Source organism: Bombina bombina, chromosome 4 (assembly GCF_027579735.1).
Source record: "Bombina bombina isolate aBomBom1 chromosome 4, aBomBom1.pri, whole genome shotgun sequence".
Taxonomy (NCBI): domain Eukaryota; kingdom Metazoa; phylum Chordata; class Amphibia; order Anura; family Bombinatoridae; genus Bombina; species Bombina bombina.
In genome coordinates, this window is record NC_069502.1 from 238,651,870 (window position 1) to 238,723,958 (window position 72,089).

At 37.5% G+C, this 72,089-nt stretch overlaps 1 protein-coding gene across 1 annotated transcript; it reads left to right on the forward strand.

The window, feature by feature from the left end:
- Nucleotides 1–25,100: 25,100 nt before the first annotated feature.
- On the forward strand, nucleotides 25,101–45,243 carry RBP1 (retinol binding protein 1). The gene is made up of 4 exons (XM_053708972.1): nucleotides 25,101–25,443; nucleotides 32,091–32,269; nucleotides 41,302–41,403; nucleotides 45,036–45,243. The coding sequence occupies exons 1-4, from the start codon at nucleotides 25,371–25,373 to the stop codon at nucleotides 45,090–45,092; spliced, it is 411 nt and encodes a 136-aa protein (XP_053564947.1). The 5' UTR covers nucleotides 25,101–25,370; the 3' UTR covers nucleotides 45,093–45,243.
- Nucleotides 45,244–72,089: the final 26,846 nt, after the last annotated feature.

A 72,089-nucleotide genomic window follows, 5' to 3' on the forward strand; every position in this document is an offset into this window, starting at 1 on the left:
TTAGCGAGCTGTTAGAGACGTCAAAGAGTTCAGCAGGGTCATCGCTGCTTTTAGGACACGTTAGGCTAGGAAGGGAGTTGGTGTGTTAGCGAGCTGTTAGAGACGTCAAAGAGTTCAGCAGGGTCATTGCTGCTTTTAGGAAACGTTAGGCTAGGAAGGGAGTCGGTCATGGTGCTGGTAGCACGCTCTAAAACTGACCATCTATTTACCTGGTCAGATTGTACCAGCGGTTTCTGGAAATTAGGCCTGGGGTAGGGGGAGTATTTCTGGTACAACAAAATTGGTCTTTCCTTTCTAGGTTTCAGTTTAGGGCAGTGTTGACCAGGGTTGTACTGAGCTTAGGATGGAACCCTTCAGTGGTAGCTCCTCATTCATTTAGAATAGAATCCGCTACAGATGGGGCTTTGTCAGGGTCTTCTAAAGGGGAAATTAAGGCTCTGGGTAGGTGGTCATCAGCCAGATTTAGGAAGTATATCAGACATTTGAAACAAGGGGACGTCTGAGGTAGAAGAGTTCATGTGGTTTATTGTTGTTGTTTTGTTACTGTTTGTTTTGGGGAGGCCAGGGTTTATTTATTTTGTTGCTGCAGGTGTGAATCAACCATGTAAGAGGGCATGGATATTGGGGCATTCTTATGTCCATTGGGCTGCACTGCACGCTGCATCCAAAGCAGGAGGCTTGCAGTTGGGTTTGCTTGCGCAAAAACTTTGCATTCAATGGCTGGGAAAGCTAGGCATGCATTGGTCGGACTTGCTGACTAAGGTGGCAGAGGCCAGAAGGAGGTGGGGTTCCACCAACATTATTGTTCTTCATCTAGGTGGCAATAATGTCGGGACCATGCCCATGGGTGATCTTGCTATCATTATGCTATCAGACATTAGCCAAGTTCCCCAAATTAAAGTTGCTATGGTCTTACATTATTTCATAAAAAATGTGTGGAGGCACATGAGATCTCGCAAGGCAGGGTTAAGAGGAACTTAACAGGGATGTCGGTAAGGCTGAAGGAATGGGGGCGTCCCCATTCCTTTAGGTTGGTCGCACCCCTTACTTAGGAGTTATAGGACAGTGAAATCTTGCTGGCCAATGTTAAGTTATTTAAGTAATATATATATATAAACAAAATTGTGGACTACACTCACTGGATTTAGATTAAAGTTAATTAATTCTATGGTCTAAAAAAAGGGGTCTGCGAACCCCTGAAACGTCACCTAACAGTGCTCAATACAATCTGTACAAACTTAAATACACTAAGCCGCTCCACCAACATACCTTCAAAAAATTGCGCCAAAAAGCAATAACCATGGCAACCTAACAGTAATTGCCAGGCAAATAAAGTAAGAAAGCTCTCCAGCTTGTGAAAAATATAAACAACCTTTATTGTGCATACAGGGTGCACATCAGAAACGTTTCGGGCAAACAATTATCCCTTTCTCAAGCTTGACATAAAGTGAATATAACTATGTTTAAAAAGCCATAATGGCGCCAAACAATTGTGGTAGATATATCACTATTGCCATCTAGTGTATAAAATGTGAACAATTCAGCAATACAATGTTACAATATATAATGGTATAATAAATCCATTATAAGTGAATACAATAGTGTCACCTAGTGGACAATACATATGTGTATATAAATGTCAATTATATGTGATCATAGTGTAACAAAATACTTAATAATGTTTTTTTTAAAAAAAAAACATTTTTTAATTAATCAACTGACAAAATACATAATAAAATTACAAAGACATAACCCACAATTTGATCATTTTTTTAAAACATCTATATGTGAGGATTTTTAAAAATTTCTAATCACCACATATATTAATAAGTCAAACAATAGACACTCACAAAAGGAATATATGACAACAAAAATTCATAGTTGCCTATCAAATTGGTCAGATAAATAAGATATCATTTCTAAGCACAGAAATCTATGTACTACCAAAAGTCTGTCCAATTGCATTCCCTATTAAAGGGACACTAAACACAATATTTTTCATGATTTAGTTAGAGAATATAATTTTAAACAATATTCCCGTTTACTTCTATTATCTAATTTGCTTCAATCTTTAAATATCCTTTGTTGAAGAAATAGCAATGCACATGGGTGAGCCAATCACACAAGGCATCAATGTGCAGCCACCAATCAGCAGCTACTGAGCCTATCTAGATATGCTTTTCAGCAAAGGATATCAAGAGAATAAAGCAAATTAGATAACAGAAGTAAATTAGAAAGCTTTTTAAAATTGTTTACTCTTTCTAAATCACGAAAGAAAAAAATGTGGGTTTCATGTCCCTTTAAGAACAAATTAAGCCTAAAAGAAAAGCGCTACAATATCCTTATTTGGGGTATATGATGCTTAAGGTGGTGCCCACGATATATATTATGATGTAAGATTAAAAATATGACATGTGTAGTTATCGTACAATCAATAAAAAGCCAATGTTATACAATTATTAAAGGTTAATACAGATTATTTAATGTTAAAATCTTCTAAGAAAAACAAAAATGTACATTCGATAAGAAATAAAAAATACAATAAAAACTAAAATATTACCAATAATATAAAACAAATGCAGTCTGTGGCTGAATATTGTGCAAATGTGGCAATAAATACAATAAAAGCAATTATTTAACAAGAACGTTATTTCTGTTGCAGTATGTGCTAATCCAGAAAATAATAAAAAAGTGATAAAAAAAAGGAGATTATCAAAAAGGAAGTCCAATATGTGAATCCCCAAAATTTCCTTTCAAATGTTGATGATGACGTGTGTGAGTGATTCCAAACAAATGTGTCCAATAGAATTACTTAAAAAATGTTTCTTAAACTCCAAATGATGATCCTGATCAATGTATTTTAATCCATATCCAAAATCAAAAATTGTGTAGGTAATAAGAGGTACCAAATGAAATTATGTGAACTCAAAAATTCAAAAATTTAAAAATAAAATTATAAAAATGTGAAAAAATGTGGTAAAAAATGAAAAAATGTGGAAAATATGTATTAAGAAAAATAAGGTGTACACCTAAAAAATAATAATAATAATAATAAACTCTGTGTCCTAAAACCAATGAATGTTGTCTCTGAAGTGATAAAATGAAAATATTGGTGGATCACTGGGAATGGTTATCTTCCAAGTGTGTTTTGCTTTAATGAGATAATCCTTCAGTTTCCTGAGGAAAAATAAGAAATATACATAGTGCAATATTGCCTCTAAACGTTTGAATAATAGGTAATTAGCTTACCGTGTGCTCCTGAGCCGTAATACCAGTACAATCTATGCGTTTCGGTCTGTGGGGACCTTTCTCAAGACCGTTAACGGCTATTTTAAAATACTGGCTTTAAATATACTTCTCTGTCCAATAATGTTTTAGAAAAAAATTGCGCCAAAAATTTGCGCCAATTTTGTGTTATTCAATTGCCATTGCCTTGCCCTGGGAGTGTGCCCCGGATGTAGAATATTGTGTCAATAATCCTAAGGATGTAAACTTCAATCGTAATTGCCCATAGTTCTGATGGCTCCGGTAGTGCTATACCGGAAGTGAAGTCATTACCTCTATGCGCACTTCCGGTCTTGCGCTCTTTGTTTGAACTGCCATTTTAAATAGCAGTGGCGGAAGACACATGTTTGGATTATTTAAGAAAAGGTATTACAGACTCAGGGGAAAAGGTTAATAACAAGTACCTATATACTTACAACAATCAGCTATATGAATAAGTATGCATATAAAAAGACTAAATATAAAATAAATAGATATGATGTAGAAAATATACACAACCGTATATGGAGTACCCTAATAAAAATTCATAAATTATATATTATATATGCATATCAAGTCTGAATGGTTGAGGTAAATGAAAAAATTATAATTTTTAAAAAATATATAAAAAATATAAATATATAAACACATTGTAGATTATGTACCTTAAAATCAATTTGTACATGGGAATATATACAAAAAATTAATATATGTCTAAAATATATTTAAAATATATTTAGATGCTGTAAAAAGTGAACTTTGTCAAAGCATGCTACTTAAAAATCTCCTGGACCATCTCTCATGATTTTGGATCAATCAATGGACATGTCTTTCCCCAACTTTATTTCTGTAGACTTAAATGAGAGCCTTGTGTCAATTGTGTTGGGTTTTGTCCTGAATGATACTGAGATTAACTAAAAGAACTAAAATCTCTGCTTTACCACTTTTTAACCCATTTTGGGCCTCAAATGTGAGATATAGTTGTGTGATTTTTTAAGGAACTTGGTGGTTATTATAATCTTAGAGGGGTGACTTAAAAAGTTGTCTCATATTGTGTCATAATAAGTGGAATATTTCCGTGCTGCTATTGAAACCTTTTCGGAAGGTGCAGTCTAGTTATTAACCTTTGCCCCTGAGTCCGTAATACCTTTTCTTAAATAATCCAAACATGTGTCTTCCGCCACTGCTATTTAAAACGGCAGTTCAAACAATGAGCGCAAGACCGGAAGTGCGCATAGAGGTAATGACGGCACTTCCGGTATAGCGCTACCGGAGCCATCAGAACTATGGGCAATTACGACGGAAGTTTACATCCTTAGGATTATTGACACAATATTCTACATCCGGGGCACACTCCCAGGGCAAGACAATGGCAATTGAATAACACAAAATTGGTGCAAATTTTTGGCGCAAATTTTTTCTAAAACATTATTGGACAGAGAAGTATATTTAAAGCCAGTATTTTAAAATAGCCCTTACTAGTCTTGAGAAAGGTCCTCACAGACCATAGATTGTACTGGTATTACGGCTCAGGAGCACACGGTAAGCTAATTACCTATTATTCAAACGTTTAGAGGCAATATTGCACTATGTATATTTCTTATTTTTCCTCAGGAAACTGAAGGATTATCTCATTAAAGCAAAACACACTTGGAAGATAACCATTCCCAGTGATCCACCAATATTTTCATTTTATCACTTCAGAGACAACATTCATTGGTTTTAGGACACAGAGTTTATTATTATTATTATTTTTTAGGTGTACACCTTATTTTTCTTAATACATATTTTCCACATTTTTTCATTTTTTACCACATTTTTTCACATTTTTATAATTTTATTTTTGAATTTTTGAGTTCACGTAATTTCATTTGGCACCTCTTATTACCTACACAATTTTTTTATTTTGGATATGGATTAAAATACATTGATCAGGATCATCATTTGGAGTTTAAGAAACATTTTTTAAGTAATTCTATTGGACACATTTGTTTGGAATCACTCGCACACGTCATCATCAACATTTGAAAGGAAATTTTGGGGATTCACATATTGGACATCCTTTTTGATAATCTCCTTTTTTTTATCACTTTTTTATTATTTTTTGGATCAGCACATACTGCAACAGAAATAACGTTCTTGTTAAATAATTGCTTTTATTGTATTTATTGCCTCATTTGCACAATATTCAGCCACAGACTGCATTTGTTTTATATTATTGGTAATATTTTTGTTTTTATTGTATTTTTTATTTCTTATCGAATGTACATTTTTGTTTTTCTTAGAAGATTTTAACATTAAATAATATGTATTAACCTTTAATGATTGTATAACATTGGCTTTTTATTGATTGTACGATAACTACACATGTCATATTTTTAATCTTACATCATAATATATATCGTGGGCACCACCTTAAGCATCATATACCCCAAATAAGGATATTGTAGTGCTTTTCTTTTTGGCTTAATTTGTTCTCACTCTCTTTTGAGATCCGATTGGGAGGTCTTGCCTAATTTAGGAAAGCTTGTGTGGTATAATTTTCTGGCGCAATCTGATACACTTTCATGTCCCTTTAAGCCCTTTGGGCCATAGAGTACTTCATTCATTAATCCAAAAGGTCCCCCTCTTACTTAATAAAGCCTCCCTATCACCACCTCTTCTTGGCATATGAACTTGCTCAATGACCTGAAAGCGGAGCTGAATAATATTGTGCCCAGCCTTCAAAAACTAAGAAACTGGAGCATCCTTATCCCCACATCTGATATTTGACTTGTGTTCAGAGATCCTTTCACATGCCTCTCTAGTTGACTGCCCAATGTATAATAAAGAACAAGGGCATTTAATGGCATGGCTATTCCTCACAGTGATGGTTTGAATGCAATACGAACAGCCTTGGAGCATTATCCATTTGTGGGTCCACCAACAAAATTCCTCTTGCAACTCCTGGAGTTATGTCTCACATTGAACTACTTCCGATTTGAGAAAGGATTTTACAAATAGCTGATGGGCACCGGGATAGGCTGGAATGTGGCTCTTTCATACGCAAATCTATATATGGAAAAATATGAGACTGAGGTGATGCACGTCTACGATAATGCCAGCATCAGAACCTATAGGAGATACATTGATGATGTGTTTATCATCTGGAGAGGAGATCTCCAAACATTGATAGATTGGGTTGGAGACCTTAACAATCTCGATTCCCTGATAAAATTCCAGATGCAACAGGATAGTTATCAAATAGACTTTCTGGACTTAAGAATATACAAGAGTGGGGTTGGGTTAACAACTACAATTTACACTAAACCTACCAACAGGAACTCACTTTTGGAAGCTACCAGTAACCCCCCCCCCCCCCCATACACGCAAAGCCATCATTAAAATTTCAGATGGTCAGAGTGATCAGAAATAACACTGATGCAACCAATAGGAATCAACAGCTCCTGACGATCGCTAATAAATTCTGTTAACGTTTATACAAACAGAAACTGACTGATGAGACAATACGGGAAGTCACGCAACTAACACAACCTGTTGTGACTAATGAGGACCAAACCAGAAACAGGATGGTTTTTACCACCACATATAACCATGAGAAGAATGAACTGGCAGGTGTAATACGGGACAAATGGGAGATCCTGATCTCAGACCCACTAGTGCCATTCAGGCATATGGATCCTCCAATCATGGGCTATAGAAGGGGGAGGAGCATTAGAGATCATCTTATGGTCACGGACCCTAGCAATTGCTATTTAAAAAAAACAATGGCTTAAAACAACTAAAATTGGATGCTTCAAATGTGTGGGATGCACGACATGCAGTGGGATTATCCCGTGTAAAACATTCAGACATTCGCTTACTACCAAAAAATACACTATTAAGCACTTCATCACATGCACAACGAGTCTTGTAATCTACTTGTTGAGTTGTGGCTGTGGTCAATTCTACGTAGGTAAGACCACTGACAACGCTAGACTACGGATGGTGAATCACAGATCGGCTATCAGGATGTCACTGGAGAAGGGAATAACTGACCAACCAGTGGTCAGACATTTCCTAAAGGCTAAACATAGAGTAACGGACCTGAGATTCATCCTCATTGACCATGTACCTCCTCTTAAGAGAGGTGGTGACAGGGATCAGGCCCTAATTAAACTTGAAACACGCTGGATACATAGACTAGGTACCCTAAATCCCAATGGCCTTAACATGTACAACAACTGGCACTGCTTCCTGTGACACTTGGTATGATCACCCAGACTTAGGCCAATATCACTGATCACTCTCTGTGATATGAAACCTATACATGGATAACCAGCCTTTTGGAATTAAATGCACTAATGGGGATGACATCAGGTGGAACCTGATTCATAACCATGAATCTATAAGGAAGCTCTGCAGTAATAAGGACCAACATTTGTGGATGGGTACACTAGCTTGATAGCTTGACCTGGATTGGAGTACTTGGATCCCACAAGCCATTGGCTGACAATTGACCAAAGACACTATACCCTGAATTGGTGGATATTTGGATATCGTATCACCATTTATCACCTTGATTGCCACTTGTAAACTACCTTACCAATGATTGTTCAGATGAGGTCACATATTTTGGATGGATCTAAGCCAGGCACAAGGTATTACTGCTATCTGTTCTCTGTGCATATATACTGCTATCTGGTATATAAATTATGACCTTGGGCGTTAGCCTACCACTATAATGTACTGTGTGTAGAATGCACTACACAGAATAAGTCAGAACATGATGGTGAGTTATCTGAATTTTCAATATGTTTGATTGTCCCACTAATACGTACTCAGGGCATCATTTAGTGACAGCTATAGGCTGTGCAGTGCATGAGTACTCTTGATTGCCATTTGGAAAAGATCTGATCAATGATTATTACAAATTAGATCAGACCCTCAACCTTCCATAATAGGTTTTTCGACACAGGATTATACTCTGCACTGTTTATTGTACCCTACTGGGATGATGTTGCTATACCCACTATATCCAGTGTCAAGTTCACTATATTAGATTGATTATAATATAGGTATACATAGGTATAGAGTATGTGATTTATATGATTATGCCCCACTTCGATGTAATCTATTTGACACACACCAGACGCAGCACATGTATGACGTTATTGGATGCATATATACAATAAGGCACTATGATGTGATTCTATATATCTAGTATATAGATATCCCTAACTGTATACTGCTAATTTATCCCCATCTAGCACCAGCAATGAATTGACATACTAAACTAAATTCTACAACATCTTTATCTTTTAGGCTGCGGTGACCCATATGCTACTGTTTTGTCTCTGAATAAGACCTGCGCATTCCTCTTATAACCAGTATTGATTATTAGTTGTTAGGCACACTAGGACTGGCCAGGGACTAGTTCATACATATATGCACGCTGTCAATATGTTCAGATGCCTATATGCTAATTAGCCATGTAGAGTCTCTCTAGGGTGCGTGCCTGATACGTGCACGCATACGCTACAGCTTCTGAGGCAGTTTAGCAGACGTCCTGTGATAGACTAAGATAATATCAGTTCTCTTATGTGTGGATCTAGGTGAATATCCATGATGCATTTAGAGGTAAGCGCACAAAATCATTAATTTGATTATGTATTTCCCCTACAACAGGACGGTTAGGCGCACATTTCAGGTGATTTGACATATTGACTGTTGACAGGATGCTTATATTTATTACCGCTAGGACTAACCGTTTTTGCAATATATGTATCATTATTAGTGAAATTGATAGATAGTATACAGACTTACATACAGTATCCCAGGAAACATTTAGCACTGCTAATGCTAAACACTGCTTCTCCCTCTATTTAACTTTAAGTACTATGGATTGCTGCTTTGATTTATGACTGTTTGGCTGTTCTTTATTTAACATTTAATGTCCAACGGGCATTATGTCTGTTTTTATTTTAACATGATTTGTTTATAAGGGGTTAGGTATACACTGTTTATAAGTTGGGACTTTGGATATTAGATGTTCTTTGATTATTCACATTGATTACCAGTATACAACACACGTATAAATGCTTAGGTGGTGTTGCTATGGCTACCTGGCAATCACTGTTAGGTTGCCATGGTTATTGCTTTTGGCGCAATGTTTTTAAGGTATGTTGGGGGAGGGGCTTAGTGTATTTAAGTTTGCACAGATTGTATTGAGCACTGTTTGGTCTGAGGAAGAGGTCTGCCAACCCCGAAATATCACCATAGAATAAATTAGCTTTAATCTAAATCCAGTGAGTGCAGTCCACAATTTTGTTTCTATGGATACTTTTTTACTTTGCACCCTGGTCGCTGACTGATTGGAATTGTGAGTGCAGATACCTGGGGAGTATAATATATATATATATATATATATATATATATATATATATATATATATACACACACACACAAAGAGGATAGAGATATACATATACATACACTATACAGGCAGACAGACAGATCATCATATAACAGAAAGACAATGATAAGTGAGGTGTTATTAACAGGAAAACCCAAAACCATGGGAAACTGCACTAAAAATAAATAAAAGTGTATTTATTGAAGGAAAGCTGGAGGGTTAACAACTGTAGGATGGCATAGAGTGAGGTACTGACTTTAAATCAATCAATCTAATCAACAAAAATATAACAAAATCAGCCCAGTTTCTGTGGGGATTTTTTCCTTAACTATTTAGTGAGCATAACTAAGATACTCAGCAATTAGTGTCTGGACCCAGTAGATCTCACCTTATAACTTGGGTGACAGGACATAGGAGTATTACTGAGGGATCTGTACTCGGCACTGACTGCTATTACAGGAGAGCAGTGTCAGGGTTTTTTCCCTGTTGTGTTTGCCATGTGCTTCTGGCAGCCATTTTACTCACCTCTCTTCCTGACTATGGTGCATTGTGGGGGATGCTGCTCAATTCCTGCACTTCCTTTTATGGCCAGACTGGTGTGCATCATCCATGTGAGACAGGATGCAGTCTCAGAATTGTGATGTCATCACTTATTATTTAAAGGGCCTCTGTTCAGTATGCTTTGCCTTTGCGTTGTCTCAGACCTGTTTGTGTGAGTTCCTGTGTATTACCTGGCCGCCTGATGTCCTTCCTGGTTCCTGATCCCTGGCTTGTTCCTGACTCTGCTGTTTTCCTTGTTCCTGATTCCGGCTTGTCTGACTATTCGCTTTGGCTCCTGATTCGGCTCGTCTGACTACCAGCTCTGGTTTTGATTCCTGGCTTGTTATTTGACTTGTGGACTTTTTATTATTTTTTGCTATTAATAAAGGTGTGATTATTTTTGCACTTCTCATCTCAGTCTGATTCCTGGCACCTTGACAAGTAGTCACCTTTCACACACTTGAAAAAGTGAGGAGGGAAAGTACATTATGTATAATACAGATCGGAAGAGGTTCCCACATAAAGAAGGCACTAGCCACAGCAGAATGTGGGAAGCTATAAGCATTACCAGCACTCCTCACAGTGGCAACAGTCAACATTGTTAATTATCAGACAATTCACAGTTAACTTAAATGATAGTGTTAATATTAATGTTTTTAATGTGGAAAGCTATAAACCCTACCAGTAGCCTTTACTGTGAACTTTTTCCTGCAGTCCTAATTCCCTTCTCTCTAGTGAAGTCTGTGCTAGTAGGAGGGTTCAGATCACAGCAACAGCAAGTCAGTGAACAGCAGGGCAGGGTCTGTCCTGCATCCTGCATCACTAATAATGATAGGAAGAGTTGTTTAAAATGAGTTTTGACTTCTACGATAAACAAAAAAATATATAGCATTTGTAAGTTTTGAATATTTTTATTATGTTGGCGGTATTTGCCACTTTGGGCTGCAATCAGAGGTGGCCAGTGGAAGAAACACTGGGAATGTGCACAGCAGGTGAATAGCTGCAGGCAAGCTCTTCACGCCATATGCAGACTGCAGGCAGGGCCACCATCAGGGGGTGACAGTCATGAATAGATTCAGGGTGGTAGGGGCCCGGGCCCCAATTGCACACCGTGCCCCTGAATCTATTCATGACTGTCACCCCCTGATGGTGGCCCTGCCTGCAGTCTGCATATGGCGTGAAGAGCTTGCCTGCAGCTATTCACCTGCTGTGCACATTCCCAGTGTTTCTTCCACTGGCCACCTCTGATTGCAGCCCAAAGTGGCAAATACCGCCAGCATAATAAAAATATTCAAAACTTACAAATGCTACAAAAGTAATACCATGATAATGTGAAAATGCATAAAGTGTCTTCTAAAGTAATAATTATTATATGTACCAATTTAAAAGGGACACTGTACTGAAAACATTTCTGTTATCTATATGAAAGAATACAAATGTAATGTGTTTTTTTTTATTTTTTGGGGGGGGCTAAATTAGCCTTTAGTCTCATTCTGATTCTATTTGATAGGAGAAATGTTTCAGGTGCAGTTGAATTACCGTATATTCTTTAAATGGACATTAATGAAGTAAAAGAGCTAAATAAAAACTGGAAAAACAAATGTTTAAGTTAAATTAACACCGTTTTTATCTTATGGAGGATACTATTATATACTATATTTTTCTGTCCTTTATTTGAGTGATGGAAAATATAATATATTTGAGTATTGTGTCCGTTTAATGTTTCAGTAAGATTTTTATCAGTTCCTTAATTCTGCTTCTATTTTTTCCGATTTTAGATAAGCTTTTTGTGACTTATTTTACTGTGACACCATCTTGGACATTTTAAATTTGGTGCTAAAATGTCTCTTTCATTAGAGTCAAAGAACTTTTGTGACATAGAAGCTTAGAGCCAATATTCACTTGCTAGAGTCTAAGGGTTCATTTAAAGGAAAAGTAAGAGGCTGCTCACCCTCACAGTATTGTTAAATTACCTTAAAAGGAACAGTAGACTCAAAATTAAACTTTCATGATTCAGATACAACCTTTATTTTTAAACAACTTTTCATTTTACCTTTTTATCAAAATGTACTTTATTCTATTGCTATCCTTTTTTCTTTTCTTTTTTAAATTATTTTTTTTAATTGAGGTTGTGCGCATTATACAACATCCATTGAAACATTATAGAGCACAGACAATCAAGAGAAAATTACTCTTACAGTAAGCTTTTAACAAACATAAAGTAACACGGTATATTATTATGAGTTAGCATTTTGAACCTCTATTTTATATTATGTCTACAATTGATTCCTCATTGACATTAGAGGTCACTTTTGGACCTGTGAAACTAAATTAAACTATAAGGAGGAAATTAGCTTTCGTATTGGTCACTCTTGGACCAGATTTGAAAATGGGGGGGGGGGGATGATCAGCAGGCAAAAGCTGCTCAGTAAGAAAATTGGGAAGGGGATTGGGTCTTTATAAACTAATATTAGGGACAGGATGGAGTACTTTCTAGCAAAGAGCCACCACACAGGGTGCGCGTGCGTTAATGACCCGGTTAACTAGCCTGGTAAAAGGTAAACTTAATAGGAACATCACTGGGCTAGAAAAGCAAATAGGCTTATATAGCTCTGAAAGAGATGGGATCTGTCTGGGGGAAGTTGCATAATGGAGAACAGGAATAGAACATAATTAGCAGGTATGAGAAAACAATATCACAACAAATTACAATATACAGGCATCCTACATCTCTAGTATGTCACTGTCTTATACATCCAGATCTTTGGCAAAGGCTATGCATACAGCTAGTGGGCAGAGCAAAAGGCATGGAATTTTTGATAGGGTATTAGGTGAAATAAGTCTATAGGTGTAGTTATTATAAAATGTCTTAAAAGGAGAGGGTCTGTTGGGTGGAGGGATGTATAAGGTCACAAAATGTAAAAGCTACTAGTTACACATCTGGTGGCATTGTCCGCTTCTGTCATCCTATTGGAGGGGAGTTCTGAAAAAGATGGGGGAGGTTTTAAAGATTACCATACCGGATACACCTGAGATTTTACTTTTTCTAAATTTATCAAAAACGCAGAGCTCTGCACATTTGGCTCTGCTCCTAATTATGATTACCTGCCCAAAAAAAATAATTCCAAAGAGATGGAAATCTCAGGATCCTCCCACGCTGGCTGATTGGCTTTCCCAAGTCGAGGAGATCCTGTTACTGGAGAGATACCATTATCTGAAAATTCACAACCTTACATTATACGAGATCGTGCTGGCACTATGGCGAGGCACTATTTAACATTTCTGGCCTTGATGTTCGGATTGTCTTGGGAGGGGGAGGGAAATACAGGGGTTTTTTTGGGGGGGGTTTTCCTCTCTCTCTTCCCCCCTTATTCCCCTTTTCTATTCCTACCCCCCCCCCCCTTCTTTCTTATTTCAGGTACTATGCAGTGTGGAATTTTGCCCAACAGGTTGGGCGTTGTACTAAAAAAATAAGTAAAAATGTTCATATTTGTAGTTTCCCTTCCGGGTGGCTCGCCCTTAGGTTGGGCAGAATCACAGATGAAGTGAATGTATAGTGCAGAGCTTACTGTTTTTCTTATGATCTTTTTTCTTATGTTAAGTACAACTATTACCGTTATGTATAAGTTTTACATTCACTTATTGTACACTGTAACAGCTTTGTCACTATTGTATTTGTTTACTTCAATAAAGCCTTTTAAATAAAAAAAAAAAAAAAGCTACTAGGAGTTAATACTTGGAATTAGTTCAGAACAGAATAGTTAGGTGTCTATTTAGGACGTACTAAAGTATATATTGGGTTATATAAGTTCTCAAATAGTTATTGGGATCAGAAGTCTATGGGAAAGTATGTGGGAGTTTAAGAGGCGAAGAGGAACTTTACAAATTTTGTCTAATGGTGAAACACAGGGGAAAAAGAGGAAAGAAAAATAACAAAAAAATAAGTGATTTGAGTAAATAGAAAACTAAGCAAACTGTCTATAGGTACCATCCCATTATAAGTATGCATGTAATGTAAACTACCGGCTCTGCAAATCATCCTTGCCAAAGACATCTCCACCTAAACATCACTGCTATACACATTTGTATATTCATATATAAAGGCTAACTACCCATCCATCACATAGTAGATATATGTAAATCCCATAACCAGCAGATAGGTATCACATGTTATGGCATAGTCCGGTGTAGGTATTAATGTCCAAGAATGCAAACTAGCAAACAGGTAACGTATAGAAGCATAAAAACACATGCAGAAACTAAAGTTCAGAAATTAGCCTGTAGCTTTATACCTATGGTGCATGGTAGATTCTATTCTGCGTCTAACCGACACCCAAGCGATTCAGCTCTGAAACATAGTTACACAAGTCCCAGTCTTTGGCGGTTGTTATAATGGGGGCAAAAACGGACATCCAGGAGAGCTCTGCCTTAAGTTCATCTAGGGGGATAAGGGTTGAAGACTCTGACCTCTCCTTTGGCGACTCTAAGGCAACATAATCCAGAAGAATCCCCGGATGCCCCAAGCAGGAGCCAGCTGCATCCCCCGACCGGGACACCGGAGGTGAGAAGGAGAGAATCATTTCCCCAAAAGGGGTTGATGTAGAGATGGGTAACTGAGGGTGAGGTGAGTACATAATCTCGGGGGTCAAAGTAGCGTGCAAGCTGTCGGAGCTTTGTGAGGTGGCATAGGAGCAAAGTAAGTGAATCCCACTAGGTGCCTCTGGACTACATACACAGATTGCTGCGTCGGTGTCCGGAGACTGTCCGAGCGCTTCTTATAGGCTAGATGAGATCTGCTTTGCAGGTACTTGACATGCATCTGGGCTAGTAGACACACACGCAACTCGGTACGGTCGGGCGCCATCTTCCAAACGGGCCTCTATGAGACAAGCTTTGAGTCCGGCGTTTCCAGTGTCCATCCTCCGCCCCAGATCTGAGAGTAAAGCTTTCAAAGTTAGTTGACAATCCTCCATCCTGTGAATCAGTATATAACTAGGCCCGTTGTACCCGGTAGGCCGGGGGGGGGGTTAGATAATTGATTTGTTGTGAAAAGTAAGAGTCCCAGACGTATAGACTTTTCAAAAGTAGATTTCTCAGTTTGAGAGTATTATTGTTTTGCACACCTGGGTTGACTATAATGAAACTTTAGATCTCGAGTAGGCTGAAGGAGGTCATGCAGGATTAAGTGCTGATGGCGGCCAAAAGTAGTTACTGGCTAGTTCAGATCCTGGGTAATATTATTTGGTCATCTTGATTCAGTTCATAATTATAAGGCACGGAGCAGTAGATTGCTGTAGGGAGATGATGAAACAAGATCCATATAATCTGTAAATCTTATGAATTAGATTGATAGCCCCAGGAGCTTCATGAAAAGCGACCGATCATGGCCTCTTCTTAGCCACGCCCCCCTATTGGTATCCTTTTTTAATAGCATACCTATTGAAGCAGCTACTCAGACATAAAAAAGAAGAAAGAGACTCTTTGTTGGTGCAAATAGAGGGCATATTTGAATCATTGAAACCTTTTGAATCAACCAAAAATATATAGACTACAAAACACAATTAGACTCTACTATGCAACAACTTGATACTACATTATCAGAGAGAAAAGTTAATAAGTATCATAGAGACGTGAATGACTATGAATTAGACATTGTGTACTCATGGCAAAAGAATCAGCCACACAGACAAAAGAACCACTCACAACATAAGAATAAAAATAAGAACAAAAGAAAGGGTACTTTCAACAACACATCCAATGCTAAACGAGTAACATTTTCGAGCATAGACACAGACAACACAGAGACTTCATCAACTATGGAAGACACTCAAGCACACACTACTAGTGAACAAATAGCAAATACTGATACTACAGAGGGTAGAACGAAACTATCCACATTGGTAAATACACCTGTTACTAGCAGCACACCAAAAAAGGACATTCCACTACGTTATCCAAGCAGGATCAAAAAGGGCACACAGAAGAAGTAGGATCAGTAATTAACTTATCCAACATCACACTCACAAGCTCACAGATCACTTTATTAAATAAAGGGTTATCGTTTGCAGCATCCACCCATTTTGATTTATTTTCAACCATACTAGATGTTAATGCTTTGGTTAAGAAAATCACGCTTTACAAACATTTCTCACTTATATCTCACACTAATACTCAATTGAGAGATGACCCCCCATTAGAAAACACCGCCATCACTATTCAACAATCCATAGGTCTAAAATTTACAGATCAACAGGACCTCAACACACTTATTACATTACAAGCCACTACATTAAGAGAAGCTAGCACTCATGACACCATTCCCAAATTTAACACTTCCTCTAGTAGGAAATCATATTTCTATCCGGTTCACAGCAGGACCGAATCAATAGAAATGTTTCAAAGTTTAATTGAACTAGAGATTACTAGTTTACATACCTCTTTAGAAACATCACTCAGCACATTTTCTGCACCCACGAATAAACACAATCTATCAAGCAAAGAACAACAGGCACTTTTGGCACTTAGCAACAACAAAAACATTGTAGTCACCCCAGCTGACAAAGGGGGAGCTGTAGTTATTTTAAACACAGCCGACTACAAGAATGAAATCTATAGACAACTCAATGACAGTGACATATACCAGAAATTGACATTCAATCCAACCCAGAAGTATAAACATGAACTCCATACACTACTTGACACAGCAGTAGAAGAAGGCATTCTCAATTTTGAGCTAGCTGAATATTGTCTAGTAGAACATCCAATCATTCCTACCTTTCGCACAGTACCTAAAATACATAAAACTCTTATCAATACTCCGGGCAGACCCATTGTGGCCAGCCAGGGCTCATTGTGCGAGAGGATAAGTGATTGGCTAGACAATGTACTTCAACCTATTGTTAGGATCTTGCCCAGATATATTCGTGATAGCACTCATCTTATACAGCAAATACAACCAATCTCCTGGCAAGAAAACTATACATGGCTTACCAAAGACGTAACAGCTCTTTATTCAAGCATCCGTCATGAGGAAGGCCTCAAAGCTCTTACATTTATGCTCAAACGATATACAACCTATCCTGATCAATTCATTGCCTTTGTGGAAGAACCCACATCATTTCTCTTGACCCACAACTACTTTGTCTTCAAGGGCCAGTACTACCTCCAAAAATGTGGCACTGCCATGGGGGCAAAATTTGCCCCCTCATATGCTAATTTGTATATGGGATACTTTGAACATCTTTTCCTTTTTGGGGGTGGGCTGGCCCTTGGCAACAAAGTAGTTGTTTACGGAAGATTTATAGATTTTATCCTCATCTATAGAAATAATACAGAGCTATCCATACAAGAAATTATTAATCATTTCAATGATAATACGTTGAATTTAGAGTTCACCCACAAAGACAATGACTTGACAATTGACTTTCTAGATCTTACCCTAGAACATAATGATGAAGGTCAGATAAAAACCAGCACATTTAGGAAACCATTATCTAAAAACACCATTCTTAGAGCTGATTCGTGTCACATCTCACAGATATCAAAAGGTATCCCTAAGGGTCAATACCTGAGACTACGCAGAAATTGTAGTTCTATGTATCTGTATAATAAACAAGCAGATGAACTCACTCATAGACTAGTAGCCAGAGGATACAAGAAAAGTATCCTACTCAAAACCAAAATTCAGGTAGCAAGAATGGACTGAAATAAGCTTCTCACAAAGAGTACAAGCACCAAAACCTGGAGAACACCTAACACTGAGCACAAGACCATCACACCCATAGAAAACATATGCTTTATAACTTGATATAGTAATCAATTTCATTCCATAGTCAAAATCATAAAGAAATATTTATCGGTCCTAAATGGAGACATTACTCTAAGATACAAATTAGACAAAAACATCAAATTTGTAGCCAAAAAAGCTCTAACCATACGGGATAAAATTACACAAAAATTTCATCATAAAACCCCACCTAACACGAATTGGCTAACACCAACTAAAGGCAACTTTAAATGTGGCCATATACCATGTAAAAGCTGCAAATATACTGATAGAAGCTCTACATTTAACTCTTCACAAACCAATAAATCATATCCAATTACAACTAGAATGGATTGCACTTCCACTCATGTGATATACCTTATAACATGTACATACTGTAAACAACAATATACAGGTATCACAACACGTCCGTTAAAAGACCATATTAGAGAACATCTCTTATCAATAGAAGAAGAAATTCCAAGAACTCCGGTAGCTAAACACTTCCACACACATGATCAGAAACTATCCAATTTCTCCTTTAAGGCAATAGAACAAATCCAGAAGGATCCGTTAGGGGGTGATAGAAACAGGACATTATCCAAAAGAGAAGTATATTGGATATTTACGCTACAGACTAGAACGCCACAGGGCATGAATAAGAAATACGATGTGAATTTATACATAGATTAATCCCTCATTAATCCACACTGACATTCACTATATTAAGTACACCTAAGTTCTAGATAGCTCGAACCACCAATTCGATTCCCAGAGGTTGCATATTCCATCTCTCTCTCTTCTTAACTCTTTTTCAATCATTAACCCCTCTCCTTCCCCACATTCAGTTAGTTTTTGCCCTCTACCCCTCATATTTTAATTGACATACAATCAAATGTTTTTAATTTTTAAAGTATAGGTGTCTCTGTTATATCTCCGTCACTTGTATTGAATGATTGGAGATAGATAATTTTGCTAACTTAATACATAGAATCTGTAATCTTTTATGATGTGTCTAAATGTATTGTACAAATGTATTATTATGCATATAACACTTTTTCAACTATACAAATTCTAATGTGACAGAGACTCCTAGAGAAACAAATACCATCAAGCTAGTTTATTCATAAAAGTTTTCAGTGCTCTTTATCTCCAGGGTTGTTATTTTTATCCATGACACACATTGCTTTGTGTCCTCTAATCCCTGTTTGTAAAATAATGAGCATCTAATGATATTAACGGTCTTAAACTGTTTTTATTTTTGATTGTCGTTTGTCTATGGATTTCTTTATTTAGCCAGTATTGGGACATATGAAATTTCCCATGATATGGGTCATATTGAGTGTTCCCTCAAATGGGAATATCTATTTACACCTATACCCAATACATGTAGCCCCAATTCCTGGTCTTTTTATAGATAACCCTACTACAAATGCTAACTGTATAGTTATATATGTTTATAATCATGTTATTATATTCTTTGACTTTGCTCTGTCATGTTTCCTCCTGCTGGATACTAATAGTATATATGGGATCCTTTGTTCTCACTATTAGGTGCTTAATGGTGTTACATTTCCCTTTTCAACAGCCAATATAACTAATTTTCTTCAATAAGGGTTAATTTGTACACACCTTTTCTAAATTCAACTCCCATTGGCTTAACACAGCAGCAGGAAACACTATCTCTGATGAAGCGCATGTGCTCATGCGCGAAACGCGTAAGATAGGAGCTTACCTGTTGGTTCTTATGGAAGCCTGCTCCTAATAAAACCTTTTTGCATTCACCTACAAGACTCAGCGCTCCTTTTTCCTCATCTCCTTTTTTAATAGCATACCTAGGTAGGCTCAGGAACAACAATACACTACTGAGAGCTAGCTGGTGACTAGTTCCTGCACATATATGATTCTTGTCTTCAAGAATTAAATAGCGACATCTCTATTTTTGCAGATGATACTAAGTTAAGTAAGGTCATTAGGTCAGAGCAGGATGACCTTTCGTTACAAAGGGATCAGCAAAAATTAGAAGTATGGGCAGGTAAATGGAAAATTAGATTTAAAGCGGGAAAATGCAAGGTTCTACGTTTTGGAAGTAAAAATAAGCAGGCAACGTATTATTTAAATGGTACAAGACTTAGCCAAACAGAGGAGGAAAGGGATTTGTGAGTAGTAATAGATAACAAGCTAAATATGGGTGCACAATGCAGGGCAGCGGCTACAAAGGGTAATAAGATACTAGCATGTATTAAAAGAGGCATTGATTCAAGGGTGGAAAGTATAATTATGTCACTATATAAATCACTGGTAAGACCTCACCTTCAGTATGGAGTGCAGTTCTGGGGACCAATCACAAAAAAAGATATTGAAGAACTAGAAAAACTTCAGAGAAGGGCCACAAAGCTAATAAGGGGAATGCAGAATTTAAGCAAGTAGCCAAACTGGATCTGTTTTCTTTAGAAAAAAGGCGCTTGAGAGGTGACACGATTACTTTATATAAATATATTAAAGGCCCATATACAGAGATGGCAGAAGCTCTGATTATTCCAAGAAAATTTTTGTAACAAGAGGTCACAATTTAGGGTTGGAAGAAAGGAGATTTAATCTCCTGCAACAGGAACATTTTTTCCAAATTGTGGAACTCATTACCAAAGAAGGTAGTGAATGCCAATACCCTAGATACATTTAAAATTTGTTTGGATACATTTCTGTCTAGAAACAAAAGTCATGGATATTATTGCTAGTATTAAATGGATCACCTTTTAGTGGGATTATTTAAGCTTAACTGGAGCTTTTTGTAAGTATTTTAGATTTGTATAGGTTGAACTCGATGGACTTCTGTCTTTTTTTAACCTCATCTACTATGTTACTATGTCGTAATTAGCTCACCTGATGTCTTCAGCTAGCAACAAGTAGTACATTGACGTTCCTGAGTTTACTCTTCAACAAAGGATCCAAAACTAAAAAAAAATTATATCTGAGGGTATTATATGCATGGCATCAGTAATCCATTGTACCAGCAATTAAAGGGACAGTCTAGAATTTGTATTGTTTAAAAAAATTGATAATCCCTTTATTACCCAGTCCCCAGTTTTGCATAACCAACACGGTTATTTTAATATACTTTTTACCACTGTGATTACCTTGCATCTAAGCCTCTGCTGACTGCTCCTTATCTCAGTTCTTTTGACAGACTTGCATTTTAGCTGAATCCTAGGTAACTCCATGGGAGTGAGAACAATGTTATATATATGGCACACATGAACTAGCACTATCTAGCTGTATAAAATTGACAAAATGCATAAGATAAGAGATGGCATTCAAGGGCTTAGAAATTAGCATATGAGCCTACCTAGATTTAGCTTTCAACAAAGAATATCAAGGGAACAAAAGTAAAATGGAAAGTTGTTTAAAATTGCATGCCCTATCTGAATCATGAAAGTTTAAATTTTGACTAGACTGTCCCTTTAAATGCACATCCATGCTTAAAAGGAATATTAAAAACACACGTTATGCTTACCTGATCAATTTTATTTATTTCATGATGGTTACAGTCCATGAGACATTAAGTGTGGGTATTACCCTCCTGACCACTAGGAGGAGGCAAAAACGCCCCAACATACCAGAGCTTTAAATCCCTTACACATATCCTGCAACCTAAGTCGTACATATAGCCAATAGATGGAGGAAACAGAAAAGCAGGGCAAATGAAATGCAAAACAAGTACTACTGCTAACTGATTGGGTGGCTGACATCTAGCGCAAGACTTGTATCCAAAACGCATTATTTGGCTAAAAAAAAGGTTAACAACTGTGTGTCTAAAGAGTATTTATGACTCCAGTATGATTATTTTTAATACACATGTGTTTGTTTTATTAAAGTGGAACCCCCTAAAGAATTTGGTCTTTTTGCATTACTGGGCTCATTATTTATGTCCCACCTCCATTTTCAGATTTTTGGATGCAGCCATTTTCATTTGTATAATTTTTTTGACATCAGAATATATCCACATATTTTTCTGCCAGGTCTCTGTGTCATCTTCCAGCATGATTGACACGTCACATTCTCATTGGCCTGCAACCTGCATGATTTTTTTTTGGGCCTTTTTTATGCTATAAAGAACTTACTTTCTGAATCTACAGTGCCCGTGTATTGGATTCCTTAGGTGTGCTCTATTTGGTTCTCTGCTTGACCTGTACCTTGAAATTGCCTGCTGATTCTGTACTCTGTACTCTTGTTTGACTCCAATTGCCGACTATTGCCTGTCCATGACCATGCAGTGTGCCAGCTAATTCTGTACTATACCTTGGTACTTGTTTGTCTCCAGTTGCCCTGCATTGATTATCAGGCTCTCAGCTGAATTATTATTAAAAATCTTTACCCCTTACCACTTATTCTTGAAATGTTTGATCAGTTTCAAGGGGTGAAAGTATTCACCAAATTGGAGCTCAAAGGTGCCTACAACCTGATAAGAATTAAAGAAGGGGATGAGTGGAAAACAGCATTTATTACTTAATCAGGACATTATTAATATATTATTATGCCTTTCAGCTTGTGTAATGCCCCTGCTGTCTTCCAATTCTTCTTAGATCACATCTTCAGAGATCTCCTTAACCTCTATGTTATTGTTTACTTAGATGATATACTCATGTATTCCAAAACCGTATCTGAGCATTGAATACATGTGAGAAGTGTACTTCTTCGACTTAGAGATAATTTTCTTTTGTTCTACCATCCTGGGTCAAAGAACACAAAGGTAGATTATCTGCCTTGTCAATTTATCTTAAAGGGACAGTCTACCATAGAATTGTTATTGTTTTGAAAGATAGATAATCCCTTTATTACCCATTTCCCAGTTTTGCATAACCAACACAGTTCTATTAATATACTTTTTACCTCTGTGATTACCTTGTATCTAGGAACATTCTTCCAGCCCCCTGATCACATGACTGCGACTGTTTATTATCTATTGACTTGCATTTAGCATTGTTTTGTGCTAAATCTTAAATAACCCCCTGTGCCTGAACACAGTGTTATCTATATTGCCCACGTGTACTTTCTGTCTCTTTGTGTTGAAAAGAGATTTTAAAAGCCTGTGATAAGAGGCAGCCCTCAAAGGCTTAGAAATTAGCATATGAGCCTACCTATGTTTAGTTTAAACTAAGAATACCAAGAGAACAAAGCAAATTTGATGATAAAAGTAAATTGGAAAGTTGATTAAAATTAAAAGTCCTATCTGAATAATGAAAGTTTAATTTATACTAGACTGTCTCTTTAAGGGAACCTATTTCAAGTAAGAAATCCCCCTACATTATCCCTGAAGATATTTATCAAGTGATAAATATATTACAGTAGGCTGAACATAATCTACCAACTTTACTACAACCACCTCCTAACAAGGTTTATGTACCTGAAAATTTGCATGCTGACATCATGAGGTTTATTTTGATACCAAACATGACATGTCTTATATTTGGTCACTGTGTAACATAAAAGTGAGTAAAACATGCCTTGAGATATCCTAGTGTTTCAACTCTAATTGACATAAGGGTTGTGTCCTGATAGTAGGACACTGTTTTCTTTCACTGACATCTTTGCCTCATATATTTGAGGCAACAGGTCTCTGGATGTGCAGTATTAAATTAAGTTTGCTCAAGTGAAACTTAGAAACTATTAATGACAAGGGTCTGTTCTTTTAAGGATAGACACACGGAAACACTCATCTATAGAGACAAAATAACACAGAAAAGAATTAACTCCTCACAACATAAAATCATGAGGTCTCCAGGACAATTCACAAAAACGTTTACACTAAAATATTTATATTGGCACACAGATGTAGTTCAGCGGGGGTTTGAGTGCAATGGGGGCCGATGACACAGATGCCTGCGCAGGGCAGGGTACTCTGCATGCTACAGAATGGATGGTGGTGTGGAGTTCTATTCAAAATCCAAAAATAACAATAAGATATATGTAGTAAAAATATATTCAATTTAATATAAGCACATGAAAAAAAAAATTCTGACATAGTGGTGGGCATCACTGGGTTAAACGTAATAGATGTGAATAGTGCTAGCAGTATCTGCCCCTCTGCAAATACACTTCCCTGTATGTAACCAAGTATTCTACTGTTCACAACAATGTATATATGCATGGAAAACAAAACAATTACATAAAAATGCCAGAACAAATATACTTACATGGTTTAGAAGTATAATATGGCTGCATAGAGTTAGTATATTTATACCCTCTAGATTGCTCTTGTTTGTTTAATTAAAACACACATACACCTCTCCATATAAGCCTCTTACATGTTAACCACTGATCCCTCTCTTTTTCCCAATGCCTCTTCTTTGTTAAACTCCTATGTGAGCTTCCTGTTCCATTGAAACTAGAGAAAATACCAAGCACTCTTCATTGCCATGACAATCACCTGATCACTGAAAAAAAGTAGTTCTCATTTAAAGAGACATTGTAGTGTACAATAAAAATGGTCCATTTAAATAAAATATATTTTTTTTACTTTTAAGCAAAAGCATTCTTTTTGCTATGTGTTTAACAAGCTCCAGTGTATAGTCTGTGAGTCTCCACACAAGTTTATGTGTCATTGTAGCTAAACATACAAAACACTATGAAAGTGTTATCTATGACTATATAATAAATTATTATATATAATTATACTTCAGAACATATTACAATCCTTTATTGGTTTTGAAACAATAGATATTGCTAAACTGAATATTACATTTTTTTTTTTGTGGGAGTTGTCTCTGTTAGCCAGTGACAAGTTTCCAGTTTCACTTGAATATTGAACTGCTTTCATGTAACCTTCTTTTTCCATGCAACACAGTTTAACATGTTTAACTGCTGTAACATGATTACATACTCAGAAAGATTTTTAGCACAATGCCCCTATAAAGGATTTTGAATATTTCCATTCAATCAGTGTTTGGTGGATTATGCCGTCTCTTTGTTCATACGCAATCTTTTTCAAATTAATTATCAACACAAATACACATTTGTACTATCACTGAGCAGACCAGATATTTTTCAGTCACTGCTGAGCAGCTTTTAAATCCTAAGATGTCCAGCCAGTGGGAGGTAACTTTTTGTATTGTGGTGGAATTAGGAGGGGCTCAGCTAACAGCAGGGTCTGTGTAACATACAGGAGTGCACACACTATAACAGCAATCCAATAGCTTCTGTCTGCACAGCACAGCTAGACCCACATCCTCAGCACATTAATAGACCCCAATTCAGCAATACAAGACCTTCAGCTTCTGCACAGATTGAACTAAGGCCTCTTTCTCTCTTCAGACACTAAAACAAAAGACCCAGCAACCACAGACACGCATAAATACTAGACCTGCACACACTGAATCTACAGTACCTGTGCTCTCTCCCCCTGCAGACATGCCAACAGATTTCAATGGCTACTGGAAGATGTTAAGCAATGAAAATTTTGAGGATTATCTGAAGGCTCTTGGTGAGTTACATATCCATGTGTTTTGTCTTTGCAGACTGTTTCCTGATAAAGCAGCTATGTCTGCTCTGAATTCTCTAAAATGAAAGAGGGGAGTTTCTGATTGTCTGCTTATCCATATAAATACTTTATTAATAAGTGTTAAAGACCAATCTTTACAGTAACATGCTAAAATGTGTACTGCATTAGGGGATCTCTCTTTTTCTCTGCAACCTAACACCACATATCATTTAATAAGAATTCTTGGCAATAGTCCCTGCAAGTTTCTGTTGCAGTGCAAAAAAATTTAAACTTGTGAGGGTAGTTCAGTTGCAAAATGAGTTATTCACCCTCAATGAACTCACAATATCTTGTCTCCCCCCCCACAGCCCCCCAAAAAAGTGTAATCTTATTAAAGCTGTTTTCTTTCCCCTCCTGTATAAGCATATATTGTTATGTTTTAGTCTCTTGTAACATTGTAGACAGTGCTACATAAGATGGCACTTTATAAATAAATAACGATTTCAGAACAGATAAGAGTAAGCTTAGCTGCATCTGCTCATTTCATGATTATAGTAAATCACACAGAGCATTTGTAATGCATGGCTTTCTGTTGTATCCATTATCCAGTGTAGTCCGATGTCTATTCCACAGCTTCCAGCTGTCCCATAATATGAGGGACAATGATTTTTATACATTGTAAGGTGACCAGTCTTTATTTTGCTAATGTATAGGCACTGTGTACTTGTGAGCATGCACAATATATTGGTGGCCATATTGGATGAGGGTAAACTGTAGTATTCATCTTTTTTGCTTCTTTAAAGATGATCACCAGGTGTCTTGTGCATTCTCAAAGGACAATCATTAGTTAAATCATTGTGTAGATAATTTAAAGGGACATTTTATAGATAATTTAAAGGGACATGAAAATAAAAAATTGTCTCATAATTTAGATAGAGAACGCATTTTTTAAAAAAAATTCAATTTACTTCTATTATCAAATTTGCTTTGTTCTTAAGTTATTCTTTGTTGAAGAGATATCTAGATAGGTAGTGTGAACATGTCTGGAGAAAGTTGTTTAAAATTGCTCTATCTTAATCATGGTAGTTTAATGTTGACTTTACTTTTTTTTTAGGGGAACCATTGCTAAACATGCTCACGTTATTTCCTGATTGCTATCCCACTACTTCCCAGCTTGGGGCATTCTTATATTGGGGCGCCTGCTGTTCCAAATGGAACACAACTGCCTCAGTTCCCAGTATTAGCCTAAACCATCACTTCATCAAGAATCAATGCAAATCACATTTCCTGAGAGCAGCTAGATTTTAGTTTGTTTTTTTGTGGGAGTTGAGATTTTGATATCCGATCTATCCAGATGTTGTGTTGTGTAAACTGACTGTAACAATAACAGCCTGATGTTACTCATAAAACTTATTTTAAGATCTTGGTTACCTCAGCTCCTTGTATATTAGTATTTTTTTTTTAAGGGCATTAAATTCAAAATGTAATCCCCAACAAATTAATAAATTTAATGGAAATAAAACAAGATTGTAATATACATACAGTATTTATTTTGCTTCCTTTTGCACTGAAATTGCTCTGAAATTTGATTTTTGATGCTCCTGCAGATTCAATTCTATAACCTACATTATGGTGCAAATTGCCTGAATCTGGCTAAACACGATAGCACATTAACTCTACACATTATGTAGAAAAAAGTGTCCAGCGTACGTTTTTAATAAATTCATGAAACCAAAAAAAAATGTTTTCATGATTTAAAAAGAGCATGCAATTTTAAACAACTTTCTAATTTACTTTTATTATCTAATTTGCTTCATTCTCTTGATATTCTTTGTTGGAAAACATATCTAGATATGCTCCGTAGCTGCTGATTGGTAGATGCACCTATATGCCTCGTGTGATTGGCTCACACGTGAGCATTGTTATTTCTTCAACAAAGGATATCTTAAGAATGAAGCAAATTAGATAATAGAAGTCAATTGGAATGTTATTTAAAATTGTATTCTCTATCTGAATCATTAAAGGGACAGTCTATGCCAAAATAAACTTTCATGATTCAGATAGAGCATGTAATTTTAAACAATTTTCCAATTTACTTTTATCACCAATTTTGCTTTGTTCTCTTGGTATTCTTAGTTGAAAGCTTAACCTAGGAGGTTCATATGCTAATTTCTTAGACTTTGAAGCCCACCTCCTTTTCAGATTGCATTTTAACAGTTTTTCACCACTACAGGGTGTTAGTTCACGTATTTCATATAGATAACACTGTGCTCGTGTACGTGAAGTTATCTGAGAGCAGGCACTGATTGGCTAGACTGCAAGTCTGTCAAAAGAACTGAAAAAAGGGGCAGTTTTCAGAGGCTGTGATACAAGATAATCACAGAGGTTAAAAGTATATTATTATAACTGTTGGTTATGCAAAACTGGGGAATGGGTAATAAAGGGATTATCTATCTTTTAAAACAATAAAAATTCTGGTGTAGACTGTCCCTTTAATTTTTTGGGGGGGGTTTAGTGTCTCTTTAAAGGGATAAGAAATAAAAAAAAAATTATTTGTGATTCAGACAGAGCTTACCATTTTAAAAAAGTTTCCAATTTACTTCTGTTATCAAATTTGCTTTGTTCTCCTGATATTTTGTGTTGAAGAGATACCTAGGTAGGCATCTGGTGCACTAAATAGCAGGAAATAGTTCTGTCATTAGTGGTCTTGCAAATGGATAACATTCTTACAAAACTGCTACCATATAGCTCCTAAGAAAACATTCCTGCTTTTAACAAATGATACCAAGAGAACAAAGAAAAATTGATCAAGAAAATTAGAAAGTTGTTTGAAATTGCATGCTCTTTCTGAATCATGAAAGAAAAATTCTAGGCGTCATATCTATTTATTTGCGGATATGTACTATTCATATATAAAAATTATATGCAAAAAAGTGTTCCTTCAAATCTGTATTGTCCTAATCTTTTATTCACTGTGAACATATACAGTGCTTTTGTAATAAAGGAAAAACAAATCAAGGAAGTCAAGTGTGTGTATATAGATCTTTTGCAGAAGCTGTTGGCTCCTCTGGCAACAAATCGAACCGAGATTACCTCATGCTCCAACAAAGACACTTAATGGCTTCATTAAACGCTGACACCAACTTCACCCTTTCAGCAATAAATTTGTCTGACCTAGGCAGCAAAAGTTAATTGCTAGAATTACAATAGTTTGTGTTGGGTTTTCTTTCATTTCCCCCTCCTAGGCCCCTCCTTAAAGGGACAGTCCAAGCCAAAAAAATTATTGTTTAAAAAACTAGATAATCTCTTTATTACCCATTCCCCAATGTTGCATAAGCAACACTGTTATATTAATATACTTTTTACCTCTGTGATTAACTTGTTTCTAAGCCTTTTCAGACAGCCCCCTTATCTCAGGTTATTTTAGATAATTAGTGCCGGCTCATGAATAACTCCACGGGAATGAGCAAAATGGCACTCATGAACTATCCCTGTCTGTCTGTGAAAATCTTTAAAATGCATAAGATAAGAGGTGGCCTTGAGAGGTTATAAAGTATATTAATATGACAATGTTGGTTGTGCAAAGCTGGGGAATGGGTAGTAAAGGCGTTATCTATCTTTTTAAACAATAAAAATGTTGGTGTAGACTGTCCCTTTAAACAGCAGTAATCTTAGCATTCAGATGGAAGATCAGAAAATGATATTTTTATATATTTCTATATATATAGTCAAAAAGGGGTAAGTTCCAATAAAATTAAGTGAAAAATAAATAAATGTTTCTATTTTGATAGCGCAGTTATCTTCTGCAAGAAATTCACAGATGCCAGTTTATCAAATTAGATATATGGTTATATTCTGCGGAAAAGATTTTACATATATTGGTTTCATATAGAAATATATGTGACATATATGCCACAGGAGGTCAAAACAAAGTGACTGTCCTGGGAAAATAGACAGTTGGCAAATATGCTGAAGTAGTACAGGAGAGCAAAACCTAAAATTAAAGGGATAGGAAAGTCATCAAGTACATGATTCACATAGAGCATGTCATTTTAAGACACTTTTAAATTCACTTCTGTTTTGAAATATGCTTTGTTCTCTTGGTATCCATTGTTGAAAAAGAATACACATATCCTACACTAGTGGGAGCTATATGTTGATTAGTTCCTGCACACATTTCTCTCTTGTGATTGGCTAACTAGATGTGTGCATAGTACTGAGCGTATTCCTCACATCCCTCCGGTCATGGGTGCTGCCATGTTGAAATCTGGCTTTATTTGCATTCTAGTGTTGACTTGTTCCTTCAGATTCCTGCAGTGAAACTCAAGTTCCAAATGGCGGCACACATAATTAGATGAAGGTGCATGAAATGTATTTAGTGTTCAGTGTCTCTCTAAATACCTTGCTTAAATCTTCTTCTGCTTTGCTTTTTCTATAAAAACTGTTATGTCCCTTTGACTTATTTTCTGTGTGATGCATATTGTAAGGCATAGCAGAGTCATTAAAGGGACAGTCTAGTCAAAATTTAACTTTCATGATTTAGATAGAGGATGCAGTTTTAAGAAACTTTCTAATTCACTCCTATTATCAATTTATATTCGTTCTCTTGGTATCTTTATTTGAAAAAGCAAGAATGTAAGCTTAAGAGGTGGCCCATTTTGGTTCAGCACCTGGGTAGTGCTTGCTGATTGGTGTCTAAATGTAGCCACCAATCAGCAAGCGCTTCAGGTGCTGAACCAAAAATGGGCCAGCTCCTAAGCTTACATTCTTGCTTTTTCAAATAAAGATACCAAGAAAATGAAGAAAAATTGATAATATGAGTAAATTAGAACGTTGCTTAAAATTGCATCCTCTATCTGAATCATGAAAGTTTAATTTTGACAAGACTATCCCTTTAAAGCTTCAAGAGTAGGTGTTCAGAGTCCAACCTTTGAAGTAAAGTAGATTTTTGGACTTTGAGTTCTTTTTATACAAAGTTTTTTTCCACATTATCAAAAAGATGGGAAACTGAATGCAGCTCTGTGGAAATCAGACAAACACTTTCTCTCTCTGAAGTGCAAACTGTTTAATTATTTATCATAATCCTTTTTACACCTTTGCACACTGATCTGAGTTGCATGTCTTCTCTACTCATATATGTATGTGTGTGTGTGTGAGAGAAACGGAAATCTGTCAGTTTAAATTTTATTGTCACTAAACAAATAACTTTCATTTGGTTAGCTAAGCTTGCTCTTCCTGTGACTGACCTAACTAACTAGATATGTCACTGTTATTATCATTTTTTACTTTTGCTTGTAAACACTATTCCTTGTAGAAAAGCAGCTGCAATGATAGTTTCAATTCATACAAGAGAGAAATGTCTTTAACCCCTTAATGACCACAATGTACCCTGTATGTCACTGGTCATTAAGGGTTTTTTTCAGGACATAATAGCACAAGTCTAGCAAGAACGCACCATTAATGCCCTCCCTCCAGCAGGCTTTGTGGAATAGAGCAGTATCAACGCTGGTGGCAAGACCGAGCTTTAAAACAATCAAGTCCCAAAAAAAGGCCAGTGACATACAGGGTACATCGCTGGTCCTTAAGGGGTTAAAAACAAGAAAGAGTTGATTCATACTACAGATAGTTTTAATTCAATCAGGAAAACATAAACATTTCACCAAGTTCTATTTGCAATGTAAATATAAACTTTTAACCCCTAAATGAATTTGTCATTTGGTGACTTTATAAGGTGCGACTGACCTTCCAACCCATGAAGATGTTACTGTTACTTGGTTACTGGGCTCCCTTGTGAGAAGAGTCATGTTGATTTATGTGGTATTAAAATCACTTGAGTATTACAATCTTCTTTGGACAGAATCAGTAATGCAAAAATGATATGTTCTAAAGATATAGAATCATGAACCTTTTCCACTACAATGTCCCTTTTAATGATCTGACATTTAGAATACGTACACTGTAGTAGGGAGTATGTTTGGCATACAGTTTATAGTGTGAGTAATTAAATTGTCCTGTAACTTTTTGAAAACAATTTACATGTGTCACATAAGCCGAGATCCAATATCGCATGCATTTCTTGTAGCTGTCTTGTGCCAAACTAGCACAGTGCAGCACTGAGCAGTGTTATATGTCCTCTTTACTGCATAATTATTTTTTAATTATTTGTTATTAATAAAGGGCTGTGAAACCCACATTTTTTCTTTCATGGGTCAAAGTGTACAGGTTTAAAAAATAACTTTAAAATCTACCTCTATTGTTAAATTTACTTCATTCTCTTGGTATCCATTTTTGAAAAGCAGCTAGGTAGGCTCAGAAGCGTGCACAAGTCCGGAACACTATATGGTAGCGGTTTTGCTAGAAGGCTTTTAACAATGTTATACATTGTGCAAAGTGTTGCAATCTAGTGCTCCAAAGCTTATTTTGCTTAACTATACGACTTACTTATCCATTTAGTTATACAGAAACCAGCACACTACCTACCTAGAAATTCTAATCAACCTAGAATAAAGTAAATTTCATAATAAAAGTACATTGGAAATTTTGTTTTAAAATTATATACTGTGAATCATGAAAATAATCTGATCTTTTTGTGTCCGGTAACCATATATATCTGTTCTATATGTTAAAATATTGGTTTTTACTCTACGCAGATGTTAACGTTGCCATCAGGAAAATTGCAACACTATTAAAACCGGATAAAGATATTGTTCAAAATGGGGACCACATGGTTATTAAAACGCTGAGCACCTTTAGAAACTACATCATGGAATTTGACGTGGGAAAAGAGTTTGAAGAGGATTTATCTGGGGTGGATGATCGCAAATGCATGGTAAGAATTAGTCCTGGATTAGCTTCCTTCCCTGACAAAAGGTCCCTTATTCAGCAGATTTGAAGAATCTAGATTATGACGGCAGATAAAAATCTGTTTTCTTTCTCCATAAGAACATTCTGTGTTTCCATCTCCACTGCTGTAAACCGCACATTCTATTTTATAATTCACTAGTGTTTACCAGCACTGTAGGTTCACCATTCCATACATTGACAACACTTTCAATAGATTTTATATTCGCTTGTCTTGGCATGACTTGGTATTTAGAAAAAGCTAGTTCCTGCTGCCCAGTTCCATGCTGCTAATTGGCTGAACATCTGTCATCTGAATATTTATTCTGGCCTTGTATGTCTGGAGAAATTACACCACTCTTTTGTTCCCAGAAAAGTTAATCTTGGTTTTTCCGTTACATACATATCAGAAGTCCAGGTTTTTTTGGATACTAGAGCCTTACTGATAATTTTCCCAGATCTTCCCAAATTTCTTAAGAACATTCACTCAATCTTCTTCTTTAATAAACAAATGTGTTTATTAACTTGGCAATGCTCCTTAAAGAAATACAATCTAACCTAACCTAAAAGGACACTACTGAAATGATATGGGTGTGTTAAACAGATTCTGGTTTCTCAAAACTCTTTTACTTTGCTATGAATGTCTATAAAATACAGGCTGGGTGGCAACCCTAATATTAAAATACATATATTATTATTATCAGGTATTTGTAGAGCGCCAACAGGTTCCGCAGCGCTATGAACATGGGTGGTATATAAAAACGATTACAGGGATCAAATGGGTGAAGGGTCCTGCCGAGAGTTGCACTGTTGTAGTCGGCTCTTATGAAGGTGAACTACAAACAGCTGGGCTCATAGGCTTACATGCTATGGGGTTGTAGGGGGTAGCAGTGGAGATATATATATATACAGGTAGCCCTCAGTTTACGCCGGGGTTAGGTTCCAGAAGGAATGGTTGTAAATCGAAACCATTGTAAATTGAAACCCAGTTTATAATGTAAGTCAATGGGAAGTGAGGGAGATAGGTTCCAGGCCCCTCTCAAAATTGTCATAAGTAACACCTAATACATTATTTTTAAAGCTTTGAAATGAAGACTTTAAATGCTAAACAGCATTATAAACCTAATAAAATAATCACACAACACAGACTTCACTTGCATTTTTCTGAAAACAGTTCTTTCTATGCATTCCAATCTGGACTGATTTATAGACAGGAAGATATTTTTCCTTTGAAATCTGCTTGATAGCTCAGGTCTGGTTAAGCTGATTAATTTCAGCTTGCTTGGCTTTGTTGTAACACAAGCGGACAGCTCCACCAACTGGCTATTTTAATAAATGCACTGCTTCTCAATGCTTTTCAATAGCAGTCACATGACTGGAAAAAAAGGTTGTTATTGTGAAACGGTGTAAATTGAACCGTTGTAAAACGAGGGCCACCTGTATATATTTGCAGTGGAAAAGATATTTTTTCCTATCTTTTTCCTAACTTTGAGTAGAGACTTTCTCCCCAATTAGTAAATTAAAGTTATATATACTTTTTCTTGCAACCACAAAAATGTCACACAATGTTAATGCGGCACCTTTGCTATTGCTGTGGTAATCTCTGAGGAGGTTTTTGTGAAGTGACAATGGGCCCACTGTGCAGAACAGTACAAATGTGTTTTTTGTTTGTTTTTTGGTAAGAGGATGAAGTTAAAACCCTGTGGGATATTCCTGGAATTTCATAATTGTGATAGATTTCTGTCCATATTTTCTGGCCTCTAATCAGCCAAGTCTGGAATAGACTTTATCCCTAAACACATTAACCCCTGAGCTGTGTGATATTCATTGTTCTCACACTGACTGGGATTCACTTCTGCACAAAACAGAGACACCAGCTCATTAGTTCAGTATAAACATTAGTTTCCTTAAAGGTTTTTGACCTAGAATAAGTGAAGCCCAGTTATTAGTGGTTTGATGACCTATGGCTGCTTAGTTCTGTGGATGCCTGAGAGGGCTGCAGTGCATTGCTCTTTTCTGGCATCCAAGGGGTTATCCCATCCCTAAGCAATTCCTTTCCCCAACCACAATATCAAACCTTATCTGAGATTAAGACCATGAAATACCAAGCGTGGAAAGATTTTGAAATACAAAAGATCTCCTTCTGCGCTCTTGCAGCCACAACATAGAGGCCAAATATAATCAAACATAAACATTAATACATACTTCAGTGACTGAATATCCCTGTTTCCCAGAAACCTGTAGATATGTAACCCCTTGATTGCTAGTAACATACCTGCACTAGTTTAATTAATGCTAAATGAATACAGTGTTTTAACCTCTTGATTGCAAAAGTAATTTTAACACATACATGTAAGTTATTTAACCTCTTGATTGTCACCTTTTGTTCTGAGCAATCAAGGAGTTAATTAGCTGCACTCACACACACACATTATTATCCATGAAACAAATAATTGCTGTTAACATATTTATTAACACTTGAACACAGAACACTTGAGTAATCAAGGGGTTAAATAACTGTTTGATTTTCATATTAGAATGCTGCAGAGATTGAAGCCTTTATTGCAAATTAAGTCTATGCAATAATATTTAAAACACTTCATTGTTCAGAACAGGAATAGGCAATCGGCCAGTTGAGCCACTGATGTATGACACAGACAGCTTACTCTTCACCCCTTTTCCCCAAATTTTTTCAGGGGCTTAAAGGGACAGTAATTACTTTGGGATTGCAATATAAAAAACTTAATTGTGCATAAAAAAACATTGCGGTATACATTTTTTTTTTTTAAATCTATTTTTCCCCCTTTGGGGTCCATTTATCAAACTTAGGCGGACAGGTGCGCAGGCTTAATTCCACTGCCTGAATTCAGCATTGCACACAAGCACTATTTTGTGCTCGTGTGCAACGCTGCCCATGCACAGCCAATCGTGCGCAGGCAGGAGCTGTCAATCTCCCCAGTCGGACGAGACCAGGGAGATTCGGTCTGATGACCGCTGCTTGTTAAATACGGAGTGCACATTCTCTTGTGAGAACCTGCAGTCGTAGGCAGGCAAAGCCTTCCAAAGAGGTTGATAAATCGACTCCTTTATGTCTGAAAATTATCGATTATTCTAGCCCTAAAAACAAACCTAGCCTTGACACATATCACTCCCTAATTTTGGGTTTATTTTCTGTTGAACCCAAACAATTGAGATTTTGTTATTAAAGAGACATGAGCCCCAAAATTTGTATTTCTTGATTCAGATAGATCTTACAATTTTAAACAACTTTCAAATTTACTTATTTTACTTAATTAGCGTAATTCTCTTAGCATCCTTTGTTGAAGGATCAGTAATGCACTACTGGGAGCTAGCTGAAAGTCAATAGCAAGAGCCATATATGTGCAGCAACCAACCAGCAGATTCTGGGCCTACCTAGGTATAGTATACAAAGAGAATAAAACAAGTTACATAATTGAAATCAATTGTAAAGTTATTTAAAATCCCAAATTCTATCTGAATCAAGAAAGAAAGGAAAAAAATGGTTTTCATGTCCCTTTAACACAATGACAGTGGAAAGCCCTGTCATCTCTTGCTCAAGTCCAGATTGGCTCCTTTAAAATTGTGTGTAGAGATTGACCATTTAAAAAAGAAATGAAGCAAACAAGGTAATTAATCTGTTCTAATATAAAGGACAATTAAATACAATAGAATTACATAATCAGCAAGTGCATAGTAAAAAGACAATGCAAAAGCACTTACTCTGAATTTTAAATGAGCTGTAGGTTTTTTATATTTTCCAGTGTCAGTTTTTTGTTGCTTATTTACTTCTCAAATATGATTTTCAGCAACCATGAATGTATGTATAGAAATATTAGCTTCATTCAAGTTAGCTGGGGCAAGGTACAGGTGACACAAATATCCAAATGTGATTGGAAACTCAATAGTTGTATGAACTGGCTGCTTGGTTTTAAATTGTTGCTAAATTCCAAATTACAGTAAATGCTCTCAAGGTAAAATGTACTTGTTTGTCAGTTGTAATAAATTAGGAACTGTATTTCCTCATGTTGCTGTAGGATTATCAACCAGATTCTGTCCATATGGGAAGATCCTATATTGATTTGTACCTATTGGTTCATTGGTCCCCAACCATTTTTGCTTTGGGGCACCCAAAGAATACCATTAAAACTCATGTTTATCAATTGTTGTGTGTATGTGTGTGTGTGTGTGTGTGTATGTATATGTATTCAGAGAGAATATCATTTTACACTTATTTCCAATTTACTACTATTATCTAATTTGCTTCATTCTCTTGGTATCCTGTGTTGAAGAATCAGCAATGAAGCCAATAACATGGGGTCTCTATCTCTGTCTCTATCTCTGTCTGTGTGTCTCTCTCTCTCTCTCTCTGTCTCTCTCTGTCTCTCTCTGTCTCTCTCTGTCTCTCTCTGTCTCTCTCTGTCTCTCTCTGTCTCTCTCTCTCTCTCTCTCTCTCTCTCTCTCTCTCTCTTTCTCTCTTTCTCTCTTTCTCTCTTTCTCTCTTTCTTTCTCTCTTTCTCTCTCTCTTTCTCTCTTTCTTTCGCTCTCTCTCTCTCTCTCTCTCCTCTCTTTTCTCTCTCTCTCTTTCTCTCTCTCTCTTTCTCTCTCTCTCTTTCTCTCTTTCTCTCTCTCTTTCTCTCTCTCTTTCTCTCTCTCTTTCTCTCTCTCTCATAAAAACTCAATGAGCTATCAATGTTATATAACAGGATTATTTAACCTTTTCAAATGAGTGGTCACTTTAGAACTGTATTTTCACTCACAGGTCCAATGATCAAAGTTTGGACATTTTACCCAAATTATATACTTCAGTGTAAATAAACATGTAAATTCAATGCTGATCTTTGTCTGTTTTTACAAAGGTCATTGACCTACAAAATACAGAGCCAGAGATGAACCCAAGGTTCTCCCAGAGAAGAAAAGTAAATCCTTCCCCAGGTTCAGAAGGATATATCAGTAACATCCCTGGGTATTTTGTGTGTTGCACACTAGTTGATGTATTAGTGCAGGGTTTGATCATAGCCATATGCTACTATTTGCTGCTAATCTATATGTGTATGACTATACTGCAAGAAGGTTACATGCATGTTAAAGGGACAGTCTACTTGAAAATGTTTGTTTAAAAAGATAGATAATCCCTTTATTGTCCATTACCCAGTTTTGCTTATCCAACACTGTTATATTAATATTCATTTTACCTCTATAATTACCTTGTAGCTAGGCCTCTGCAGACTGCTCCCTTATTTCAAGTTTTTTTTTTTTTACACACTTGCCTTTTAGCCAATCACTGCTGACTCATAAATAACTCCACGGGAGTGAGCGCAATGTTATCTATATGGCACAAACAAACTAGCGCTGTCTATCTACGAAAAGCTAATAAAATGCACTGAGATAAGAGGTGGCCTTTAAGGGCTTAGAAATTAGCATATGAGCCTACTTATGTTTAGCTTTTAACAAAGAATACCAAGAGAGCAAAGCAAATTTGATGATTAAAGTAAACTGGAGAGTTGTTTAAAATTGCATGCTCTATGTGAATCATGAAAGTTTAATCTTGACTAGACTGTCTCTTTAAATTATAACCCTAGCGGTCCAAAAAAAAGTTAGTGTTTTTGCAAATGGTTGCTTACTGCACAAATGCTTCTAATAGTATTTGAAATGCAGCATTCATGTCCTTTCATAGGCTGAATCAAGGTATACCAAAAACTAAAAGCACCTTACAAAAGATCAGTGTTTTCTCCTTTCTTGTTCTTCTAAGAGCAGGATTTATCAAAGCATTTCTCCAGAAATTGTGCCTATAAATCCGAATATATGAATGAATCCTCTGATTTACTAATGCAAAGTGCACCAAAAATTGGGCAAGTCCGACTATACATTCCTCTCAATTTGTTTGCCAAGGGTTAAATTTGCTGGTTTTAATCATATTTCCTAGAGTCCGCTTTAGCATTATGCCCAGTTACTAATATATCGTTTTTTTTTGCCCCTTTGGAGAACGCAAAGTTCTCCTACAAATAAGTGCATTATAGTTCTCCATAGGTACAGAGAACAACAGCATTAGAAATCATTATGTCTTTGAGCTTGTGTCGTGAACACATCTATTTCTGATGAACTAATTCCTGATTCTAGCAGGTCTATCTAGGTGGCTAGAACCATATGCCAAATATAAAATGCATGAAGAACAAAAATTCTATTAACAATTTGAATGTGTAATGGTTACAAAGGGTCATTATTATAACAAAGTTAAATAAAAAATGTATTGTGGTAACACCAGAATTAATGCACAAATTTGCCCCATGTAAAACGCAAATGTAATAGATTATTTATATGATTTATCATTTCAAAAAACGGGTTTGAAATGATAAATCAGCAGAACTTCCTTTCTATGCGTGGAGAAATTCATCATAATTTGCCCCAGCTCGTCTTCCAAACAGCGCAAATTGATACGTGATTTTTTTGATAAATATGTGCACACCGGTGTGCCAAGGATAAGCTGCAGAGAACTTGGAGGAGAATATAAAGGACAATTCTCCTAGTCCTTGATAAATCTATCCTTAAAGGGACAGTCAAGTAAAAAAAACAATTTAATGATTTAAATAGGGCATGTAATTTTAAACAACTTTCCAAATTACTTTTATTACCAATTTTGTTCTCTTGGTATTCTTAGTTGAAAGCTAAACCTAGAAGGTTCATATGCTAATTTCTTAGACCTTGAAGGCCGCCTCTAATCTGAAAGCATTTTGACAGTTTTTCACCACTAGAGGGTGTTAGTTCATGTGTTTCATATAGATAACGTTGAGCTCAGGCACGTGAAGCTCCTAGGAGTCAGCACTGATCGGCTAAAATTGCAAGTCTGTCAAAAGAACTGAAATAAGGGAGGGGGCAGTTTGCAGAGGCAAGATAATCACAGAGGTAAAATGTATATTATTATAACTGTGTTGGTAATGCAAAACTGGGGAATGGGTAATAAAGGGATTATCTACCCTTTTAAACAACAAAAATTCTGGTGTTTACTGTCCACAATACTACTACTTGAGTAATTATAAACAGACCTGAGACAGTGTGGCACATTGTTTTTGGTCTGTTCTCCATATCACACTGTGGATCAGTAAAATCACACTATTAAATGAAAAACTGCAAATCTCTTCCATTGTGATCGCAAACGTTAAATGCTAAATATGACAAATAGAACTTTTTTACTGATTAAAAGCATCTAGGGTTTGAAAAATATACCTAGTATCTATATACAACATTTACTATTTTCTAAAAGATAAATTAAAAATGCAAAATAATGATGCATACAATATAATCTAATATGTAATGATACCCAATTACAATATATTTCAAATGTCACAGACTATGCAACATTAGATTTTTTTTTATATATCATAAGAATTAAAGGGACAGTCAACACCAGAATTTTTGTTGTTTAAAAAGATAGATAATCCCTTTATTACCCATTCCCCAGTTTTTTGCAAAACCAACACTGTTATATTAATACACTTTTTACTTCTGTGACTAACTTGTATCTAAACATCTTCTGACCTCCCCTAATCACATGACTTTTAGTTATTTTGCATATAGTTGCATTTTAGCCAATTAGTGCAGTGTCTGCCACTAGCCATGGGCGTGATCACAATGCTATCTATATGGCCTTCATGAGCTTGCTCTCTCCCCTGCTGTGAAAAGTAAATAAAATAGAGGCGGCCTTCAAGGGCTTAGAAATTATCATATGAGCCTCCCTAGGTTTGCTTTCAACTAGAATACCAAGAGAACACAGCAAAATTGTTGATAAAAGTAAATTGGAAAGTTGTTTAAAATTACATGCCCTATTTGAAACATGAAAGTTTTTTTGGACTTGACTGTCCCTTTAATAATATACATTTATAAATAAATATATAATTGATGAAAAAGTCAATATTGTGTTACTGGATGATCTGATCGTTAAGTGAAACGGTTAACAGTCCAAAGGTCAGTCCACGTGCATGATGGGGGTGGGGGAGAGTAAGGAGGAAGGTTAAGGTTCACTTTATGGTTTAGATAAATCTCTACAGATCTCAATAAAATCCACTCTGGAGTCACCCCCACCTCTTCAAGTGAAGCAACTCTTTATTTGACTACCTCAGTAATTACATTAGAAATAGCATCTGTGTTGCCAGCATATATATTATATTATATTATATATATATATAATATATATATATATATATATATATATATATATATATATATATATATATATATATAATACTATTATGTTTTAAATAAAGTAGGTAATGTTGTGGTACAGTATGTTATGTAACAAGTAGAAAACCAAATTAGATTTCAGCTTGTAATTAAAACTTAAAAATTAGGAGCTTTAGAGTTATGGCACTTAAAACAACACCTGAATACAGTACTTTACATAATCTGATTAGTCTGAACACTGTCAAACATTTATTATATTTGCTTTAAAGGGACATTGTAGTGCAAACATTACAAGCACATTTTGTTAGAGTGTGCAATTTTAACACTAGCTACCCTTCAAGTCTGTGTTAAGCCCCCTGAAAGGGGGCTAAACACACAAATTACTGTTTGAGATCTGTAGAGAAGTGATGGTCTCAAATGGGCCAATCAGCAGAGACAGTCATTCGACCCAGCTGTGCGACTTTCACCATTGAATGGCTCAGTGACTGTGTCTGCTGGGGACCAGCAGTTCTCTGCAACTCCAGAGCAGTATTTTAACTGTGTCTAACCTCTTTGCAGGGGTTAGAAGCATAGATTGGACAAATTGGTAGTGCTATATTGAAATGCTTTAACAAATCAAATATAATTGTTGTACTACAATGTCCCTTTAACTATTGTCTTCACAAAACCTGACAGTTGATCTATTATCTCCTGACCTCTAGCTTGTATTAAAGCAAACTTTCCTTCTGTATTTGCCTTATTCGGTCTAATTATAATGTAATACCCTTGTGATTATGTATTCAAATAAGTATCCTATGGTCCCTCACTATCCTTCTCTCATTGCAGACTACGGTGAGCTGGGAAGGTGACAAGCTGGTGTGTGTGCAGAAGGGGGAGAAAGACGGACGTGGCTGGAAACAGTGGGTGCAAGGAGATGAGTTGCACCTGGTATGGCACGTTTGTCTTTATTGTTTTGAATTTGGCAGATAACAATTTCTCCTGTGTTTTTGCAGTAATCATTTCTGCCGTTAATATTGCTAAACCTGGAAATTTCTACCTCGGACCTCCTGTAAACAAAACAAAATTATTATCTTATTGTTAATCTTCCAATGTTGTAATCCAAAAACCAAATGCACAGGATTAATAACTAACAAAATGTCTGTTTCATGGGTTAAACAATTTCATCATAGGTTGAAGCACCTGGATATTGATTCAACCTTTTAATAATAGTATGTAGTGATACTAATAGATCAAATGTGTTCAATTAGCCTCTGTTTTATAATAGTATGTAGTGATACTAATAGATCAAATGTGTTCAATTAGCCTCTGTTTAATAATAGTATGTAGTGATACTAATAGATCAAATGTGTTCAATTAGCCTCTGTTTAATAATAGTATGTAGTGATACTAATAGAGGCTAATTGAACACATTTGATCTATTAGTATCACTACATACTATTATTAAACAGAGGCTAATTGAACACATTTGATCTGTTTTATAATAGTATGTAGTGATACTAATAGATCAAATGTGTTCAATTAGCCTCTGTTTTATAATAGTATGTAGTGATACTAATAGATCAAATGTGTTCAATTAGCCTCTGTTTAATAATAGTATGTAGTGATACTAATAGATCAAATGTGTTCAATTAGCCTCTGTTTAATAATAGTATGTAGTGATACTAATAGATCAAATGTGTTCAATTAGCCTCTGTTTTATAATAGTATGTAGTGATACTAATAGATCAAATGTGTTCAATTAGCCTCTGTTTAATAATAGTATGTAGTGATACTAATAGATCAAATGTGTTCAATTAGCCTCTTTTTAATAATAGTATGTAGTGATACTAATAGATCAAATGTGTTCAATTAGCCTCTGTTTAATAATAGTATGTAGTGATACTAATAGATCAAATGTGTTCAATTAGCCTCTGTTTAATAATAGTATGTAGTGATACTAATAGATCAAATGTGTTCAATTAGCCTCTGTTTTATAATAGTATGTAGTGATACTAATAGATCAAATGTGTTCAATTAGCCTCTGTTTAATAATAGTATGTAGTGATACTAATAGATCAAATGTGTTCAATTAGCCTCTGTTTAATAATAGTATGTAGTGATACTAATAGATCAAATGTGTTCAATTAGCCTCTGTTTAATAATAGAAGTCAATTAAAACTTTATTTTCTACTTTCACATCCCATTAATATTGACTTTGCAACATTCTTAATCTCTAGGCACTTTCCCATAATATTTGTAATGCTGCTGTTGCAAAGGTTACATTACAATAATTAAAGGTCCAATTTAGTGCTAGATGAAGTGGCGCCCAAGTAAAAATGGGTTTAATCTCTGCTCTTTGCACACATCGGAAGTAGTGTGCCTTTTACAGGTCAAAAGTAAATGCGTTTACTTGAGCACAATTTAATTTAAAGGGCCATAATACCCAAATGTTTAAACACTTGAAAGTGATGCAGCATAGCTGTAAAAAGCTGATTAGAAAATATCACCTGAACATCTCTATGTAAAAAAGAAAGATATTTTACCTCAAAAGTTCCTCAGTAGCCACCTCCCATTGTAAAGGATTTCTAAGCAGCATTTTAGTGTGTTTGTCCTGGGACATCTGAAGGGACTAGCATCGTGCACTCTCATATTATTTCACCAATCAGGTAAAGGAAGCTTACTATGAAATCTCATGAGAGTTAAGTGAAATCTCATGAGATCACAGTAAGAGTTCATGACCTCAGCACTGCTGATGCTGATTGGCTGCTGTTCATTTCTTCATTTTTTTTAATTTTTTTAGCTGCAGCTGGGAGCAGCTGAGTATAACTTTTTTACACAGAACTTACTCTGCTGAGCTGAGGGGATTGTGAGGTAAAATATCTTCCTTTTTTACATAGAGATGCTCAGGTGATATTTTCCTGTCAGCTTTTTACAGTTATACTGCATCAGTTTCAAGTGATTTAGCATATGAGTATTATGTCCCTTTAACTGTTATGCTCAACTAAAAAGGGTGGAGGGCATCAAAAATGTACAGTTACATGTTACAATCATAACAACACTATCTAATAAAAATTATTTAAAAAAAATTGCAATAAATAGTTATAAGGGCTCAAAGACATTAGCTCTCATGTGTTAGGATAAAAAAAAAAAAAGTTGCAAAGGGCTTTAACATAGAGCTATACATACATACATACATACATACATACACACATATATATATATATATACACACACACACACACACACACACACACACACACATTTAACAAACCATGGTTAACCCTACCAATGGTATTACAAATCAAAACAAGAGCAAAATAAAGTGAATATGTCTTAATATATTAAACTATTTTAATAGCAGCTGTTATAAAAAAAAAGACTAGATAAATAAACACAAAGAAAACAGCGCTATAAAATTATTTATACCGAATATTTATTTCCAAATGAAAATGACTAACAATCAGTGAAAGAGTAAATAAAAGATACAAGGAATATAAATATATCTGTCAGTGAGATCAAACAAAGTGGGACTCACTTATCACTTGACACCATATATTATTATTGCAGGATCTCCAATAAATGCTGGCGATATATATAAAAAGTGCTGGGGAAACACACTAATTACTGACCGCATAAGTAGTGTGCATATAGATACAGGGAATGAAACATACAAAATGCGAGCAGCGTTTCAAATAGTAAGCATTAAAACAGTGCTAAAATAAGAATGCACTAGTTACTAGCAGCACAAGTTATATACATACTGATGCAGAAAGTAAAACATAAAAAAAACAGATACTCCTGATGAAGGGGCGTGTCCCTGAAATGCGTTGTGGAACTGTGGTCTGGCCAGGCAAGTGTTGCTATTCACAGCTCTTTAGCTTTTTCTTTAGCATTTTTTAGTATTCTATATCTGTTTTGTATTTTTAACACATGAGCAGGAACACAAGGTACCGCTCCATTTGTAATCTAGACCTTAGTGTTAAAATGACATGCTCTAATTTGTTAGCGCGTGTAATTTTATTACTAGTGATACTGCAAATCCATGTGTTTAACCCCTGCAAAGAGGTTCCTCTCAGAAGCTGTAGTGCGCTGCTGTTCCCAAGCGGAAGCTGCTGCTAATTCAATCAGCATAAATCCACAGAAGAAGGCAGCCCCTTGCAGTATAAAAATATCTTTATTTCCACATGCTGGAATAAAAAAGTGACGTTTCGGGTAGAGAACCCTTAATCATACCCGAAACGTCACTTTTTTATTCCAGCATGTGGAAATAAAGATATTTTTATACTGCAAGGTGCTGCCTTCTTCTGTGAATTTATTATGATTAAAGGGATTACAGCACCCTTTTTTGGTCTGCACCTGACAGTGGAGCTGAGCTACAAACTGTTCTAGTACTACTATTGCTAATTCAATCAGCAGCGCTAGTCGCACAGCTTTATTTGAAGAGATTGCAGTCAATGCTAGAATATACACATGTAACTTTTGAGATTGGACTTTAACTAACTGAGGAATTACAAAATATATGATTAAATAAATGTGCACAATTGTGTCTGACGTCCAACTTTTTTTATCTTTTTCCACAGGAGATGCGAGTGGGAGGTATTATGTGCAAACAGGTTTTTAAGAAGGTTCCCCAGTGACGACGACTCTGATAGCGCAGAAGTCAACTATCCTTAGTAGTGTAATTAAAAGTTGTTTGTGATTCCTCTCTTATTACAGTATTATGATTTAGGATTTTTTTGTTTTTTTTATGTGACTTTAGGTACCTTAATAAAAACACTAGCTTAAGTTCTTAATGCCTTTCTGTGGTCTACCTGGCTGTGAATGAATACGCAAGAATGGGAGAAGTAAAGATCGCACTGGAAACTAAAGCATTTGTTGAATATTACAACTTTTTGTAGTTGAATGACAGATGTTGGATACTAGTAGGCCTGTGCATTATGATTTGAATGCGGAAGAAAGGGCTGCTTGCTGCATTCGGCTCTTTTCGGAGCCACATTTATTCTTATTAAAGTGAAACACAGTAAGATCTGTGCAAATCCAGATCTTAGTGTGTTTTATTTTAACAAGTGGACGCCCCTTCTACATTCGGATCATAATGAATGATCAGAATGCACAGCCCTAGATACTAGTCAGTGCTATGTAGACAAAAATGGTGGTACTATTATGAGAGTGAAAGATCTGATTTTACATCGATTTTGACTGCTTCTAAAATGTATTCAGTCATCAACATCAGCATTTTACTTTACAGAAGGAACTTAGTTAAAAATATCACAATTAAATAAGACGCGCAAAAAAAGTTCTTCATTAAAGGGATACTAAATCCAATTTTTTTTTCTTTAAAGGGACATGAAACCCAAATTTTTTCTTTTATGATTTAGAAAGAGCATACAATTATAAACAACTTTCTAATTTACTTCTATTATCTATTTTGCTTCATTCTCTTGATATTCTTTGCTGAAAAGCATATCTAGATATGCATAGTAGCTGCTGATTGGTAGCTGCACATAGATGCCTCCTGTGATTGGTTCACCGTGTGCATCGCTATTTCTTCATTAAAGTATATTAAAAGAATGAAGCAAATTAGGTAATAGAAGTAAATTGGAATGTTGTTTAGAATTATATTCTCTACCTTAATCATGAAAGAAAATGTTTGGGTATAGTGTCCCTTTAAAGGGACAGTCTACACCAGAATTTTTATTGTTTTAAAAGATAGATAATCCCTTTATTACCCATTTCCCAGTTTTGCATAACCAACACAGCTATATTAATATACGTTTAACCTCTGTGATTATCTTGTATCTAAGCCTCTGCAAACTGCCCCTTTTTCAGTTCTTTTGACAGACTTGCAGTCTAGCCATCAGTGCCTGCTCCCAGATAACTTCTCGTGCACGAGCACAGTGTTATCTATATGAAATACGTGAACTAACACACTCTAGTGGTGAAAAACTGTTAAAATGCAATTTGAAAGAGGTGGGCTTCAAGGTCTAAGAAATTAGCATATGAACCTCCTAGGTTAAACTTTTAACTAAGAATTCCAAAAGAACAAAGCAAAATTGGTGATAAAAGTAAATTGGAAAATTGTTTAAAAGTATATGCTCTATCTGAATCATGAAAGTTTATTTTGGCCTAGACTGTCCCTTTTAATGATTCTAATTTACTCCTTTTATCAATTTTTCTTCGTTCTCTTGCTATCTTTATTTTAAAAGCAGGAATGTAAAGCTTTGGAGCCAGCTCATTTTTGGTTCAGAACCTGGCTTACGCTTGCTTATTGGTTGGCTGAATGTATTCACTAATAAGCAACCGCTATCAAGGGTGCTGAACCTAAAATAGGCCAGCTCCTAAGCTTTACATTCCTGCTTTTTAAATATATATAGCAAGAGAACAAAGAAACATTGACAGTAGGAGTAAATTAGAAAGTTGCTTAAAATTGCATGCTCTATCTGAATCATGAAATAAAAAAATTGGGGTTAGTATCCATTAAAGGGGGTAATTTTTTTTGTTTTTGTTTTGTTTAATCTGATATTCACTCATTGGACTCATTTGGCATTTGTTAATGAAAAATGATTCACTTGCTACTCATGGGGAACATCTTCAGGACAGCAGAGAAGCAGATGGACAGCAGCTTAAACATAAATAAAATGAGTATATTAGCTAGTGCTACTGCTAAAAGCCAGCAGCAGCACAAAATGCCCAAAAACATAAGTAAAGTTTACATTCTTGTGGGCTGACAAAGGAATCAATTGACTGACAAGAACATTGCCGGATATAGTTATTGAATAGTGTAAATTTGAACTTTTGAAACTTTTCTCACCTTTATGGTAGCTAATCAATTAAAGTTTTGTTGCTTTCATTTGTTTGTTCATTTTTTTCATTAAAGGGACAGCTCATCTGTACCTTTCAGACAAATACAACAAATAACATAAGAAATTATTATATATTTTATTATATTTTTTTTATTTTTTTTTAACATTCATCTGGATCCGAGTGCCCGTGTAATAAATATTATTGGGATTTGCCACTGACATGCTATCGGCCAGTCCAGCACCATTTTGACAGATATAATTAGGTTTGTCAGCTTTGCTCATATTAGAGCATTTTCTTATTCCAGTAGTATGTCCCTTTTAAAAATGGTCTTAACTTTATTACAGAAAAAAAGTATACATAGTGCATTCTTATATGCATAATATACATTACTTCAGTTTGATGTCCCTTTAAAATAACTACCTTGTTTGTATATAGCAAGCTCATATCATCTTTTTTAATTGTGAAAACATAGGGTGTTCCAGCCAATCAGAGGCTGTTTTGTCAGAGCTATTTTAACAAATGGGAGATGCTGAGTATGTCCTATGTATCTTAGAAATCCAAGAGAGTGTGCTCACATACAGCTAGATTACGAGTTATGCACGCTATAGGGTGATTAATGAACGCAACAAAAATTGCGTTATTTAACCCCCTATAGCGCAGCCATTACAAGTTTTTAAAAACCCGGCTTGTGCGTGCGATATGGTGCTTTTAAGCTCCATACCGCACCAAAAACAAGTGCTGTTTTGACGTGTTCGTGCACGCTTTCCCCATAGACATCAATAGGGAGAGCGGGTCAGAACAAAACACCTGCGATTGCAGAATGAAAAGCTCTGTAACGCAAACACATTGATATCTATGGGGGAAAAGAAAAGTTATGTTTAAACCTAACATAAACCCTGAGTCTAAACACCCCTAATCTGTTGCCCCCAACCTCGCCGCAACCTACATTAAGCTATTAACCCCTAATCTGCTGCTCCCGTTGTCGCCGCCACTATACTAAAGTTATTAACCCCTATTGCCTCACACCCCAACATCGCCCACACTATAATAAATCTATTAACCCCTATTCCGCCACTCCCCAACATTACCGTAACTAAATAAAGCTTTTAACCCCTAAACCTCTGGCCTCCTATATCACTACCACTAAATAAATCTATTAACCCCTAAACCTCCCGCCCCCACATCGCAAAAATCTAAATTAAACTATTAACCCCTTCACCTACCCCTAAACCTAACGCTAACACCCCCTAACTTTAACATAATTACAATAGAGCTAAATTAAAGTTACAATTATTAACTAAATAATACCTAGGTAAAACTAAATACATACTTACCTGTTAAATAAAACCTAAGCTAACTACAATATAACTAATAGCTATATTGTAGCTAGTTTAGGATTTATTTCACAGGTAAGTTTGTATTTATTTTAACTAGGTAGACTAGTTATTATATAGTTATTAACTATTTACTAACTACCTAGTTAAAATAAATACAAAATTACCTATGAAATAAAACCTAAGCTACCTTACACTAAAACCTAACATTACAAAAAAAAAAACCCTGTAATTATCCCAAAAAAAAAAATCCTATTCTAATACCCTTTAAAAAAAATAAAAATCCACCCCAAAATAGAAAAGCCTAATCTAGAATAAACTATCAAGGGCATTTTGGGGGCCCCTAAAATGGCCTTTTGTAAGGCATTGCCTTAAAGTAAACAGCTCTTTTGCTACAAAACCCCCCCTAACAGTATAGAAATCCTCACCCCCCAAACCCACAAAATAAAAATAATGTAAAACCTAATCTACCAATTGCCCTGAAAAGGGCATTTAGCTATTTTTCCTGCCCTTAAAATGGCATTCAGCTCTTTTAGGAAATGCCCAAGCCCTAATCTAAAAATAAAAATCCACCCCAAAACGAAAAAAATAGAATACACAAAATAACAAACAAATTATCAAAAATAATAAAAATGATTCCTATTCTAATAGCCAATTTAAAAAAAACACCCCAAAATAAAAAACCTAATCTAGAATAAACTACCAATGGCCCTTAAAAGGGCCTTTTATAGGGCATTGCCATAAAGATATTAGCAATTTTTCTAAAAAAAAAAAAAAAAATACAAAGACCCACTAACATTACAAACCCCCACCCCCCAAACCCACAAAATAAATAAAACTAAAGAAAACATAAGCTACCCATTGCCCTGAAAAGGGCATTTGTATGGGCATTGCCCTTAAAAGGGCATTTAGCTCTGTTGCTGCCCAAACCCTAATCTAAAATAAAAACCCACCCAATTAACCCTTAAAAAAAACCTAACACTAACCCCCGACGATCTACTTAAAGTTTTTAAAGTCCTGCTTGAACGATCTTCATCCCAACGACGAAGTCCTCATCCAAGCGGCAAGAAGTCTTCATCCAGACGGCCTCTTCAATCTTCATGCAGACGGCATCTTCTATCTTGATCCCTGGTGGTGCGTAGTGGGTCCATCCTGAAGACATTCGGCGCGGAGCATCCTCTTCATATGGTCGCCACACTGAATCTTCAATGCAAGGGAGCCGTTTCAAAATGACGTCCCTTGCATTCCTATTGGCTGTTCAAATCAGCCAATAGGATTTAAGCAGCTCTAATTCTATTGGATGATGAATCATCCAATAGAATGAGAGCTGCTTAAAGCCTATTGGCTGTTCAAATCAGCCAATAGGATTTAAGCAGCTCTCATTCTATTGGCTGATTCATCATCCAATAGATTTTAGCAGCTCTAATTCCTATTGGCTGATTCAAATTTTTCAGCCATGAGGAATGCAAGGGATGCCATCTTGAATCGCGTACCTTGGATTGAAGATTGAGTGTACGGTGGTGACCGTATGAAGAGTATGCTCTGCACCGAATGTCTTCAGGATGGACCCGCTCCACGCCGCTGGGATCAAGATAGAAGATGCCACCTGGATGAAGATTGAAGAGGCCACCTGGATGAAGACTTCTCGTCGCTTGGATGAGGACTTCGCCGCCGGGATGAAGATTGAAGAGGGCACCTGGATGAAGACTTCTTGCCGCCTGGATGAGGACTTCGCCACCGGGATGAAGATTGTTCAAGCGGGACTTCGAAAACTGTAAGTGGATCGTCAGGGGTTAGTGTTAGGCTTTTTTTAAGGGTTTTTTGGGTGGGTTTTTATTTTAGTTTAGGGTTTGGGCTTGTAAATTAGTTAAATGCCCTTTTAAGGGCAATGCCCATACAAATGCTCTTTTCAAGGAAATGGGTAGCTTTAGGGTTTTTTTAGAGTTAGGTTTTTTATTTTGGGGGGTTGGTTGGGTGGTGGGTTTTACTGTTGGGGGGTCTTTGTAATTTTTTTTACAGGTAAAAGAGCTGTTTAACTTAGGGCAATGCCCTACAAAAGGCTCTTTTAAGGGCTATTGGTAGTTTATTTTGAGTGGGCTTTTTATTTTGATAGGGCTATTAGATTAGGTGTAATTATTTTTTATTTTTGATAATTTAGTTTGTTATTTTTGTAATTTAGTATTTTTCATTTTTTGTAATTAGATACTTCGTAATTTTTAGAGTAGTATTAGGATTTTTTTAATGTGTAGTTTAGTTTATTTTAATTGGTAGTTTGTTTAATTTTAGTTTAATAATTATATTATAGAAAACAAAATGTAGAGGGCGCCACATAGTGCAGATCAGGCAACTGATGGGACTTTATTTGTACACTGGACAGTTTGGTTGTTATTATTTGGACACTTCTCATTTTACACTTATTTATTTATTCTTATTATTGCAATTGTGTTCTACAATCTGATTACCTTATTTTGCTAACTATATCTTGATACCATTTTGTATCACACATTCTGACATTACTACTCACATACCTCAACACTGACACAATTTTTATTTTTTAGAACTGTTATGATTTCAAGCTAGTGGAGCAAGGTATTTGATTTTAGAATTATTTAGAATTATTTACACTCCTACTTTTCACTGAATATTTTTTGAGCACATTTTTTGAGCACTTTTTGAACCTCTACATATGAACCTCTATATCTGACACTTTAGGATTTATTTGGCGCCTCTTACTTAACACCAGCTAGATCTCACTGGCTGAGTGTGTGGTTATTTTAATAATTATATTAGTTTAATTGTTAGTTTAAACTTAGTTTTGTTAATTTGACAGGTAAGTTTTAATTTAAGATAGGAAAATTGTAATTTTAATATAAAGTTAGGGGGGCATTAGGTTTAGGGGTTACTAGTTTAAATTTGTTTATTGCGATGTGGGGGGCTTTTGGTTTAGGGGTTAATAGTTTAATTTAGTATATTTCATTGGGGGCTTTTGGTTTAGGCGTTAATAGGTTTATTATAGATGCAGCGGTGTAGGGCTCAATAACTTTAGTGTAGCGGGGGAGATGTGGGAGGACGGTAGATTATGGGTTAATATTTAAATAGTGTTTGTGATGCAGTAGGGCGTGGTTTAGGGGTTAATACGTTTATTATAGTGATGACGATGTCAGGGAGCAGCAGAATAGGGGTTAATAAATTGTATTATTGGCAGCGATGTCAGGAGCGACAGATGCGGGAGGGCCTCGGTTTAGGGGTTAACAGGTAGTTTATGGGTGTTTAGTGTACATTGTAACACATTAGTTATGAGTTTTATGTAACAGATTTGTAGCGTAAAAGTCATAACTACTGCACTCAGATGGTGGTACAGATCTTGCCGTTTTAGGGTGTAATGCAGGGTTTTTTTTTAGCTTCACCGCAAAACTCGTAATGGCAGCTCTATGGGAATCCCATGAAAAAACGTGATTTTTACGAGTGCAGGACTGACGTTGTGTTACAGACTAAAAGGCTTGCGGTAGAGCTATACCGACAAGACTTGGAATGGCTGCGGTGCTGTTTTAGCGCTGAAAATGCCATATTTTCAGCGTTAAAAGATGATCGCACAGACTTGCAATCCAGCTGATTGACTAAAATGACTTGGAAAATAAAATATAAATATATAAAATAAGTATAAGCAAGAGCATGAAAAATACAATTTTAATAATATGCAAAATGATGCCTTTAAAAAAAATAATATATATATATATATTGGTGCAAGTGCTGGAAAGGAAGTTTTAAAATGAATGCATTTCCTGTCTTGTTAACCCCTTAACTGCACAGAGATACCTCATATGTCATGTGTCATTAAAGGAACATTAAACCCAAAAAAAATTCTTTCATTATTCAGATAGAGAATACAATTTTAAACAACATTCCAATTTACTTCTATTATCTAATTTGCTTCATTCTTTAGATATACTTTATCAATGAAATTGCCATGCACATGGGTGAGCCAATCACACAAGGCATCTATGTGCAGCCACCAATCAGCAGCTACGGAGCCTATCTGGATATGCTTTTCAGCAAATAATATCAAGAGAATTAAGCAAATTAGATAATAGAAGTTAATTAGAAAGTTGGTTAAAATTGTATGCTCTTTCTAAACATGAAAGAAAAAATGTGGATTTCATGTCCCTTTAAGGTTTTTTGTTTTTTTTAGCCCTGTAATTGTGAGGGTCTCGGTGAAAGCTTTTGAATATCAGGTATTAATTGTTATTCCTACTGGGCATTCATAAACATGAAAGGTATACAGCAAATAACTTTTTTGCACTCCATTGGCTTTGAACTTGAATGTAATCCAACATAACATTTTAGTACAGACCCTCATAGAAATGTATTATCTGAGTAAACTTCTGCATCTGCACTATGAAAAGTGTAGAGCACAATATACTACCCTTCAAACAATAAATATTAACCATGGATTGTGCTCCAGTAATGGTTATGATCCATCTGTAATCTGGTCCAGAGTTTGACTAAAACATACAGGGTTATATTCAGCTATAAAACTGAATTGTAGCTATAGAAATATAAAAACAAACAAACATAGAAATACTATGGAAAGTCGCTAGTAATAAACAAGGCAAGACCATAAGCAACAAAACGGGTCTAAGCAGCTGTAGTTTTTGAGCCGTGCTAGTTTTGCTCAGGGCTTACTAAACACAGCTACATTAATCAGAAAATATTATACAGCAGGGATGATGATGACTTTTTAATTGAGTGACCACATTGTCATATTTTCTCTCTTAGGACTGAGATCTACGTTAACTGAAACAAAAATATGCAAGGCTCCATATATCAAGTTATGGATGCAGATTTGGAGCTCCTGAGGTGTAAGCTTGCAAGAGCAAGCCTTAAGAGCACTGTTTCTTATCCTCTCCACTAGCGCTGAGCTGCCAGTTTAAATCACCAGGGACCAATCCAACCGTGGTGATTTACAGCAACCAATCAAACGAAAGCAGTGGGCGTATTTGTATGAGCAATCACTTACACAATGATAAATACCAAACCACAAACAGACAGATTCCCTTATTGGTAACCTGTCCTCCCATTTGTTGATAAATGAAGCCCATAGTATGTTTGTTTATAACAACCCTCAGATGAGTTATGCTTTAGGGTGATGCGATTTAGCTGACACAAATGCAGAGTTCCCAATCATCTTGTATTTTACAGGATTTTCATACAGCTCTACCCCTGCTGCCCCCTCATTTTAAGACCTGTTTTTTTTCTGAAAGCAGTCCAGGCTCACTTAAACACTGCTCAGGAACACCCACTGCCCTGGGCACAGTCTCTGTCCAGACAACCCCCACTACACTCATAGACTCACAGTCCAGGAATTAAAAAAGAAAATGCTGACAGATATGCAAGTGTAGGTATTTGTTTGGTAACCCTGTAGTGATGTATCTATTTTACTGTAGAAATCCTGCACTAGAAAATAGCCCATTTCTTTTGACATTTCTGTTTCCATAAATACCCTCTTTATTAATGAGCCTGCTTATTGTTCTTCAGAATCTGCATCTAAGACAAGGCCCTGGTCTCCTATTTTGCCTATCTTGTTAAAGTATTTACTCATTCCCGATAAGCTGCATCACGTTTATGCGCCACATACAGATGTTGATTATATGGATTGATCACCTATTTCCCTATAGAAGATTCTGGTGCATTTTATGGCTAAAGAAGTACAGATTAACCCCAAGAGATCCTTCTGGTTTCTGGACACATAGTTCATACTATGGCAAGCAGAGTATGGACACATTGTTCATATGACAGCAGACTGAGGTTTTTTTATAACAGTAGTTCCTATGATAGCAGAAGAGGCTGCACTTATAGTACATATGACAGCAGACAGAGGGGCCCATTTATCAAGCTCTGCTTGAGGGCCCATGCAGGCTCGCCAGAAACAGCAGTTATGAAGCAGCGGTCTAAAGACCGCTGCTCCATAACCTGTCTGCCTGCTCTGAGCAGGCGGAGGGACATCGCTGCAATTCAACCTGATTGTGTTGATTGACACCCCCTGCTGGCAGACGATTGGCCGCAAATCTGCAGGGGGCGGCGTTGCACCAGCAGCTCACAAGAGCTGCTGGTGCAATGCTAAATATGGACAGCGTATTGCTCTCCGCATTCAGCGAGGTCTGGCGGACCTGATCCGCACTGTCGGATCAGGTCCGCCAGACCTTTGATAAATATCCCCCAGAGGCTGCACGTGTAGTCCATATGACAGCAGAGGGATGCTGCACTTATAGCACATATGACAGCACACAGAGCCTGCACTTATAGTCCCTCTTCTTTTAGTGTTACTATATTTTAGAACTACGTTTGTTTGATTTTGCACATAACTTCCATTGCAACTGTTTTTAAATAAATTGATTATAGATATATTTTATGGTCATCTGATACATTATTTGCTACTTTCATTTTATATATTTCTGCAGTGTTATTCCTTGTGATTGATGCAATCCTAGTATACTACACATTTATTACTATTTATACATTTTTCTTCTCATGGATTTATTACACTTACCTTTTATTTGGGTCTTATAACATTGGATACTACTATATATCTGTTTACTATACATTTACACCCTTGCTTTTAGCGCTTAACTTTCTTTTCCTATTGCTTATAGTACATATGACAGCACACAGAGCCTGCACTTATAGTACATATGACAGCACACAGAGGCTGCACTTATAGTACATATGACAGCACACAGAGGCTGCACTTATAGTACATATGACAGCACACAGAGGCTGCACTTATAGTACATATGACAGCACACAGAGGCTGCACTTATAGTACATATGACAGCACACAGAGCCTGCACTTATAGTACATATGACAGCACACAGAGCCTGCACTTATAGTACATATGACAGCACACAGAGGCTGCACTTATAGTACATATGACAGCACACAGAGGCTGCACTTATAGTACATATGACAGCACACAGAGGCTGCACTTATAGTACATATGACAGCACACAGAGGCTGCACCTATAGTACATATGACAGCACACAGAGCTTGCACTTATAGTACATATGACAGCACACAGAGCCTGCACTTATAGTACATATGACAGCACACAGAGGCTGCACTTATAGTACATATGACAGCACACAGAGCCTGCACTTATAGTACATATGACAGCACTCTGAGCCTGCACTTATAGTACATATGACAGCACACAGAGCCTGCACTTATAGTACATATGACAGCACACAGAGCCTGCACTTATAGTACATATGACAGCACTCTGAGCCTGCACTTATAGTACATATGACAGCACACAGAGCCTGCACTTATAGTACATATGACAGCACACAGAGCCTGCACTTATAGTACATATGACAGCACACAGAGCCTGCACTTATAGTACATATGACAGCACACAGAGCCTGCACTTATAGTACATATGACAGCACACAGAGGCTGCACTTATAGTACATATGACAGCACACAGAGGCTGCACTTATAGTACATATGACAGCACACAGAGGCTGCACTTATAGTACATATGACAGCACACAGAGGCTGCACTTATAGTACATATGACAGCACACAGAGCCTGCACTTATAGTACATATGACAGCACACAGAGCCTGCACTTATAGTACATATGACAGCACACAGAGCCTGCACTTATAGTACATATGACAGCACACAGAGGCTGCACTTATAGTACATATGACAGCACACAGAGCCTGCACTTATAGTACATATGACAGCACTCTGAGCCTGCACTTATAGTACATATGACAGCACTCTGAGCCTGCACTTATAGTACATATGACAGCACACAGAGCCTGCACTTATAGTACATATGACAGCACTCTGAGCCTGCACTTATAGTACATATGACAGCACACAGAGGCTGCACTTATAGTACATATGACAGCACACAGAGCCTGCACTTATACTACATATGACAGCACACAGAGCCTGCACTTATAGTACATATGACAGCACTCTGAGCCTGCACTTATAGTACATATTGTTGGTTATTTATCAAAGAGACTGGAAGCTTTTAGGAATACTGCATTAGGCTTTACTTGTACAGATGCAATAGCAGCATTTAGAACATATCAATAACTTGTAAAACAGTGGTCAGCACACAGAGAGGAGAAAACACAATAGAGAAAAAGAACACAACTTCCTTCCTGTTAGTGAATGAACAAGTCCACAGATATAAACAATTAGTAATCTAAACTGTACAATGCCATCTACAGCCTTAATGTGGTTCATACATGTGGTACAGTACATGTTGTTATATTTCCCAACACCCCTTCTCAACGGCATGTACGTAATTATACTACATTCAGTTTCTTTTGAAGAAAGCAATGACGTTCCCTTGGCAATGGTTTAGTGTCTGCAGTCATCTCTTCCGATGGGCAGTATTGAATGTCAATAATGCCTTGTTCTTGCATGTCCCTGAGCAAATGATATTTTACATCAATGTGCTTGGTTTGAGGATTCACTCTTTCTGATTGTGTCAACTTTATACATCCTTGGTTGTCTTCAAGGATTGGTTTGGGTTTAGACACATCCAATCCCATATGTAGTAGAAGTTGATGAATCCAAATTGCTTCTTGACATGCATGTGCTGCTGCTATATATTTTGCTTCTGTTGAAGAGAGTGCAACAGTCACTTGTTTTTGACTAGACCAACTTATTGATCCTTTTCCATACTGGAAGATGTAACCACTTGTAGACTTGCGGTCAGTGGTATCTCTGGCCCAATCAGCATCAACATATCCAATTAGTTTTGGGTTTGATGTTGCTTGTAGTCGCAGCTTCATACGAATTGTTCCTTTTAGGTACTGTATCACCCTCTTTACTGCATTCCAGTCACGTTGACATGGTGTCGCAACTTTTCTACAGAGTATACCCACTGCTGCGGCAATGTCTGGTCTTGTCATGGTCGCAATGTATAGCAATTTTCCAATTGCCCTTCAGTAATTGTCATTATTGGGTAACAAGTTTTCTATTCCGTTGTTTTTCAGGTAATCTGGTTCCATAGGTGTTTTCACCTCTTTTGCATCTTGCATGTGAAACTGCTGTGATATTTCTGCAATTTTCTGACTTTGGTTAAGAAGATAACTTCCATCCTCTTCCCTCTCTATTTGGATTCCTAAATAATGAGTGATGTTCCCTAGTTTTTTAATCTCAAAGTTCTGTTTTAATATGTGAACTTTTCGGTCATAATCCCCTTCTTGTTCAAAACAAGTTATGATGTCATCAACATAAATTAGGCTGTATATCCATTTGTTTTCTTGATGCCTTGACTATAAACATGGATCTGCTTTGCTTCTTGAGAATCCTTGTTTCATGAGTACTTCATTCACTTTTTCATTGCACATTCTTGCAGCTTGCTTTAGTCCATAGATGCTCTTTTGAAGTTTACATACAAGGTTCTGTTCCTTCTCAAATTCAGGTGGCTGTTTTATGTAGAGATCCTCCTTGATGTCTCCATATAGGAAAGCAGTTTTGACGTCCAGGTGCCTCACTTACATTCCCTTTCTGGCTGCAATGCTAAGGAGCACTCTGATGGTGGAGTGCTTTACAACTGGAGCGAAAGTTTTATCATAATCTTCTCCAGATTTCTCATTGAGTCTCCAGGTTTTATTTTCCTGAAGTGATTTTATTTCTTCTTCGGCTGCCTTTCTTCATTGATTGGCTTCCCTTATTGGCAATTTTTCTATATCTTCCCAGGATGATGGTTTGAGTGTTTCATGTGTCTTAGCGATGTATAACAGCTTGTGGGGTGTTATCCCTTTCGTCACCCTAGTCGATTTTCTGATTTCTGGTTGTTCAGTGGGTTCTACTGGTATTTTTTCTATTGTAAGCTCCACTTCTTGTTCTGTCTCCTGCACAACTTCACTTTGCTCAGCATCTCTTGCTGGTTCAGTGGTCAGTTTCTCTTCATGGCTTTCGAGGGACATTTTTTCTGATGTTTGGCTTTCATCAAAATAAACACTGTGGCTTATTGTGATCTTGTTGGTCTTTGGATGAAGGATTCTATAGCCCTTACTTTGTTCACTGTATGGCTGTGTTTTCTAATTTGGAGAGTTTCTCACTTGGAACATAGGCATATGCTTTACATCCAAATACTCTAATATGCCCCATACAAGGTTTTGATCCATTCCACATTTCATATGGGGTACTTTCAATAGTTTTTGATGGTAGCCTTTCCTGTAAGTATGTTGCAGTCATTATTGCTTCACCCCAGTACTGGTTAGGTAAATTGGCATCTGAAAGCATGCATCTTGCCATTTCTACGAGGGTGTGATTTTTCCTTTCTGCAACACCATTTTGCTCAGGAGTGTATGGTACAGTTGTTTGGTGTGCAATACCTTGTTTCTTTAGGTATGACTCCACTTCCTTACTCATATATTCCCCTCCATTGTCAGTACGTATTATTCCTGGTTTCAGTTGAAATTTGTTGCTGAATGTAGCTATCAATTCTTGAAGTTTCTCCGATGTCTTGCTTTTGTGCTTCATCAGATATGTTGTTGTGTACCTGGAATAATCGTCAATGAAGGTAAGTAAATATCTGTTCTCGCCAGGTGTGGGTGTTTTCATTGGTCCACACACATCACTGTGAATGAGTTACATGGGGTGAGTGGTTTTTCTTTGACTGGTTTGTGTAAGTGGGGTATGTGTGGCCTTTGCTTTGATAGAACATGTGTCCTTCATGAGCATGTGGCAAGGCAATATTATCATGTCTTCTGATAAACCTCCCTTTGCAAGTTCCTTTATGGCTTCTGGGTTTTGATACCCTAATCGTCTGTGCCACAGGTGGATACATTTGTTGTGTGGATTATGAATGGTTGTTTTGGCTTGCCTACTTTCAGTGATGAGATTGTACAGGTGTTCATTCAACCTTCCTTTTGCTAGGATATGTCTCCTGTTTCGAATTGTGCATTTATTGCCTTGGAACTGGATTTTGAGTCCATTGTTAGCAAGAGTTTTCACTGATAGGAGGCTTCCTTCTAAACTTGGGACGTACAGAACATTCTTTACTAGGATGCTTTGCTTATCTCCTGAAGGTGTTATGCAATTCAGGAACCCTTGACCGCTACCTTCCGATGTAATACTTTTCCCATTCACTAGGAAGACTTTGTCTTTTGCATTGAAATCAATTTCTGTGAAGAATATCTCATCACTTGTCATGTGACTAGTTGCCCCTGAGTCAATGCACCATCCATGTGGTGTACTATTCTGAGTCACTTTAAAGCTACCGCTCCATGATGCAGCTGCAGTTTCCTTTGTGGCTGCCTTAGCTCTTTCTCTTGTGGGTGGCTCTAACCTTTGCTGCTCAGCTTTCCAGATTGAGCAGTTCTTTTTCAGGTGACCGGCCTTTTTGCAGCGAAAACACACTCTGGTTTCTCTGTTTTGCTTTTGTGCCTTTTTGCACCTTCAGAGCTACCTCTGATCTCTCATTTTCTTCACTATGTATGTTTTCCTTTCTTCTATTGTATTCATCAATTCATTTTCCCTTAGCATATTCTAGAATTAGTTCTGGCTCAGGTCTAGTTTCTAGAGCATTGATAAGGGCACCATATGACTCTGGAAGGCTGCATAATAGCAATGCTACTATATGATTGTCTTTCATTTCTTCTTCAATTGCACGTAGCTGTTCCACAATCTCTAGCATAGCATTCACATGTTCACACATTTCCTGGCCTTTTTCCAGCTTCATCTAATACAGTCTGTGCAGCAAATATAGTTTACTGTTTAAGTTTGAATGCTAATGCAGTTTTTCTAATGCAGTCCACATACATTTAGCTGTGTTTTCTTTTCTTATATGAATGAGTTGATCATCCTCCACTAACAGGTGTATAACTGCTTTTGCTTGCATGTTTTTCTTGTCCCATTCTTCTGGGTTTTTTAGTGGGTCTGTTTGTATCCACCACCTCCCATAAGTAGGCTGACCATATTGCTGCGTTAAAAAGGGACACATATGAAGAATACGTATGTCAGGGTTCTTATACAAAACATTTCTTTAAACAGCCCTGACATATGTATTTTCCATATGTGTCCCTTTTTAAAGCGGCAATATGGTCACCCTACCCATAAGTCATCTTTGGATAACCCCATTTCAAGCTTAAATTTCCACAGCTGGTATTTGGTATTGTTTAGCTTTGCTATTGCATATTTCACATCTGAACCACTTGCCATCTTTCAGTAAATCGGATGAGGCTATTGTTTCCTCACACAGTATTTACTCGAATCATAGATGCAACACTTACTGACTTGTGGTTTTCCTTTAGTGCCTGGGCCCATAACCTGTTGGTTATCTATCAAAAAGACACTGGAAGCTTTTAGGAATATTGCATTAGACTTTTCTTGTACAGATGCCATAGCAGCATTTAGAACATACCAATCACTTGTAAAACAGTCAGCACACAGAAAGGAGAAAACACAATAGAAAAAGAACACAACTTCCTTCCTGTTGGTGAATGAACAAGTTCACAGATATAAGCAATTAGTAATCTAAACTGTACAGCGCCATCTACAGCCTTAATGTTGTTCCATGTGGTACAGTACATGCTGTTGTTTTTCCTAACACATATGACAGCAGAGGTTGCACTTATAGTACATATGACAGCAAAGCGAGCCTACACCTAAAGTACATATGACAACAGGCAGAGGCTGCACTTATTGTACATATAACACCAGAGAGAGGCTGCACTTATAGAACATATGACAACAGGAAAAGAGAGGATGCAATTATAGTACATATGACAGCACACAGAACCTGCACCTATAGTACATATGACAGCACACAGAGCTTGCACTTATAGTACATATGATAACAGAGAGAACCTGCACTTATAGTACATATGACAGCATACAGAGCCTGCACTTATAGTACATATGATAGCACACAGAGGTTGCACTTAAAGTACATATGACAGCACACAGAGGTTGCACATATAGTACATATGACAGCACACAGAGCTTGCACATATAGTACATATGACAACAGAGAGAGCCTGCACTTACAGGACATATGACAACAGAGAGAGTCTGCACTTATAGGACATATGACAGCACACAGATCCTGCACTTCTAATACATATGACAGCAGAGAGAGGCTGCACTTATAGTACATATGACAGCACACAGAGCTTGCACTTATAGTACATATGACAGCAGAGAGAGGCTGCACTTATAGTACATATGACAGCACACAGAGGCTGCACTTATAGTACATATGACAGCACACAGAGCCTGCACTTATAGGACATATGACAACACACAGAGCCTGCACTTATAGTACATATGACAGCAGAGAGAGGCTGCACTTATTAACTCCTAAACCACCGCTCCCGGACCCCGCCGCAACTAAATAAACCTATTAACCCCTAAACCGCCGCTCCCGGACCCCGCCGCAACTATAATAAATATATTAACCCCTAATCTGCCGCCCCTTCACCGCCGCCACCTATCTTAAATTTATTAACCCCTAAAAAGTAGGTGGCGGCGGTGTAGGCGGGGGCAGATTAGGGGTGTTTAGACTCGGGGTACATGTTGGGTGTTAGGTGCAGACACTTCCCATAGGAATCAATGGGATATCGGGCAGCAGCGAACATGAGTTCTCGCTGCTGTCAGACTCCCATTGATTCCTATGGGATCCGCCGCCTCCAGGGTTGAAAACCAGGTACGCTGGGCCAGAATAGTGGCGAGCGTACCTGGTAGGTATTTGATAACTAGCAAAAGTAGTCAGATTGTGCCGAACTTGCGTTCGGAACATCTGTAGTGACGTAACCATCGATCTGTGTCGGACTGAGTCCGGCGGATCGTAGGTTACGTCACTAAATTCTACTTTTGCCGGGCTGTAGGGCTTGATAACTACGGCGAATCAGCCTCGCCACAAATACGCTGCGGAATTCCAGCGTATTTGCGGTTGACGGCTTGATAACTAGAGGACAGAGGCTGCACTTATAGTACATATGACAGCACTCAGAGCCTGCACTTATAGTACATATGACAGCACTCAGACCCTGCACTTATAGTACATATGACAGCACTCAGAGCCTGCACTTATAGTACATATGACAGCACTCAGGGCCTGCACTTATAGTACATATGACAGCAGAGAGAGGCTGCACTTATAGAACATATGACAGCAGAGAGAGGCTGCACTTATAGTACATATGACAGCATAGGGAGCCTGCGCCTATAGTACATATGACAGCACACAGAGGCTGCACTTATAGTACATATAACAGCACACAGAGGCTGCACTTATAGTACATATGACAGCAGAGAGAGGCTGCACTTATAGTACATATGACAGCACACAGAGGCTGCACTTATAGTACATATAACAACACACAGAGCTTGCCCTTATAGTACATATGACAGCACACAGAGCCTGCACTTATAGTACATATGACAGCAGAGAGAGGCTGCACTTATAGTACATATGACAGCATACAGAGGCTGCACTTATAGTACATATGACAGCACACAGAGCCTGCACTTATAGTACATATGAAAGCAGAGAGAGTCTGCACTTATAGTACATATGAAAGCAGAGAGAGTCTGCACTTATAGTACATATGACAGTAGAGAGAGCCTGCACCTATAGTACATATTACAGCAGAGGGAGCCTGCGCCTATAGTACATATGACAGCACACAGAGGCTGCACTTATAGTACATATGACAGCAGAAAGAGCCTGCACTTATAGTACATATGACAGCAGAGAGAGGCTGCACTTATAGTACATATGACAGCAGAGAGAGGCTGCACTTATAGTACATATGACAGCACTCAGAGCCTGCACTTATAGTACATATGACAGCAGAGAGAGGCTGCACTTATAGTACATATGACAGCACACAGAGGCTGCTCTTATAGTACATATGACAGCAGAGAGAGGCTGCACTTATAGTACATATGACAGAGAGAGGCTGCACTTATAGTACATATGACAGCACACAGAGGGTGCACTTATAGTACATATGACAGCACACAGAGGTTGCACTTATAGTACATATGACAGCACACAGAGGCTGTTCTTATAGTACATGTGACAGCACACAGAGGCTGAACTTATAGTACATATGACAGCAGAGAGAGGCTGCTCTTATAGTACATATGACAGCACACAGAGGCTGCACTTATATTACATATGACAGCACACAGAGCTTGTACCTATAGTACATATTACAGCAGAGGGAGCCTGCACCTATAGTACATATGACAGCACACAGAGGCTGCACTTATAGTACATATGACAGCACTCAGAGCCTGCACTTATAGTACATATGACAGCACAAAGAGGCTGCACTTATACTACATATGACAGCACACAGAGGCTGCACTTATAGTACATATGACAACACACAGAGCTTGCACTTATAGTACATATGACAGCACACAGAGGCTGCACTTATAGTATATATGACAGCACACAGAGGCTGCACTTATAGTACATATGCCAGCAGAGAGAGGCTGCTCTTATAGAACATATGACAACAGAGAGAGGCTGCACTTATAGTACATATGACAGCACACAGAGGCTGCACTTATAGTACATATGACAGCACACAGAGGCTGCACTTATAGTACATATGACAGCAGAGAGAGGCTGCACTTATAGTACATATGACAGCACACAGAGGTTGCACATATGGTACATATGACAGCACACAGAGCCTGTACCTATAGTACATAAGAAAGCAGAGAGAGTCTGCACTTATAGTACATATGACAGTAGAGAGAGCCTGTACCTATAGTACATATGACAGCAGAGGGAGCCTGCACCTATGGTACATATGGCAGCAGAGAAAGCCTGCACCTATAGTACATATGACAGCAGAGAGAGGCTACACCTATAGTATATATGACAGCACTCAGAGCATGTACATATAGTACATATGGCAGGACACAGAGGCTGCACTTATGGTACATATGACAGCACACAGAGTCTGTACTTATAGTACATAAGAAAGCAGAGAGAGGCTGCACTTATAGTACATATGACAGCACACAGAGGTTGCACTTATAGTACATATGACCGCACACAGAGGCTGTTCTTATAGTACATGTGACAGCACACAGAGGCTGAACTTATAGTACATATGACAGCAGAGAGAGGCTGCTCTTATAGTACATATGACAGCACACAGAGGCTGCACTTATATTACATATGACAGCACACAGAGCTTGTACCTATAGTACATATTACAGCAGAGGGAGCCTGCACCTATAGTACATATGACAGCACACAGAGGCTGCACTTATAGTACATATGACAGCACTCAGAGCCTGCACTTATAGTACATATGACAGCACAAAGAGGCTGCACTTATACTACATATGACAGCACACAGAGGCTGCACTTATAGTACATATGACAACACACAGAGCTTGCACTTATAGTACATATGACAGCACACAGAGGCTGCACTTATAGTATATATGACAGCACACAGAGGCTGCACTTATAGTACATATGCCAGCAGAGAGAGGCTGCTCTTATAGAACATATGACAACAGAGAGAGGCTGCACTTATAGTACATATGACAGCACACAGAGGCTGCACTTATAGTACATATGACAGCAGAGAGAGGCTGCACTTATAGTACATATGACAGCACACAGAGGCTGCACATATGGTACATATGACAGCACACAGAGCCTGTACCTATAGTACATAAGAAAGCAGAGAGAGTCTGCACTTATAGTACATATGACAGTAGAGAGAGCCTGTACCTATAGTACATATGACAGCAGAGGGAGCCTGCACCTATTGTACATATGGCAGCAGAGAAAGCCTGCACCTATAGTACATATGACAGCAGAGAGAGGCTACACCTATAGTATATATGACAGCACTCAGAGCATGTACATATAGTACATATGGCAGGACACAGAGGCTGCACTTATGGTACATATGACAGCACACAGAGTCTGTACTTATAGTACATAAGAAAGCAGAGAGAGGCTGCACTTATAGTACATATGACAGCACACAGAGGTTGCACTTATAGTACATATGACAGCACACAGAGGTTGCACTTATAGTACATATGACAGCACACAGAGGTTGCACTTATGGTACATATGACAGCAGAGAGAGCTTGCACTTATAGCACATACGAAAGCACACAGAGGCTGCACTTATAGTACATATGACCGCACACAGAGGTTGCTCTTAAAGTACATATGACAGCACACAGAGGCTGCACTTATGATACATATGACAGCAGGCAGTGGTTGCACTTATAGTACATATGACCATACACAGAGCTTGCACTTATAGTACATATGAGAGCACACAGAGGCTGCACTTATAGTACATATGACAGCACACAGAGGTTACACTTATAGTACATATGACAGCACACAGAGGTTGCACTTATGGTACATATGACAGCAGAGAGAGCTTGCACTTATAGCACATACGAAAGCACACAGAGGCTGCACTTATAGTACATATGACCGCACACAGTGGTTGCTCTTATAGTACATATGACAGCACACATAGGCTGCACTTATGATACATATGACAGCAGGCAGTGGTTGCACTTATAGTACATATGACCGTACACAGAGCTTGCACTTATAGTACATATGAGAGCACACAGTGGCTGAATTATGATACATATGACAGCAGGCAGTGGTTGCACTTATAGTACATATGACCGTACACAGAGCTTGCACTTATAGTACATATGACAGCACACAGAGACTGCACTTATAGTACATATGACAGCACACATAGGCTGCACTTATGATACATATGACAGCAGGCAGTGGTTGCACTTATAGTACATATGACCGTACACAGAGCTTGCACTTATAGTACATATGACAGCACACAGAGCCTGCACTTATAGTACATATGACAGCACACAGAGCTTGCACTTATAGTACATATGACAGCACACAGAGGCTGCACTTATAGTACATATGACAGCAGGCAGTGGTTGCACTTAAAGTACATATGACAGCAAACAGAGGCTGCACCTATAGTACATATGACAGCACACAGAGACTGCACGTATAGTACATATGACAGCACACATAGGCTGCACTTATGATACATATGACAGCAGGCAGTGGTTGCACTTATAGTACATATGACCGTACACAGAGCTTGCACTTATAGTACATATGACAGCACACAGAGCCTGCACTTATAGTACATATGACAGCACACAGAGCTTGCACTTATAGTACATATGACAGCACACAGAGGCTGCACTTATAGTACATATGACAGCAGGCAGTGGTTGCACTTATAGCACATATGACAGCAAACAGAGCCTGTACCTATAGTACATATGACAGCAGAGGGAGCCTGCACCTATGGTACATATGGCAGCAGAGAAAGCCTGCACCTATAGTACATATGACAGCAGAGAGAGGCTACACCTATAGTATATATGACAGCACTCAGAGCATGTACATATAGTACATATGGCAGGACACAGAGGCTGCACTTATGGTACATATGACAGCACACAGAGTCTGTACTTATAGTACATAAGAAAGCAGAGAGAGGCTGCACTTATAGTACATATGACAGCACACAGAGGTTGCACTTATAGTACATATGACAGCACACAGAGGTTGCACTTATGGTACATATGACAGCAGAGAGAGCTTGCACTTATAGCACATACGAAAGCACACAGAGGCTGCACTTATAGTACATATGACCGCACACAGAGGTTGCTCTTAAAGTACATATGACAGCACACAGAGGCTGCACTTATGATACATATGACAGCAGGCAGTGGTTGCACTTATAGTACATATGACCATACACAGAGCTTGCACTTATAGTACATATGACAGCACACAGAGCCTGCACTTATAGTACATATGACAGCACACAGAGCTTGCACTTATAGTACATATGACAGCACACATAGGCTGCACTTATGATACATATGACAGCACACAGAGGCTGCACTTATAGTACATATGACAGCACACAGAGTCTGCACTTATAGTACATATGACAGCACACAGAGCTTGCACTTATAGTACATATGACAGCACACAGAGGCTGCACTTATAGTACATATGACAGCAGGCAGTGGTTGCACTTATAGTACATATGACAGCAAACAGAGCTTGCACTTATAGTACATATGACAGCAGAGAGAGGCTGCACTTATAGTACATATGACAGCACACAGAGGCTGCACTTATAGTACATATGACAGCACACAGAGCTTGCACTTATAGTACATATGAAAGCACACAGAGGCTGCACTTATAGTACATATGACAGCACACAGAGCCTGCACTTATAGTACATATGACAGCACACAGAGGCTGCACTTATAGTACATATGACAGCAGGCAGTGGTTGCACTTATAGTACATATGACAGCAAACAGAGCTTGCACTTATAGTACATATGACAGCACACAGCTTGCACTTATAGTACATATGACAGCACACAGAGGCTGCACCTATAGTACATATGACAGCACACAGAGCTTGCACTTATAGTACATATGACAGCACACAGAGCTTGCACTTATAGTACATATGACAGCACACAGAGGCTGCACCTATAGTACATATGACAGCACACAGAGCTTGCACTTATAGTACATATGACAGCACACAGAGCTTGCACTTATAGTACATATGACAGCACACAGAGGCTGCACCTATAGTACATATGACAGCACACAGAGCTTGCACTTATAGTACATATGACAGCACACAGAGGGTGCACTTATAGTACATATGACAGCACACAGAGGGTGCACTTATAGTACATATGACAGCACACAGAGGCTGCACTTATAATACATATGACAGAAGAGAGAGGCTGCTCTTATAGTACATATGACAGCACACAGAGGCTGCACTTATATTACATATGACAGCACACAGAGCCTGTACCTATAGTACATAAGAAAACAGAGGGAGCCTGCACCTATAGTACATATTACAGCAGAGGGAGCCTGCACCTATAGTACATATGACAGCAGAGAGAGGCTGCACTTATAGTACATATGACAGCACACAGAGGCTGCACTTATACTACATATGACAGCACACAGAGGTTGTACTTATAGTACATATGACAACACACAGAGCTTGCACTTATAGTACATATGACAGCACACAGAGGCTGCACTTATAGTATATATGACAGTACACAGAGGCTGCACTTATAGTACATATGCCAGCAGAGAGAGGCTGCACTTAAAGAACATATGACAACAGAGAGAGGCTGCACTTATAGTACATATGACAGCACACAGAGGCTGCACTTGTAGTACATATGACAGCAGAGAGTGGCTGCACTTATAGTACATATGACAGCACAAAGAGGCTGCACTTATGGTACATATGACAGCACACAGAGCCTGTACCTATAGTACATAAGAAAGCAGAGAGAGGCTGCACTTATAGTACATATAACAGCACACAGAGCCTTCACTTATAGTACATATGACAGCACACAGAGGCTGCACTTATATTACATATGACAGCACACAGAGCCTGTACCTATCGTATATAAGAAAGCAGAGAGAGTCTGCACTTATAGTACATATGGCAGTAGAGAGAGCCTGCACCTTTAGTACATATGACGGGAGCCTGCACCTATAGTACATATGGCAGCAGAGAAAGCCTGCACCTATAGTACATATGACAGCAGAGAGAGGCTACACCTATAGTATATATGACAGCACTCAGAGCATGTACATATAGTACATATGGATGGCAGGACACAGAGGCTGCACTTATGGTACATATGACAGAACACAGAGTCCGTACCTATATTACATAAGAAAGCAGAGAGAGGCTGCACTTATAGTACATATGACAGCACACAGAGGTTGCACTTATAGTACATATGACAGCACACAGAGGTTGCACTTATAGTACATATGACAGCAGAGAGAGCTTGCACTTATAGTACATATGACAGCACACAGAGGCTGCACTTATAGTACATATGACAGCAGAGAGAGGCTGCACTTATAGTAACTATGACAGCACACAGAGGCTGCACTTATAGTACAAATTACCACACACAGAGGTTGCTCTTATAGTACATATGACAGCACACATAGGCTGCACTTATGATACATATGACAGCAGGCAGTGGTTGCACTTATAGTACATATGACCGTACACAGAGCTTGCACTTATAGTACATATGACAGCACACAGAGCCTGCACTTATAGTACATATGACAGCACACAGAGCTTGCACTTATAGTATATATGACAGCACACAGAGGCTGCACTTATAGTACATATGACAGCAGGCAGTGGTTGCACTTATAGTACATATGACAGCAAACAGAGGCTGCACCTATAGTACATATGACAGCACACAGAGCCTGCACTTATAGTACATATGACCGTACACAGAGCTTGCACTTATAGTACATATGACAGCACACAGAGACTGCACTTATAGTACATATGACAGCACACATAGGCTGCACTTATGATACATATGACAGCAGGCAGTGGTTGCACTTATAGTACATATGACCGTACACAGAGCTTGCACTTATAGTACATATGACAGCACACAGAGCCTGCACTTATAGTACATATGACAGCACACAGAGCTTGCACTTATAGTATATATGACAGCACACAGAGGCTGCACTTATAGTACATATGACAGCAGGCAGTGGTTGCACTTATAGTACATATGACAGCAAACAGAGGCTGCACCTATAGTACATATGACAGCACACAGAGCTTGCAAGTATAGTACATATGACAGCACACAGAGCCTGCACTTATAGTACATATGACAGCACACAGAGCCTGCACTTATAGTACATATGACAGCACACAGAGGCTGCACTTATACTACATATGACAGTACACAGAGCTTGCACTTATAGTACATATGACAGCACACAGAGGCTGCACTTATAGTACATATGACAGCACACAGAGGCTGCACTTATAGTACATATGACAGCACACAGAGCCTGCACTTATAGTACATATGACAGCACACAGAGCTTGCACTTATAGTACATATGACAGCACACAGAGCCTGCACTTATAGTACATATGACAGCACACAGAGCTTGCACTTATTGTACATATGACAGCACACAGAGTCTGCACTTATAGTACATATGACAGCACACAGAGCCTGCACTTATAGTACATATGACAGCAGGCAGTGGTTGCACTTATAGTACATATGACAGCAAACAGAGGCTGCACTTATAGTACATATGACAGCACACAGAGCCTGCACTTATAGTACATATGACAGCATACAGAGCCTGCACTTATAGTACATATGACAGCACACAGAGCCTGCACTTATAGTACATATGACAGCACACAGAGGCTGCACTTATAGTACATATGACAGCACACAGAGGCTGCACTTATAGTACATATGACAGCACACAGAGGCTGCACTTATAGTACATATGACAGCACACAGAGCCTGCACTTATAGTACATATGACAGCACACAGAGCCTGCACTTATAGTACATATGACAGCACACAGAGCCTGCACTTATAGTACATATGACAGCACACAGAGCCTGCACTTATAGTACATATGACAGCACACAGAGCCTGCACTTATAGTACATATGACAGCACACAGAGTCTGCACTTATAGTACATATGACAGCAGAGAGAGGCTGCACTTATAGTACATATGACAGCACACAGAGGCTGCACTTATAGTACATATGACAGCACACAGAGCCTGCACTTATAGTACATATGAGAGCACACAGAGCCTGCACTTATAGTATATATGACAGCACACAGAGGCTGCACTTATAGTACATATGACAGCACACAGAGCCTGCACTTATAGTACATATGACAGCACACAGAGCCTGCACTTATAGTACATATGACAGCAGAGAGAGGCTACACTTATAGTACATATGACAGCACACAGAGCCTGCACTTATAGTACATATGACAGCAGAGAGAGGCTACACTTATAGTACATATGACAGCACACAGAGCCTGCACTTATAGTACACATGACAGCACACAGAGGCTGCACTTATAGTACATATGACAGCACACAGAGCCTGCACTTATAGTACATATGACAGCACACAGAGCTTGCACTTATAGTACATATGACAGCACACAGAGCTTGCACTTATAGTACATATGACAGCACACAGAGGCTGCACTTATAGTACATATGACAGCAGAGAGAGGCTACACTTATAGTACATATGACAGCACACAGAGCCTGCACTTATAGTACATATGACAGCACACAGAGGCTGCACTTATAGTACATATGACAGCACACAGAGCCTGCACTTATAGTACATATGACAGCACACAGAGCCTGCACTTATAGTACATATGACAGCACACAGAGCCTGCACTTATAGTACATATGACAGCACACAGAGGCTGCACTTATAGTACATATGACAGCAGAGAGAGGCTACACTTATAGTACATATGACAGCATACAGAGCCTGCACTTATAGTACATATG

Coding starts and splice junctions, on each gene's coding strand:
- RBP1 (XM_053708972.1), top strand. CDS start 25,371: ATGCCAACAGATTTCAATGGCTACTGGAAGATGTTAAGCAATGAAAAT. Junction 25,444..32,090: donor GGATTATCTGAAGGCTCTTG/GTGAGTTACATA, acceptor TACTCTACGCAG/ATGTTAACGTTGCCATCAGG. Junction 32,270..41,301: donor TGGATGATCGCAAATGCATG/GTAAGAATTAGT, acceptor CTCTCATTGCAG/ACTACGGTGAGCTGGGAAGG.